The following is a 60,948-nucleotide window of genomic DNA, read 5'->3' as shown; positions in this document are numbered from 1 at the left end:
TGCATGCTGCTCTTGCAGCTCCTAAACATTGCCAGCTCAGAAACAGCCCCAGCTAGATTTGATCCCTACAGGTCTGTTTTTATATATGCAATGCATTTCTCCTTCTTAAACTAATCCATGAAACATCTGAACTAATTTAAAATTTTACTGTATACAGCGTGCTTTGGTAAGGAGCTCAAAAGGTCACCAAAACTCCTGCAAGGGGTTACTGTCTTTGTCTTGTTCTGAGCTGGCTCTTATGTTCATTATATATTCCCAAAATGTCTCTATTGGAAGGGAGAGTGAAGAAACCTGATCCTCTTTCACCCACTCCAGGTTGCTAATGAATACACAGACCTTTGGTCCTTGCTACCCTGTGCCATATCTTTGTAGAGTGATCATTCTTGGCTTTCTTAGTTGGTTTTGATAGAGAAGCTGTTCCACACCTTTCATCATCCTTATTGTCCCTCTCTGACCCTCTTTCCAGTTTTACATTCTTGCTGAGATGTCCCACTTCTGGTCTAAATTAAGACAGAAACCAGGTTTCACTTTGTCCATTTCACAGGGATGTCCATGAAATCATAAGACAAAATAAAAGTGGTAGGAGAAAAGAGATTTGCATTTGCATAGAGAAATAAGCTGGTGTTAACCATTTCATTGGGAGCCAGCAGCTTCTTGTCCTGTGCAACTGGGATATTCCTTCCCCTTCCCCTTCCCCTTCCCCTTCCCCTTCCTCTTCCCCTTCCCTTTGCTTTGTCTTGCCTTGCCTTGCCTCGCCTCGCCTCACCTCAAGGAAGGAGATCAGCCTTGACAGGGAACAGCAAGCCTTTTAAAAAGATTATTTGTCATGTCAGGGAAACACTTCCTTTTGTCCTGGAAGCTGGAGAGATGGATGCCAAATGACTTTTTGGTGTTTATGATCTCTGGGAGCCATCGGCTGCAGGCTGAGAGCTAATGAGTGAAATCACTGGATAATGTTTGTATGACAGGAAGCCTTCACCAGTCATTCAGGACCTTCTTCCCAAAATTTTACACACATTAACTGCTTCTCTCTGTGCTGAATACACTGAATTTTGGAGTGTTTCAATTTGCTTAGCCATCTTTATGCTTTTATCACAAAATATTATCCCTCTGACAGTGTGAAATTGCTTGGCCAAGAATGAGAAACTTTGCTGAAAAGATATACAAATAAGAACACATATCCATGTTCTTTCAGTTGACATTTGAGTGTTTCAAGATGTGAAGACTGGAAAAGACTAATTTGTATAGAACAAGAATAAGAATTCTAACGCCATCCAAAACTTGAAACTTTCAGAAGCCTTTTTACTCTGTTGCTTACAAGAAAGAACAAAGTCCATATTAACATAGTGCCAGCATATTCGTAATTTATCTTCCAGAAAATGCACTCAAAGGAAAGACATTTGAAGATGAGACAGCTTATTTGTTGTGATCTCACATCACAAGTCTGGTTTCATTCTATCTTTTTATAACACAGCTGATTATTAGATCTCACACAGTTCCCCCCTTGTGGCAGTCACGTTCTTCTCTCTTTCAGGATTTTTTATAGAGGAGTACAGAGGAAAGAAAGAGAAAACAATTTCTATTTCTGTTCCTTGTTTTTCTCATGTAGAATGTGTTTGGAGAATTGTTTACCTGGGGTGATTGCTTGATTGGATTCTGGTGAGGATTGTTTGAGCCTGATGGCTAATCCAATCCACCTGTGTCTGAAGTCTCAAGAGAGAGGGTCACAAGTTGTTAGTGAGTTAGATATGATAGTTAGAAAAAGTAGATATGTAATTTTAGTATCTCCTTTAAATAGTATATTAATATATTATAGTATAGTTATAATAAAGAAATCATTCAACCTTCTGAACTGGAGTCAGACATCATAATTTCTTTCCACTGGTTTCACCTACATTACAATACCCACTTCCTAAGATACCTCAACCTAACCTGTAATTACACATCTAAGTTGGAGAATTTCAGATGATTATCCAAGAGCCTCACAGCAAAACAACAAACATCTACAAGAAAGCAAACAGAATAAATATAGCTGTACCACATGTGTCCATTGCAATTCTCACTATATGAACAGAAATGGAAGAATATTCCTTTCACTGGGCACTTTGGAGGAACAGATCTCCAGTTCTGTTCTTCCCCAGAAACTACCTCCATTATGCCTCTTCCCTGCCCCAGCAGCTTAATTTTCCTGCTCTTCTGGCAGGAAAAGCTCTAAATTACTGGCTCTTTGCAAATATTAAGTTCAATACTATATATGTTATGTTGGAACGCATAACATGTAACACATAACACATTTTGTAGTACTACATTAATCCTTTTTAAGTCATGTGGTAGATACGGTTTTAGGTTATAACATAATGTTATAATGGAAAGTATGCGATGTAAGATATTTTTTTTTAACTAGTTCAAGAAAGGGATGAAATAATCAAGAAATTCTTCGCACAGAGATAAGGGCAACAAGACACCTAAGAGTTACTGCCTCCTTATTGGGAAAGACAAACCTCCTTCCACCTTCTCTCCATCTTTAAGGAGACACCAGGATTAAGGGGAAGGAGTTGATGATAACCAGAGAACACACTTTGTTTAAAAAGAATTTATGCATCATGTATGAGATATATGAATATGCAACAGGCTGCTGCTTTTAAGGGTTAATCCTTTGTTAGCGAGCCACGCTTTCAAGAGGAAAGCATCTGAACGTTCATAATTCTTTGCTTTTTATTACCTTTTATTGTCCTAACTCTGTCTAAATTCTTATTACTCTATTTTTAGAATCATTTTATTACTATTAAGCTTGTAAAATTTTAAAACGAGCGATTGTCGTTTTTCAGACTGGAGGAGGCTCAGGGGCGACCTCGTCGCTCTCTACAGCTGTTTCCTGGGGACTCTTCTCCCTGGTGTCAGTGACAGGACAAGAGCACATTGTCTTAAACTGTGCCGGGGGAGGTTCAAGTTGGACATTAGGAAGAATTTCTTCACATAAAGAGTGGAATGGGCTGCCCAGGGAGGTGCTGGAGTCACCATCTCTGGAGGTGTGTAAGGAAGGACTGGAAGCAGCACTCAGTTGACATGCGGCTGTTCGATCACAGGCTGGACCCAAGTATCCCAGAGGCCTTTTCCAGCCCGGCCGAGTCCGTGTTTCTGTGTGACAAAACCCGGCAATGACGCCTCAGACAACACCCCTGGAACGCCGGCGGCCGCGGCGCCGTCCGAGCGGGGCGCGGCGCGGCCAAGCCGCACGGCCTACAACTCCCATGGTGCCCGGCGGCGGCGGCGGCGCGCGCGGCGGGCGCGCGGGGGCTGCCGGGGCCGGGCCGTGCGCGGGGGCCGGCGCCGATGGCGGCAGGCGCAGGGGGCGGCTGAGGGAGCCGCCGGTGCCCGTCGCGTCCATCGACCGCCGACGTCCCGCCCGGCCCGTCCCTTCGCCCGCCGCTATGGAGGCGCTGATCCCCGTCATCAACAAGCTGCAGGACGTGTTCAACACGGTGGGGGCCGACATCATCCAGCTGCCGCAGATCGTGGTGGTGGGCACGCAGGTGAGGCGGGCCGCGCCGGGCCGGGGCCGCGGGCGGGCACCGCCCCGAGGGCAAGGTCGGGCTGCCCATCGCGCTTCCGCCGCCGCCAAGGGCACGGGGGAGCGCGACGGGCGAGGCGGGCGGGGCGCTCTCGGTGCCCGCGTTGCCCCGCACGCCCTCGGCCGCTCCGCCGCCTCGGCCCCGGCTGCGCCGGGAGCGCCTCTGCGCCGCCCGCCCTCGGGCGCTTCTCGGGCCCGGCAGCTCCGCGGGGCCGCGGCAGCGGGTGCCCCGTATCCCCGGGGGGCGCGGCGGTGCTCTCACCGTGATCGCCGTCGCTACTCGGCCCTGACTTCCCTTCCTCGACAGCGGCCGTGCAGCGAGGGCCGGGCCGGACGGAGGGGATGTGGTAGCGGGACGGCATCTTGCGGGCGTGGATGGGTGTCCTTTCCCCGAGTTCTTGTGCCGTTTGGACTCTTTGTCTTAGCTGGCGATGGGGAGTGAAGGTGAGAGGCGAGGCCAGCGACTGTTGGCCGCAACAGTTGCAACACGTGCTTGTGAGCCTGGTAGTGCTCCTGGGCTCGAAGATAGCTCAGATCCTCTCCTATCTCTTCAAATGGGATCCTGCTCTTCAGCAGAACTTTTGGCAGCTGAACGTGCCTGACCAGAGCTGCAGCAGTCGCAAGGGAGTAGAAGATGAAGCTAATGGAGCGCTCGTTTTGTTTCTGTGATATTTAAATATGTATTGAATGTGCTGTGCTCCTTGACAGTAGCATGCTCACCGAAGACTTCAGTACCAAGTACTGTGTACTCAGGATTTTAATTGATAACTTAAAACACCAGCTGTACGTGTAAATGCAATGGCATTTTTCTATGTAAGATTAAAAAAGTACTTTTTCCAGTTTCACTTTATGAAGTGGCATTTTTTAAAAATACTTTTAAACAACTCTGTCCTAGTTATCTTTTCCTAGGTGTAAATACTTTCCATAAGTAAATACTGAGAGTTAAAACAGTATTGACATGTGTTTGCCTTCAGTAGTCTCCCCATCAATATCAATATCTATTCGGGGCTCCCCATCTATATCAATATCATGTATCCATGATATTTATGAACCCCCAGAAATTAGCATGAAATTTCCTATCATCCCAAAACAAAGTCCTCTGTGGACTCCAGAAAAATATATACCAAAATATCTAGCAAGCTGTATCTTGGGGTTGTTTTTGGTTTAGTCAGGGTTGTTGGAAGAAAAAATTGTCTTTACTGACATAATAATTCTGTAGATACTTATTTTATGCAATTAGTTTTAGTTTAAATAAAATATTATTAATCTATTTATTTGGAGTCAGTTTATTGGAGACCACATTTTTAGAGATGTGTCACATATGGGCTTAGAGCTGATAGTTCTGCTGCTGGTAGCTTTCTTCCTTTTATTTAACATGTGCCATTTAGACAGTAATGTTTCTTTGTGAACTGCTGTGTGGCCTTTAAGTTTGTTCACACACTTGATGTATCTGTAGCCCACTGGCATATGCTGTCTTTGAATAATGTTCACAATAAACAGTCTTGAATTTTTCACCTCCATTTTTCTTGTAGGAAGCAAATGCTGCCAGTTAAGGTTTCTGTAATCCTCTGTTAATTAAGTTATGCTTTTTTGCATCCATTTGCCACTTGCTTTTTTTAAATGACCTTTTTACATATTCAGCAAGGAGAGGAAAAGTGCTTTTTTAAGTAGTTTTCTGTTTTATTTTTCTCTCTTTTCTCTACCCTTTTGTTCTTTTGTGCTTAGGTCTTTCTCTGCTTCTCATTCTGTGCATTAAGTTATTTCTTTCTTTTCTAGGTTGTTTAGAAGCTGTTTATAAGCCTTAACTCTGCTGTGAATATTTTCTGTTTTCCATGTTCCCTTCCCCCCACCTCTGTTGTTTGGTATTCATTTCCTACCTCCCTTGTGCCCTGAGCAATTGAAATGCTTTAATTTTTCCTCTTTCTAGATACATTTTGGTGCTAATTGCAAATTGTTTCTCAGTAAATTTTGCACATCTAGATGGCCTCTTGCACTTGTAGTGGTTTTCCTGCCATTCAGTCATATGAGAATTCCTTCTCATTCTCCCCATTAATATTGTGTAAGTTATTTCTGTATCCTAGCATAGAGTCATTTAAGAAGACTGGGAACTGTGCTGTAGTCAGAGGACACCTTCAAACTGCCCATTTTTCTTCACTGTTTCAGGATTTTTCTGCCATTTCCAGATAGGTGTTCTATTTTTTCCCCAAGTCAGTATTCCAGTTCCATTTTTAGAACTGTATGACTAAAGTGCAAAAAGAAAAAAGTGTCCAGGTTAGCAATATGATATAAAAATATTAGTTCAGTAATGTTGTAATACTCAGTATTCTGGTTTATACAAGTGCTTTGTACTCTGTATTTTAAGGGGTAATATGGTGGTATTGAAGTGCCTCAACTAAACACATTAAAACTACAGTAAAGGAGACAAGGGGAAGAAAAGTAATTAACGATGGCCTTTTGTGTGGATAGGTGGTATCACAAAAATTAAATGCCTACACTACCAAAGTGGTCATAAGATTTAGAATAAATTTAAGAAAACCAGCCAGACAACAAAATATCTGCCTAGAAGTCGGTAAAAATGAATTGTCTTTATTTATTTTTTGTGCCCTTAATTTTTTGAATATGTTTTTGATTTTTAGTAATCGTCAGCCTAGTTTTATACGAACTTTAGTGTCAGCTTTGTAGCAAAATTCTAATACTAACATAAAATCACTTTGCGGGCTTTAGTTGCACTTGTTAGTGTTAACTGAAGTGGAGATATTGTAGCAAAATTGATGTAGCAACTGATGGAATTGACAGGTCAGATTTTGGAGTGACCTTTCCTGTGCACATTTATGGAGTTCTTCTGCTCAGTCTTCTGCCAATGCCATTTTGAGTCTTTAAATGGGGAGGTGTAGTTCTGCTAAATGTTGCCCTGGGATTGACTCACAGACGAGTGTGACTTTTATTCCTTTTTTTTTTTCTGTTTTGTGTATGTTTGATGCTGATGCTAAACCACTTGTTATTGCAAGGTGGAAGGTTTCTTGATCTGAGGTCACAGCCTGAGCATGTGGATATGTATATATGTATCCACAGCCTGGATATGTGGATATTTATGTTCTGGTAAGATAAATAGTTGGAAGAATGCTGATTTGGCTGTTAAGGAGTTGACAGCAACGGGAAGGTAATGGACAGTCCTGGCTAGTAGGATAAGGAAATGAATTCGGCAGATGCTATCAAAGCATCCTGAGAGAGGCTGGCACCTTGGTCTGGAACTTCAGGTGCTCTGCAGAGCTTCTGTGACTTTCCCTGGCAGGGGAACAGAAATTCAAGCCACTTAGCTCATTCAGTGTAGCCTACATTGTGTTGGCAAAAAGCCAGTTTGAGGTGAAGGAAACTCCGGTTTGTACTAAGCAACAAGGAAAAACCCATGCCAAGCACAGCCATGTCTTCCTCCTGCCTCTCTTGCTGAGTTGTTAGTTTGATTTTTGTGGTGTTTTGTTTATTTGTTTTGATTTTTTTTGTTGTTGTTTTGTCCAAGGATCTTTGTGGCAATTGAAGCAGATGCAAAAACCCATTAGTATCTACATTTGAATAGAGGATGTAACCAGAGCATTGCTTCCATGCTGGCTGGGGACAGTTTGCTTTTTCTCCCAGATGTTTTGCAAACTTCCTGATTTAATTTGTTTTTTTAAAATTTGCTTTCATATCTGACATTTACAGTCTCTGGTTTTGGGTGTAACAGTTTTCCTTTTTTTGCCATTCTTTGCTCCTGTCAAGTCATGCCCTGACTGTTCTGTTTGTTTCAGACAAGCAGCAAAGTGAGGTTGACATGTCTGGTAAATGTAAACAGCTAATTAATATAAATGTTGCTGTTAATATGATATAGTGCAAACAGCACTTATTGTTGTGCTGTTTCTTTGCTCTGATGGGCCCCCTGTTTCTGAACAGCTGAACTTTTTGGGTCTTGAAAGTTTCTGTGATTGAAAGGATGGCATTTTCACTTTTTCTATCTGTAGACCTTATATGAATTAAAATAGAATGATAGGTCTAATAATTTGATCCTGCATTTTAGCATTTTATGATTCTTAATATGAAAACATTATTAAACACCATTTAGAAGATACTAATTTTATTGTTTGCAAATGCCTGGTTGTCTTGGAAGAGCAGAGAGTCTGCACAGAATTCACAGTTGTAGAATGATGTGGATAAAGAAGTCTTGTGCTTCTCTTTTCTGGTTTTGTTTTGATGCTTTACTGCAAGGACCTTGTTCTGTTCATCTTGTAATTGGCAGTTGTTTTTCTTGGAAAACTGGTATTTTAATTAGACCAGGTGAATCTTGTATGTTGTCCAGGAGGCACAGTGCAAAGAAAACATATTTTCAGGAAGATGGAGGGGAAGAGTATTAAAACATACAGTGCAGGCATTTGTTTTTCACAATCTGGAGGAAAAAGTGCCTGTGTAGTTTTTGGAAAAGATTTGTTTGTGTAGTAGCCAGAAAGTTGACTAACTTAGAGATTTAGGGTTTGGGTTTGTTTTAATAATACTGTTGTTTAGAACTTTTAAAATTTGAATATGCAAGTTGGTTTTGATTTACTTTACTGCAAGTCATTAATATAGCAGTATACACAGTACTATGTGAGGTCAGTATATCTGGCTTGCAAATGGGAATCTTCAAATACCACAGTTCCATGATGTAACTGAGAGTCTGTAACTTGTTTCTACTTAGATGAGGCATTATTTTCCTAAGTGAATTATTGGAGGGCTTTGGGAATTGATGTACTGAGGAAGAAAACATCTGCTAATCACTGTTGTATTCGCTGTTGTTTGGCACTCGTCTGCAGTTAGATATGCTGTAAATGCAGGATTTCTGAAGAATTTTGACTGAGCTGTGCCAGTTCTGGCATTCCTTATTGCTTGTACATAAGCTGTATTATGTGGAGGTAGTTCCTGTGACTTTTGTCTCTCACTGACTTATTCAGTAGAGCTCTCAATTCAAGTAAATGGGGAATGCCCTGCAGGAACAACAGTCTTGTAGTCTGGACAAGATCTTGCATGTAATTCGCAACAATAAGCAGTGCATTATGCTGGTTTTACTGCTTTCTCAAGTTGGGATCAGCCTGTTGTCTCTTCTGCATCTTTTAGAAGTGTTATTTTGTTTCAAACAATGTGTTAAAATAATTCATTTGGCCTGCTTATAGCTTTAACATTCTTTTTTGATTAGTAAATAAATTTTTAAATTTGTTAGCTCTTTAGAGCCTAGCTTGGGGCATTCCTAGTTTAAATATGAAAATTTTGTTATAATATCTGTTCCAACCAAAGCAGTTCCTTTGTAGAACTGCTCTGAAACTGCATGCGTAGTCACCTTTTATTCTAGAATAATCTGTATTTGCAAAATAAGGAAAGAAAAATAAATACTGCTGTTCTTTAGTTATAGCGGGCTGAACTCTTCTAAGATGGCTACTGCAAATAACTTTTTAAACTACCAGTGTGGGTAATATTCCTGTGCATGAGATCCCAGCACAAGTGCATTAGCTTTTATTGCCCAATGATAGAATGAAAATTTAGGAAATTCTGGATGTACAGATTGCCAAGAGCAGGATTTACGAGCAGGACTTTTGTACTTCTTGTATGAAGAAATTGCTGAATTGCCACTGTTTCATCTCAAAGCCAGATGCGTTGCTTTGCTTAATAGAACTCTTCAGGAATTAGTATGTCTCATTGAGAAGTGTCTCTTACTTCACAGTTCCTTACTGTCATTCTTAAATGTTTGTATTGTGCCACTCCAAAAGTCACAGGGAATTCTGCCATCACTGCCTCTATTTTCTTGTGCTGTCCTGTAAAAAGTCTCTTTTGTGTTGCAGGAGTTCTTTGCATTTTTTTCCCTATTGGATGAAATAGTAAAAAAACTTACCAGTTTGCCCTGTTCAAAAGCAATGAGCTAAATTTTACACTCCTTTCAACTAATTTTTGGTTTGGAAGTTTCCCAGTAGTTTATTGGACATGTATCCTTAACGTGGTGTTTTTTCCCACAGATGATGTATTGTGCATTGGCTCCACAAAGACATTATGAAGTCTAAAGATAGACAGAGGAAGGCAGCAGGTTCTTGTAAGATGACTCGAAGTTTGTTGCAGCTAATTCAAGTCCATTATCATTTTAATAATACTTGAAATATAAAACAGTCAACAATCCAAGCATGTGACTGTAAGAAATTTGATGGTTCTTGTGCATCAGTGAGACTCCAGGTGAGCCTTGTGTTAATTTGCCTTCTTGCTTCATGGACTTCATAAGAGTAAGAGCAGACTTTGCTTATTTACTGAGCTAATGTGAGTCCCTGTGAGCTAAAGGACAGTGAATCACAAGGGACCTGGCATTTCTTTAAGGACAGTCTCATGGAGCACAAAGCAATAGTCCATCCACTTGCTTGGGAAAATGAGTGGAGGTCTAAGGAGAGCAGTATTGAAGGAACTCGTGACTCAGCCTCAGCACAGCAGAATCATGCAGGAGATAGAACAAGGACAAGCTCGCTCAGGGATATAAAAATCCTGCTTGCATAGGCAGAGATGGTATCGAGAAAGCCACTCTTGGAAGTAAGGGCATCAAAGGCAGCAGGAACTTCCAGCACTGGATCAGGAGTTAAGGAAAAAGAGAAATAGGGACATAAAGGCTTGCTGCTGTCTGTGACAGGTGATCCAGGGACAGTGAATATGGACAAGGCTGAGGCATTGGATCCTTTCTTTGCCTTTGTCTTCTCCATCAGGGTCTTCTAGGTCTCTGTCCCCATTGGTGGGGTTAAAAGTGGAGAATAATTCAGTGGTGCCAAGAGGATTGGGTCAGGGTTCTTTTTTTGATATGGAGAAAACATCTTTGCATTCTGTTTGGTGTAGGGAACAAGACTCCTAAAATAGTAATGCTAATGAGGATTTGGAAATAGAATAAGGAAGAAGGTGAAATAAATGGGATGAGGTGAATTTGAATGGTTGCTCACAAGGTTACTTCAGCATTTTCAAGATGGAGTCTCTTCCATCTGGCTTGTGTCAATGACCCTGAAATGTTTTTGGAAGTAATATCTCTGGCTGTTAATGAAGCTGGACAATTATAAAATCATGCACTTGCTGTGTGCTGCTTCTGAATTCCTAAAACTGTGGTTTGTAATGCAGCAGATTGTAACTCACATTTTCTCTTAAGAATAAGTGTAATGGGTGGGAGCAAGTGCCTTTTGATACTTAAGTACACACAGTTGAAACATGCAGGGACAAGTAAAGAAGACATGAAGGATAGGGAAGCAAAGCAACCTCATGAGGACTGTTAAAAGTAGAGGTGCTGGTTATTTGGAGTGGATCACAATTATTACAGCTTTTTAATTTGGGAGGGTAAGTGCACAATTGTTTCCCAGTGTCTGCCCTTCATCTTTGATTGTCAACATCATCTTCAGATTAATCTAAAATAAAGATGAATATACAGGTGTTAGAGAGGCAGTGAGAATGCTGATAAGGTTTCAACACACTTTGACAGTACATAAATGTAAAATACTGAAGTCTTGTGTGCATCATCTCTTTTTATCTTAGTACTTTAGAGGAAAATGGTTTTACCATCCAGCAGACACAGGTGTTTCTCTGTGAAATTAATGGTGGTTGACAGAGCAGAGTAAAATACACTCAGCCATGGTAATTTGACATAAAGGTTAAAGGAGTGACACAAGATGTTCCTGTATTTGCCCCCCCCCTCCCCCCCCCCCCACCGCTTTTTATCTGAGCAATCTGTATTACATTCCTTTAGATATCACAGCTAGTAGATATTTCAAATTAGGACCAGATATTAGGGTCCAGAGGGAAAATCTGCCTGATGGCCTATGAAAAGTTAGTTTGTTAATGCGTTTTTTGACCCATCATGAAATGAATTTATGGATTTCAGTCCATGCTTAAAATTGTGACGAGCATTTCAATGAGATGGCAAAACAAGTGATACTTCTGCAGACTCGTTCCTAAAAATTCCTTTGGTTATCAGTATTAGTGTCTGTCTACATATATTGTATGAAGGACTGTCTGAACTGACTTTGTATTCTTAACAGACCCATATACCTTGCTTCCCCCTCACTGGCAGAACAAGATCAGCTTTGTGTTTACTGCTTTCTGCACTGTGTTCCCAGACAATTCTTGGTAATGGATGCTGAGAAGCCCAGATTAAGAAGTGCGTCATTAGATAATTGTATTCCAACTACAGATTGCTTTACTTGGGAGTGTAATGCAATTTGAAAGAATTTCCTGATGCATGGAGTACTGTAATGTTTCATTTAGTGTGTTTGCAAAGGATCCACATTGTTCCTTCCCCATCCAGAGATAACTAGGAGTGGTGTAAAACACAGTGATTTGCTTCTGTGCTTAGCTTGGTGTGTCCATTTTAGTTCCTGCATTACACCTCCTTTGAAAAGACTAAAGAGCAGCAGTGTGCAGCAGCTTGTCCCATGGATTTTGCTTTCCTTTCATGGTGAGGTTGCTAAGGATTCTTGCTATTTGTTACTATCCCTTATGTGCTTGGATTGTATGTTCATGAGAAGCCACTTCATCTAAGTCTGATCTCCAGCCTTGTGAGACTGAGTAATCATTTTTCCCATGCCTAAGAAAGTCTTGCTCAAAAGACCACAGAATCATCAAGATTGGAGGAGACCTTCAAGATCATCTAGTCCAACCATCAAGCCAGCATAATCATCCCTAAGCCATATCCCCAAGTGCCACATCCAGATGCCTCGTAATGTTTGAAATATTTTTAATAAATGAGGCACTTGTCTTTGTTTTTTGGTTTTTCCCAATGCAGGAAATGAACCTATATCATCTCTCATTTTTCTGGTTAGGCATTTCACTTGTTTTAAGTTTGTTGAAAAGTGGTTTGTTATTTGTCTATGTAAGTTTATTTTTTTACAGTCTATAATATCAATAGTTCTTCAGAAGAGGGCCGGAACAGGAGCTCTGTCAGGGAGGCTTGCAGACCTAGTTCATGCTGTGGTCGGGTTGTTCTTAAGTTATTTGATAAGAGTTCAGTGCCCAGTGTCTGTTACAAGCTGCTTGCAGGGAAGGTGCCCAAAGTTGATTTGGAGAAGGACAGTTGAAGAAAATTATTAATAACTTTCTAGGGGAGTCTTGAAGGAAAAACAAATCTTAATAAGGCTGTATTTCTGCTTGACCCTGCTCTTCTTCCAAGTTTTCTAAACCGTTGATCTCACTGCTGTCAAATGTGATTTAGATTTACTTTGAACAATATACATAATCTGCATTGGTGTGTTATTTGCCTGTTGAGACAAATGATATTTTTGATAAACATCTTTTTTTTTTCTGTGCCATAAAGCATGTACAATAAAGTGGTACAATAAAATAAGGCTTTCATTTGTTGCTGTTCAAACTTTCTAGGGGTTTGGCCTTGTATTTTAATATTTATTTTGTCATTTTGCATACAAGCCCTATTTCAATAGGTTTTAAAGCTCTCATATAATATATTTGTGTCTTGTTTTACTGCACTGGTAGAAATTTACTGTCTGATGATAGTAATGTGTTGCTTGACCTCTGATCTACTTTTCAGTTTTAGAAAAGTCACCTAATGTCACTAATTTTGTGGGATTTAAGGATATTCATTACTTTTTTATATCATGTTATGCCAGGTGATAAACTCATCATTTGCTTTAAGTCTCAAATCTGTTACTTCAGAACTGGTAGGCTGAGTGGAGGTTCTATAGCAGTTAAATAATGCACATTCCAGCTGTCAGAAGCATCTGTTGGTTTCCTTTTTTTTTTTGTTTTGTTTTCTTTTGTTTGTGTTTTAACAAGATAATTGTTTGGTAATTGCATTAATACAGAAATATTTCCTAGATGGTGGCAAGGATTGTCAGAGCAGGTTTTCTCATGGTGTTACTACATAGACTTAGAGGTGCAGAAAATTGGAGGAGTTTAATACAGCATTATTAAAAAGACAAAGTCTTCTCAATCAGATTGAGTGCTATGTTTACAAAGCAGGGTCTATTTTTTATTGTTAGTTTTAATATGATACTTGCCTGGAATCACTTTTAAAACCCAGGTTTTCATAGCTGTTTGTTAGACCAATTGTGACTCTTAGACAAAGAGAGAGCATTTTGAATGTAGTCTCTCAATGAATATTTGTAATTTCACAGCCTTTAAGTATTTCACAACTTTTTACAGTTTCTTTTTATGTAAATACTTAAATATATACAGAGAGAGTGTGTGTGGGATGCCATGAAACAATGTTTGTTTCTGTGTTTAGGGTGTAAAACAATGTTTGTACTTACCAAGCTGATACAATGCATTATACAAAAAAAAAAAAAAAAACAAACAAACAAAAAAAAAAACCAAAAACAAAACAAAAAACCAAACAAACCAAAAAACCAAACCCAAAAACCAACCAAAAAAAAAACCCCAAACAAAACCCCCCTACCCAACCAAACTCAAACTGAAAGGAATGTAAGATTGTAGCAGCCGATGTACCCCCCCCAACCAAGTGTACATTGTTATTATCTGTTTGTGTAATGACTGCTGCTCATATCAATGCAGCCAGCCCTTGTTAATTCTAACAAATACTAACCGAGGGTTAAATTCCTCAGTTTGCAAAGCAGATTTACTTCAAAATGTTAGAAAATTACATAGTACAATAGATCAAATTTCTTTTTGAGCATTATAAAGAAAAGTGTTTTTTTCCAGAAATGTTTCTGGAGAGTTTGATATTTGTGGAAGAAAATGTTAAATAGGAGATTAATTTTTCTGAAACCTGTTATGAGTTTAGTTTGACCTTAAGAGATAAAAACCATGGGGCAAACCATGTAGATAGAAATCTGTTCTGAGTACCCCAAGCAGGTTTAGGCTTGTAGCAGACCTGTGTCCCTCAGTGCCTGTGCAGTGGCACTGCTGTGTCTGCAGGGAGTCTATCATACGCTCCTTCAGGCACTCTGTAGCAGAGGACAAGACAGAGTGCTCTTTGCAGGCCAGATGAAAGCAAACTAAAATACCACAGCATTTTTATGTTTCAGAAAGTAATGTAGCTGTGTTCCACTTTTCAGAGCAGTGGAAAAAGTTCTGTGTTGGAAAGTCTTGTGGGGAGGGATCTGCTCCCACGAGGTACTGGGGTTGTCACCCGGAGACCCCTTATTCTGCAGCTGGTGCACGTTTCCCCAGAGGATGGTCGGAAAGGAGCTGGAGATGAACATGGTAAGTGTGATCCAAGAATGTGTTTTGCCTTTTTATTCAAGTCTTTCCTGTCCTTTTAAATGAAAAATCAGTTGCTGTAATCTTAAAACTTTAGTATGCTTTTTAAAATTTGCTTGGAAGGAAACACAGCTGTTGTCACATCAGTTTTTTCCATTTAGCAAATGTCATGAAGTCAAAATCTCTGGATATTCAAAATACCTTTAATGTTTTAAGCTTTCCTGTTCTTGGGAATTTATTTTGAGAAAAACAGGCATTTCAGTTGTGAAGACAATTGTCTGAAGTGCAGACCACATTATTTTCTTGTGTGAGTTTTTCATCCCCTCCCCTTTTGCTGTTTATATAAGGTATTTCATTGAGAAGGTGATGAGTATGAGAGTTTTTAGAAGGAAGGTAGGAAATAAGTTCTGGAGACATGAAAACAAACTTCTAGTAGATGCAGACAGAATTGAACTGACAATTTCTGTAGCTTACAGATGCCACCCTGCTGGGCTGCACTGAGAGACTCCCAATGGCGCCAAGCAGGGCACTTTAAATATTCCGTAGGTTTTACTTTGAAGCTTGTCTTCTGTACTGCTTCTATTTTATCCTTCAGCAAATCAAGAAAGTGATCTCAGTTGTCCCTTGGGAGTTTCAATGCTCATTTTATACCAACTAATGCTCCTGATTAGGAGCAGCAGGGGCATATCCACCTTCTGATTGTAAGATAAATCTTAGGGTTTTTTATGTACACACTAACAACTGCACAGGCTTATGTTGGCATTATAAACTTGGAACTATAAATATTAATTCTCATTGTGTTCAATTTTTTCTTAATTTGTTTCTGCCAATAGTAAGTCAAGTATCAGAGGGTCTTTACAGTATTTATTTTCCTGTAATATTTATGGCCTTTGATTTCTGAAGGACAGTTACTTGTATTGTGCTGTTTGAAAGGTTTAAGCTCCAATCTTAATTACTGTCACTGGCAGAGAACACAGTTAAGGTTCATAACAATTAGCATGCAAACCACGTCAGAAATTGTAGGGACAATTTAGGCTGGAAATGATTTCAGAAGACCTCTAGTCCAATCTCCTCAAAATAGGGCAAACTCCAAAGTCAAGTCCAGGTGTCTCTGGTCTTTATCTGCTTGGGTCTGAAAACCTTAAAGGATGGAGAATTCAATCTCTGTGCAGCTTTTAGAAAAGGCACATTTGATGTCTTTAAATGCAGTTTTACATTGCTTGTACTGCGCGGTGTATAGTTTGTATTTTAGAACTTCTCAGAATGCTTGGATTCTGAGTTGTAGGGTAAAATATTATTTTGCTCTTCTTTGAACTTTACAGGTGTAAAAGGAAGTTTTGTAATTAGAGTATTCTGAGTCAAGGCAGAGCCTTTTTGTTTTAGGTTGCATTTGATTTGGGGATTCGGATTTAAAATTTAAAATTCATAGGGATGTTAGGCTAAAATATTATTTATGGTGTCCGCTTTGATTTTTTTGTGGAAAACAATATGTAAGATGTAAATGTTATAATGTCGTCTTGTTCTTCTGAGAGAGATGTGGGCTTGTTTGGTAAGAACAGAGATGTGATAGGAACAGAAATTATGATTTACCAATACAGTTTGAAATGTCTCTTCTCTCCAAAATTCAGGCAAATTGTGGTCTAAATTGTGGTGTCACTGATTTGGTCTAGCTTATGTTCAGATTGTGGTGTTACATCTGAGAAGAGCTTGTACTTGATGAGAAGTAGCTTGTAAAGAAAAAAAGATGACAACCTCCTATCCTGGCTGTGCTGTGTAGCATTGTAATAAGTCCCATTAGAGGTCTATTTTTAGAGTAATTTTATTTGCAATGAGGTGGATATTGAGGTAGGGTTGAATATGGTTTTGGAATTCCCCAGAGGGAAATAGTCTTGCAGAAATTAATTTTATCCAGATGAGGGATTTCTTCTTTACAAGTTGTATATTGGACAAAAGAGAATCAGTCTTGGCATGCTGCTTTCTGAATGCTGGCATTAAACTCTCTGTGCACACAGTTTTACTTTTATACAACTCTCTCTTCTCTTTTGACTTCTGTTTTGTGATTGTCACCTGTATCCATCCTAATGCTTGCTCTACTGGTATTATATATTAACATAGCTATTTCAAAATAGCTATGGTGGTTCTTCCAAGCTTTAATTTCACGTCTCTTGGAGTGTTGGCATCCAGGAAGCTTCCCAGTTTTTAACACAAAGCACTTTTGACTGTGCTGTTCACTTACAGAGGGACAAGTGATACCCTTTGTACTGTGATCACTGCAATAAATCAAGAGAGTCAGAAAATAGCAGATAAATTTTCCATTAAATGTGAAGTTCTGTATTTTTATAACTGCCTGATCTGTATATTCTACAGAGAATGTGTGTAATTTGATGGGAGGGAGATGTTCTCATCATGCTTTTGCTGTTTATTGTTGGCCTTTAGTGATTCAGCACATATGGTGTGTTTGATGCAATGATACCACACTGTGGTGTTCTCTGATCATATTGCAAGAGAAGCAGCACTTATCAGGGAACTGGGCCTGGTCTTGTGAATTATTAAATTGTCCTTGCAGTGAAGACCTATAATGGTAGTCCAGAAATGGAAAATCAGAGAGAACATACCAGTGGCCAAGTAGTAAATGCTTATTGGTTCCTTTTTTCCTTTGTTCCAAGATAGGAAATGGAACACTGTTCAAATTCTGAACAGACAGAATTGATACAGAACACAGGAATAATTAATACAGATCCATTGCTTGATAAAACAACACTTTTGTCCGCCTTTTGTTGTCTACTTCAGATAGGAATCTCTTACCCCTAGCTCCCAAACAGTGTGGCCTGCTTCACTGGGCTTGGCTTTGTAGAAGCCCCTAGAGAGAAAGAGCTTTCCCTCAAAAATACTTGCTGTCTAGTTGGTGTCAAGGATGGGAAAAAAGGTACAGCAGTTAGTATTTGGGAAGTTCTCATTGCCATGCTGCAGGAAATCCTCTACAGTGGTGGCCTTTTATGACTCCCAGCAGCTTCTCCCATTGGAAATGAGTAAAATTTTTATTGCTTTATAAGGGGAGAGGAGATACATGAATAACTGAAGTCAGTAATTTTTGTATTTTATTGAGTTTCTTAAAGGAATATTACAGAGTAGGACATAACAAGTACAGTTTGGTGGAGGGCAGTCCTGAGAAAGGTCAATAATATATGTGCTTTTCCTGGGTATTAATTAAGGTTTGCAGGTCTTACTACAGGATATGGAAAACCAGAAAAATAAGAGACTGTTGCTTTATTCACAAGATGTCATGGGGTTTTTTTGTTTTGTTTTGTTTTGGTTTTTTTTTGAAAAGCAGGATCTGTGTGTTCTTAATAGCTGTTGTTTTAGTAATTTATTATAATGTGTAATACTGGATTACATCATGACCAAAGTGTTGTTTGCTCACACCTTTATCTTTAGCATTTAATCTTTAGTGTAATCAGGCAATTAAGTCTTCTGAAGGTATTGCCTGAAAAGCTTCCAAAACATAACATAACTGAGGGAAGGCTGATTTACCAGTTAAATAAGTGATAAAAAAAACATTCTTTGTGGAAACCAGAAGGGTGGGTTGCTGAATGTAGGCTAATTAAAACACTTTCTCCTTGCCTTGAGCATTGTTACATTTAGAGAAATGCAAATCCTTCCTCCTTTCCTAAAAACTCCTTTCCATTAAATTAGATCTATTGGGAAACTTTTCCATAGGTGTTAGCAAGTTAAAATGCAGTGTCTTTGACCTGAGTTTTTTTAATATTTATTTTAAGAAGCTTATAGATAATACTGAAAAAAATTATTTATACATAGAACTAAGCCTAGTAGCTGGCTGCAAATCACACCAGAATTTGCCACCATAACTAAAGAGTACTTGATCCCTATCTTTAAAATGTAACAGTGTGTTTTTCTTCCTGGCTTTAGGCCTCTCTTTACTCCCTTGGATTCAATTTTCAAGAGGAGAAGAGCAGTAAATACTGAACATACTATAGGTTCTTCCTCTATGTGCATTTTACTTTATTTCCTCTAAACAGTAAATAAAACCCATTAAGTAACCTGGAATGGAGGAACCCTTTCATTTTGCGCTTATTTTGGAGACTGGTATGTCATTTTGCGTATTTACCAACCAATACAAACAAAAGCTTTTTCTTAATGATATTTTCTTCATAGCTTTTGTGCCTGTAGGGATGAAATTTTGGGTTAAAAAATCTTTCCTTAACAGATCCAGTCCATCAAAATCATATTTCTATTGATGATGCACATACCTTTGACTGAACAAGACATCAACTCTCCAGATGAACTAAGCTTTTCAAACAGATTAGTTGATTATTGTCATGCTACCTGAATTTTGTATCAAACAGGCATAAACAAACACAAACAAAACCAGTTTAGCTGTTTGCACTTTCAAGGTGTTTACAGACATCACAGGAAAATATAATTTTAAATTCATCAGCCCCTCAATAAGAAGTTGTGGTTTTTTTGTAATGAAATTTCCATAAATACTTTGAAAAATTAAAAGTTGAGAAGGGTAATGCATATGTTGTCTCTTCTTAAATCTGTCTCAGAACTGATGTTATTCTTTAATTGAGTCTTAAAAATATGGATGCACAGCATCAGATTTACTTCCCATACAGTAACACTAGTTCCAATGACATTAGAAAAGTTTCTTTTCTCTTTGTAGTTCTTCCTATGAGTAAATTATGAGAATCATATTTTGCCAAAGAAGTTTAGCTCTGTGGAGTTGTTTTCTGTGCTCAGATAAGAAAATATGTTGATCTGTTGGAATTAGGTGTATGGCAATAATAGTCATCATCAACTTTATTGTATAAAATATCTGATTAATAGGCATAATTTATATGTGTTTAGTTAATGTCTTATTTCTGTGCATATTGCTAATGTGTTACACACTTTCATCGATACTAGAATAGCATGTACATCTGTCTGCATGCATTGTGCTCTTTGTAATAGAATCTGGTACTGAAAGTGAATAAAATGCTATATTAAATATCATTAAAAATGTTAAATGCCATTCTATGCTGTTTCTCTTTAACTGCAGACCCTGCTACATGGAAAAATTCAAGACACCTTGCTAAAGGTTGCCTTTATCCACTTGCTTTTTCTCCCTATACCTGAAGTGCATGCTTATATACTCTAATCACCTACATTTCATGCCACATAACTGTTGGCTGATTACACTTTTCCTTTTACACTTCAGCTACTGTGGTGATTATTTTGCTGTCTTGTGATCTGATTGATTTTCAGTTTTCTGACCTTGTTGGGATAATTTTTGCTATTCTCTGTGCCGTTGCTACTTCATAGAACTTCCTGCACTTTTAATTCCCAAATCCTTAAAAAAGAAAGATCTTTGTTGATCAACTTTCTTAAATTTCAACTTTAGTGAAAAAAATGTTTTGAAAGATTACTTGATTGTAGGTAAGCCATGTGTTTGCCAAAGGGCCAGATTTCTTATGGACAGTTCTTGTAGAGCAGATTGCTGTTTCAGGGAGCACAAAGGAAATGACCCCAAACTAAAAATTGAAAATGGAACTTGTCTCTAATACTTGGAAACCTAATAGTGAAAATGTGACTATCTTGCAATGTGACTCAAACTGCTGCCTGTGCTACAAAGCAGGAATTGAGCAAAACCTCCTTTGCTGTTTCTGGGACTGCTCTTGCATAGTCCTCAAGTAATTCTGGACCTCAGTGGTGACTGACAAGAGTGGAGATGTTTGGTCCTTGGCAGATTTGGGAAGAGACATGTTCTCCTAAGGCTTCTTTGTTATGCAGAATTCTTACGTATTTTCTGTTTGCTTTTAGCTCTGCAGGTTTTCCTAACTTTTTCTTTTCAGCTGTAATTTGATCTCACATGCATGGTTTAGAAAAAAATATGCTAATGCTAGCCTTTTCTTTCCCAGGTTTTTAAGCTATTGCTAATAATTCTTTTGTTTTCTGTTACAAGCTGATATTTAGTGAACAAGATAATTTCTGAAGGATTGCAGGATAGATGATTGGCTCAGTCATAGGTAGGAAGGTGGACCTTGTGTGAGACAAATTAGAGTAGTGAGGTGCAATGTTTCACTAGACAGAGTCATAAATCTACTTATACTGACCTATTTAGCATCTAACTGTAGAAAGCTAACTAAGTTTTTATTTTGCTGCTTGAAAAAAAAAATCTTGTAGTTTTCAGTGACCATGCCTTGGAAAAAATGTTAGTGAAATGTCTACATTTTTCTCATATATCCATTTTTGTTTTCAGAGGTAGATGCTGCAGAATGGGGTAAATTTCTTCATACCAAAAATAAGGTATGTTTACTGTCTTGATGAAGTGTGTGTCATAAATATGTTAACAGATATATACTTCATTCTGTTTTCTCTTCCTTTGACTTTCCTGAAATGAAGATGTTTATTGGTATTATTATACCTGCTGTACTACATGGTACAATATTGAGGATTTTGTGTTTTGCTTTTTATGAGTAGAATGCTTTTGAAAAAGTAAAATGTCTGTTGTGCATGTAATTGATTCTGCTGAGTTATCATAGTCCTATTTGGGTTATTTTGTTGATTGTTCTGTTTTGTGCACTGCCAAAATTAGAATTAATGTCACAAAGACAAGGTGTAAGCACAAGTCATTTGAGTCCATTGAAGAATTGGCTACTTCAGAGGTTTATTAGAAAGCTGTGAGAAAGAAGGAAGAGCCTCATATGCATCAGGGTGTAGGAGCACAAACTGAGATGGCTTAGCACCTCAGGAAAGAGACAAAGCTTAATTCTTGCTTGAAGAAAGTAATATTTTTGTTGGCAGATAAATGATAGATGTGTTTATTATTTTAAGCTGATTTTCTCACCTTCTAGGCATGCTAAAAAATGAAGGAGAGATAGAGAGGAATATAGAGGGAATCAGTGGAAGGGTAGCTCTGTGCTAACCTTTTTTGGTTGGTGGCAGGAGAGCAGTTTTTACAAGAGTGGGAAAATTTGAAAATGAAACTGCCCTTTGTCCTCTTCAAGATGAGAAGTGGTTTAGGCCACATGTTCCTTATTAACTTCAAAGGATTACAACTAGACTCAAAATGGAATTAACTATTTGTAATTCTCTGTAGATGGACACAAATTAACAACTTGTGTCTGACATTGGTTATAAGTCTTAATAACTGCCATCTCACAGAATTAGTCAACAGATTAAATACCAATTTTTGTAATTTTTAGCACTGATCATTCCTGTTTGCATCAGTTTAAGGGCTACTAGTAATTCTTACGTATTTTTTTGACATTCTGTGTACTTAGAGATTTTCACCATCCCTTGGAGAACAGGACATTATTTTGCAGTTAAGTAAGTGAATGCTGTCTTTAATTTTTAAACTCTTTTTGTCTTCCTTCAGATCTATACAGATTTTGATGAAATTCGTCAGGAAATAGAAAATGAAACAGAGAGGATTTCAGGAAACAATAAGGTAAATCCTGTACTGTCCATCTGTTCTCTTGCTATTGATTTTCTTGCTGCTTAAACCTTTCTTAAAGAGTTTCAGCAGCTAGGAGTGAAAAGCACTTAACTGTTCTCATGAAGAACAATGGGAATACTTCTTGCTAGCTTGAGATGTTTTCACTGTGTTCATGAGAACAATTACTTCAGCTGAAAGTCAGAGAATTTTTGGTTTTCTTCAAGATTCTGTAATAAAAGTGCAAAAAATAAACATTCAGTTAAACTTGCTTTCATTTTTCTACATACCTGGCTTTAAGTGTAATTATAAAACTGGCTGCTTACAAAGACAAAAGAATTGGTTGACAGATGGTTGGCTTTTTTCCTTGCTGTGTGTTCTAAGGTATGTGGTGAAAGAAATTCTTTTTAGTATGAAACTACAGCCTTTGGATTTTCATATGATGAATTAAAATAATCCAGAGCAGTAATTATTACTTCTTATTAATGTATTTCTAGGGGATCAGTCCTGAACCAATTCATCTTAAGATTTTTTCATCTAATGTTGTAAATCTGACTCTTGTGGATTTACCTGGAATGACAAAGGTAAGGTGCAAAATGCTCCTCTTCTGACTCAGTGTGTATTTTGGAACAAGGTGTGCCTGTTCACTCTTTGCCATTGTTCTGCATTGCTAGATAAACTGCTTTCCTGGGGTTAAGTAGTGTTATGTAAATCTGACATGTCACTGTCTTCTGGGGTAAGATTTGGGTTTTTGCTGCACTTTGCTGATGTCAGAGATAGATTTGCTTATGTTTTTCCTCTTTCTACATATAAGTGATAGTAGGTGTATGGCTGCATGTTCTTTTCCATAGAAGAGGTAGCACTCCAGGTCTCAGAGCTGTACCTGCAGATAGATGAGTATTTGGCAACTTGGAAAGTCTCTTCCACATTGCTTCTCCAGGAGTGGCTACGTGTATTTTGTGGAAGAGGCTGTATAAAGTGAGGGTATCCTAAGAGAAATGTTCAGATCCTGCTTGTTCAGGTCACATACGGAGTAATTTTCTGAGACATGAAGATGACAAGATGACTTCTTTCCCTGCCCAAGCACACATCCACACCCCACTCTGCCAGTTGTGTATGTGGCTCTTGGACATCAAGCCTCATGCAGGAATAAAGACACAATTTTGAACAGTTCCATCTTGTTTTTTTCTCAAGGTTCCTGTTGGTGATCAGCCTAAAGACATTGAACTTCAAATAAGAGAGCTCATCCTTCAGTTCATCAGCAATCCCAATTCCATTATCCTGGCAGTCACAGCTGCTAACACAGACATGGCCACTTCTGAAGCCCTAAAAATAGCTCGGGAGGTGGATCCAGATGGTAAGCACCAAAGCTAACTGCATGCTGTAATTCAACTGCTTTTTAAAACTCAATCCTAAAATAAAACTGAAGTTGTTTGAGCAAAATACAGTAAGAAAAGTAAATGTCACCACATTTCCTAGAAAATGTTAGTTTTGTATTTGCTTAAGGACTTCTTGCTGCAGTCTCTGCAACTCAAGAGAATGCTGGGATGAGTCAATAACTGATAGATTTCTGGCTTGCCAACAGACCAAGTAGCTATTCTAGCAGTCATGGGTTCACTTCTCGTTCCACAGCAGCAAAATGGTGTTAGAATGTTGGGGGTTTTCAGAGTTTTAGTCATTCACAGTGGTTTGTTGGGGCAACTTCATGCTTTATTGTCCAACATTATTTCCTTTGGTAGAGAAAATATGCAATCTGCAGCTAGTAATTGGTGTCTGGCTGTTAGCTTAGTGACTTCTGGTAAGGATAAGATCAGTTTTGGTGCCCTGAATTTATGTGGGAGAACTGATTGATTTAATGGAGTAGGAAGATTATCATTTTATATTTACCTAAGGACTTCGAAACAGATCTGAAGCTACTGGCTGCCTGCTTCTTGCTTTTGCAAAGTGCTGTCAGTACCATTGACTAACAAATGGCACTGTGTGTTTTGAAAGAACATAGATTAATACACTTGGAAAATAAGCATACAGAAATTAAGCTAAAATTTAGTGTTGGTACCTCAAATTTTTATTTCTCATAAAATGTACATTTCTTGATTGTTTCAAAGCTCCAAGTCTGCTTTGCTTGTCTGCCACATAACCTTGAGGGAAACCTCTTCTGGCAGTCTGCTCACTTAAACTGTCCTGGTTCAAGATATCCCTTTTATTTTACTCCTCTAAAAATGATTGACAGTGTCTTTTGGATCACTTCCCAAAATTCTGAAATTTAAAGGTCTAGAGTGGCAGATCATGTTGCAGATTCTGTAGTAGTAATACTATATAGTGAGAACCTACAGTACTGAAGTAGCTACACTCACATGAAAGTTTCAAGACCCAAGAACTTATTAATTTTACTGAGATGCTGATTTATTTTCTTGGACTCAAAAAGTGTGTTATATTTTAAATAAAAAGTTCTTTGCAGATTTGTTTCAGAACAAGAGCTCAGGAAATATTAAGGTCCCAGATAAATCCTCTGTGTCAACCTCCTGGTTTAGATGGGCAATATACATCTATTTAATGAATTTAGGTCACTAATTCTTCATTCGCTGAATTACGAGTTTTAGTTACTCTGATCAAATCAGAAGATCCCTGTGAGTGTTTTCCTTTTGGTAGGTCGAAGAACCCTTGCTGTTATCACAAAGCTGGATCTCATGGATGCTGGCACTGATGCTATGGATGTGCTCATGGGAAGAGTGATTCCAGTCAAACTTGGCATCATTGGAGTAGTGAATAGGTCTGTGTGGGCACATTGGTGCTATTTTAAAAACTCTGTTAATATGAAGTAATGCTTCTGCTTTTTTAGCCATGAATATAGTTTGAAGAATAAGGTGACAATGTTGAAATAAACTTCTGAATAAGCAAGTGAGAAGCTTGTTGCTCACTTTGTTCTTCCACTCAACCAACTGTTAATGAAGAGAGGAGTAGGGACACTTGTAAAAGAACTGTAGTGTCACTTCTGCTCTTGTCCTCGACCTTGAGGGGTGCTTCTGTTCACAGTAGCTCTGATCCAGCACAGGTCCTGTATATATTAGTCCTAAATGCATCTGGCTGTGGAGCTGTTTGCTGTATTTTTTTTTTACCTTACTTAGGTCAAATCTCATGTAGTTTTGATAAAAGCATTGCTTACTCTGTGTATAGTTGCTGCCAATATCAATTTGTTGAGTATGCTGCATGGAGAAACAAATAAAAACCTTTAAAGTCTAAGGAAGGCGAGTTATGTGTGTAAAGCAAAACCCAGCTGTTTAATGTTCTGTCCTGAAAAGCAGAAGTGTAAATTACTTTTACTTTGCATTCAGTAACTAGTGTGTAACTCTGCCTTTTACCTTCAGGAGTCAGTTGGATATAAACAATAAGAAGAGTGTGGCTGATTCCATTCGTGATGAGTATGGGTTTCTTCAAAAGAAATATCCTTCCCTCGCCAATCGAAATGGAACCAAGTATCTTGCTAGAACACTGAACAGGTATTCCTTGAAGACATAAACTGATGTGTTAGATGTATGTGCAGACCTTTCTACCCTTAGTGTCTCTTTTGGTGCTGTGCAGTAATGCAATAAAGAAAACTGGTTGCAAACTCTGGTTCTCTCGGTTTCTGAATTCACTGTAATTTTCCCAGTAAATCTTTTCTGTTGGTGTTTTTTTTGTGTCTCTTCTCTATTTTGATGGAGGTGATAAAGCTGAAAGTTTTCCTCCCTTCTAATGAGGGACTATTTTCTATTTTTAGATTGCTGATGCATCATATCAGGGATTGCTTGCCAGAACTGAAAACCAGAATTAATGTTTTAGCTGCCCAGTACCAGTCTCTACTGAACAGCTATGGAGAACCTGTTGAAGACAAAAGTGCTACTTTATTGCAGCTTATCACCAAATTTGCCACAGAATATTGTAACACTATTGAAGGGACAGCAAAATACATAGAGACTTCAGAGCTGTAAGTACAAATGTTTTCCAGGATTATTGACTGAGTGGTTTAGTTGACCCAGTGGCTCTTACTGGCTCTCACAGGCAGTATTACTACTGCCATAATATACTCAAAAATGTTTGAATCCAAGCAACTGTAAAAAAGGTTGTCAATGAGAGCTTTTTTCTTCTTATTTGCTACTTCAGTTGTTATTTTCTTCTTTCAGATGTGGTGGAGCCAGAATCTGTTATATTTTTCATGAGACTTTTGGAAGAACTTTAGAATCTGTTGACCCTCTGGGTGGCCTTAACACAATTGACATTCTGACTGCCATTAGAAATGCCACTGTGAGTGTTCTTCTGTATTTGAGTGTGTGGCTGTATGTTAGATAGGAACCTAAGGTTTAATTCTATATAAGGGGAACAACTTTGAAATGGTTCAGTGTTTTCTTGACAGATTTGGATTCATGCTAATATTGGAATTGATGTTGCTGAGAATTAACAGAGTAAGGCCACTTTTAAATTTCACAGTATATAATAAAATGTTCACTCCTTCAAGCTTGACTTTGGATGTCAGACATGTCAATCTGCTTTTGTACTGTGTCTGTTGTGTGTGGACAGACAGGCAGTTAATGGTCTCGGAGCATGAGGTACTCTATAGTAATGATCTGTGTGTATGTTCCTATCCTCCTGTACATGTAAAATGTAAAAATGGGATTTAGTAACAGGAAAGATGTCATATTTCAGGTAAAAAATGTTATATGTGTAGCTAAGCATTGGTCTGTATGGTCATAAATGAAATGACTCCAAACATGAAACTGAACTATCTTGTTGGTATGGTATTAGATGCCCAAGACTGTCCAATAAAGAATGGCAATTTCTCTCTCTGAAATTAGAAAGAAAATGTCTTTATCTTTATAATAGATTTCATCAAAATGTGGATCCACAAAAAAGCATTATTCAGATTTGTAAGCCCAAAGTGACATGAGTAGGTAGAAATCTGCAAGATTCTATAAGGATGCTTGTTAATCATTGTTTAATACATTTTGACTTAAAGATAGCAACTTACAGCTTTTATTTTTACATCTACTTGAGACGTCACTGTGACCTGATTTATTCTGGGCCTCATCAGATACTACTTCTTAGAAATGCATCACGTTTTATATACAACCTAGCAGCTTTTTCCCTCCTTTTGAAACAGGGTCCCCGTCCTGCCTTGTTTGTTCCTGAAGTTTCCTTTGAGTTGCTGGTAAAAAGGCAAATAAAACGTCTGGAAGAACCGAGCTTGCGCTGTGTGGAGCTGGTTCATGAGGAAATGCAGAGGATTATCCAGCACTGTAGTAATTACAGTACACAGGTAAAAAAGCATGCTTTACAACTGGGATTGTAATTACTGGCATGTGCATGTGGGTGTGTGATTACTTGCTTAAAAACTTCTCACAAGTGCAATTTTGGTTTGTTTTTAGGAATTACTGAGGTTTCCTAAATTGCACGATGCCATAGTTGAAGTAGTAACCTGTCTTTTGCGTAGGAGACTTCCTGTCACAAATGAAATGGTAAGTTTTCATCTACTGTAATTTTGCTGGTAAAAGTGCATGTTTTCTGGAGTCTTGATGCTTCTGTTTGCAGAGTCAGGAACCCAAGTTATTAAAGGAATCTTATTTGTTAAATTGATAGTTGTTTAATATGTGCACATTTTGAATCCTCTTCTATATTATAGATACATATAAAACAAAGGGGTGGGCTTATGGTTAAGCATGTTGTCCCCTATGTTTCAATTTCCCAAGAAGTATTTTACAAAATTTCAACTTAATATCTTCTAGTCTTCCTCATATAGGTTATTTCCCTCCCTTGTTATGGAATGTACGTTTACTGTAGAGTTCGGGATGCAGTGATGAAAATTAAATTGTAGTCCTTATTCTGTGTGTTTCAGAGACTTGTAATGCCCTTTAGCTAGTGAAAACTAAAAGTTCAGCTTGTACCTTTAAATAAATATGTTTTAATATAAAAGTCTGATTTGACTGCCTGTTGCGGAGTAAAGAGTGTTTCAGTATTTGACCCTGCATTTGACGTGAAAAGCAAAAATTGTTTTGTATTCTTACTGTTCCTCACAGTGAGCCGTCTCTCCCTGGTTCAAATATTGTAGGTGGTTTGTGGCTGAGTGGTCTTTTGCTATGGGCAGTTAAGCTGTGCTTGCCAGCATTGTAGGTCATTGCTCTGCTCTGGCATTAGGTTTACTCCCTGAATTTTTGATCTGGGAATGTCTTGCATTGCAGGTTCATAATCTGGTGGCCATTGAGTTAGCTTATATCAATACCAAACATCCAGACTTTGCTGATGCTTGTGGGTTAATGAATAACAATATAGAGGTAAGAAAGTATGTTCTCTTAAAAAGTTTCTTGTCTCTTTAAGTGAAAGTGAAATTGATAAAATAACAAAAGCTTTAACTTTCCTTGAAGCACGTTTCTACATTTTGAGGCATTAAAAATGTGATGAATTATGAATATGGTGTATACTCTAGTGATCTGTGGACTTGTAAATTTCTATTGCATATTATATTCAGGATCACAGGTTGATACTTAACTGAAAGGATTCTTCTGCCTGTTTTTCAGTCTAGAAACTAAGATGGGCATCTAATTGAGTATTGCCTATGAAATTAAATTTTTGAAGGAGAAATTTAAATATGTAGTTGTGAAATGGTGTTTCATCTTAAAGTAACTGCATTTTGACTCTGACACAGTGTATCGATAATGTTCCTCTCATTCGTGAAAGGATAATACAAGTATTATTTCCTCTGTTCAGGTTCTAATTTCTGTTTGCTTTTGGCACTGTTCTTGAAAATCTCTGTGTTACCACACTTCAGTCTCCCTGAGACATTCTCTCCATCAGTCTCCCATCATTAATCTTGTGTTTTTCAAGTCCAAATCAGATAATACTTGTTGCTGCCATCATCCTGTGGAAGCAGTTCAACAACCAGTCTGCTTGCTAGATTGGAAGAACCAATCTGGTGTTGTTGCAAAACCTCATCTCTTTGGCTAAGAGGTCATTAATACCCTTGTGTTTATCCAACACATCATTTTCATTCATCACAGAATCATAGAATGGCTTGGCTTGGAAAATCATCTCATTCCAACCCCCCTGCCCTGGTGCAGGGACACATTCCTCTAGACCAGGTTACTCAGAGCCCCATCCAGCCTGGCCTTGGACACTTCCAGGGATGGGGCATCCACAGCTTCTCTGGGTAACCTGTTCCAGTGCCATACCACCCTCACAGTAAAGAATTTCTTCCTGTGAAATATGTAATTTAAACCTACTGTCTTTCAGTTTGAAGCCATTCCTCCTTGTCCTGTCACTACATGCTCTTGGTAGTGTTCCTTTTTTAAATGCTTACATCAAGATTTCTACTCTAGTTTTAACCTTTTATTTCCTTCTATATATATGTTCTGTACTGACTAGGCATGCATATGAATTTGACTTGGTAGACTGCTCTTTAGTTCAAAAACAATGTGTATGGAAACTGCTGTGAGTACAGAAATTAAGACTTTGTGATGCTGAACATACAAAGTTGTACCATCATGTGTTACTTAAAGTAGTTCTTTCCTAATGTTTTCCTAAACAGGACATTGACATTTTTGAAGACCCAAACCATGTAAACCCAAGCCTTATTTGGTGGACAGTCAATTGTTAATTTTAAGCAAAATCAGGTATTTCTTTGTCCTGATTGCTTTAAATTCTATTTTGCTATGAAACAAAATCTGCAGCCTCCTTCATTTAGGGCTAATCATGTGCTGGCCACAGAATCAAATCCTTTCAATTATTTGGAGGATTTACAGCTTAAGGAGGGCTATAGAGTATCTGTGCTGAGCCAAATTGTAGAGCTTTGATATGGTTTGGTAAAGGCTCAGGTTTTGATTAGAGAGTGTGTAGCAAAGAATCTTTGCAAAACTTTTATACTGAGAATTTAGTTTTGACCAGGTAATCAAAGTATCCAAATAATCAAGGGTTTCATAGACCAAGACCACAGCATTAGCATGGCACTGGATGAGATGAAGTTACTCATGTTTATGTCTAAAATGGAAGTCATCTGTAAATGTGAATCTTGCCTATGTGTTGATAGAGAATAATAGATAATTGAGGTATTGCTGGATTGTTTTTAAAGGAGCAAAGGCGGAACAGGTTAACCCGGGAATTGCCTTCTGCTGTGCCACGAGACAAGGTAAGTAAATGTTTGATTATATTTTTTACATAAAGTTGGTGCATTCTCCTAGATCCAATTTAAATATTGGAAGTTTTGATATGCTGCCCTAGTAACAGTCTTGGGAGCTTTCAGGTATTGAGTTTTTCCTTTCCATTTCATAAGATCAAAGTGGAATATAACTTTCTTAAAAAGATGCAAATTTTTGGGAGATTTTAAATCTGATATTTTGGAAGACTTGTCTATAAATGTAATAATACACTTATTACTTAAATTTCATCATCTCAGGTAAGGTGTAAAATGCCTGCAGATGTTGAAGATGGACTCAGAACTTTCATGCTTAAATTTGTAGCTGAGACACACTGATTTCAAAAGATAAACAAGTGATTTATAATATCCAGTGCCAACATAGTGACTTAGTTTTTCTGAAGTCACTCAAAACTGCAGTTTATTGCAGTCTTACTTGCTTTGAAAGCAGATGTTGGAGGTGACATTTTTGGTTGTTAATAAAAATCAAATCATGTATTCTGTCTCTGGAGCTTGCTTAATTTTATCAGGATTTGGGATTAATGCAATGACAGGAGTGGAAGAACTAACCAAATGTCACGGAAAACATTGTCGGGTTGTAGGAAAGAACAGTCTGACAACAAGCTGGAATTTTAGACAGTTATTTAATACTATGTGAATTATTAAGAATTCAAAGATAGAGACTATAGTTTAGGATCCTCATGAGGTTGTAACAGTAGTTTCTACAGCTGATAGAAATCTGTTCACTAACTTCATTACCTTAAAAAGTGAGACAAAAGTCCCAGAGTAGATCTAATACTGTTGCCTGTAATCAGTCTAAGACAACTGATGGATGAACTGGGAATTTAAGGTAGTTATCTAGAGATTGCTTTCAGTGCTCTTTGATCCTTGATTTTATTGATTGCATAGTTAAATTATCAGTGTAGGAGCTTAAATGAAATTTAAGGTCAGATAATCCAAAATAACTGTCTTGGAGATGCTTTTTATTTTTCTTTTTGTTTCTTTTATTTTCTTTCTTCATTTTTTTTTTCTTCTTTTTTTCTGCTTCTATTACTGTTTTTCTTGCAAATTCAAAATATTTCTTTTTTGGATTTTGAAAGATGCTAGTAGTATGGAATTTGCTAGGTAAAGTTGGTGGTGTTCAGTTGAACTTTTTTTTTCCCCTCCCTGCATTCTTCACCTTCCTTAGTCTACTAAAGCTCCAGGTGCATTGGCACCTGCTTCCCAGGAGACTGTTACTGCTGCTTCTGCTGAGGCTGATGGCAAGGTCTGTCTTGATTTTTCCTCTTAAGCACTGCATGCACGTTTCTGTTGTGGTGCACCCCAGGTGTAAGGAAAGCAGTTTATCCCTAGTGTTCTGTCACCAACAGTGTGTCCTATCCACTTTGGATGTCCTCCCCAGTAGTGCCAAGTGGATTACTTGGCACTACTGGTTCTTTGTGTAGTGGTATGTCAAGACATGCCATGAGGTGGCCAAGTCACTGCTTTCTCTTTGAACTCTTGTTTACAATATATTGTGGTGCAAATATGCACCTAATTTGCCTCAAACTGTTAATAGATTCTTGGGTGCAACAGTACTGTAATCAAAAGCGTCCAGCATGGCTGTTAAACTGCATGTTTTTAATGTGTTGACAGTTAAAGAAAGAGGACAGAAGATAAGCTAAAATGTGAGTTTCCTGCTTCCTGCAGGGAATCTTTACCAGGCTTTGTTCAAACTGAACCTCCTTTGTGTTGTTTCACATAACTGTTGAATCCCTGGTTTACTTATATTTGTGAAATGTATTCTGCAATGTTTTTTAGGTGTGCTGTCTTATGTGTTAAAATAACAGTTCATTATTCCTCTGAAAGCTTTTCTGCTAATTGCTCTTGCTTAGAGTCAGAAAAGATGGGCAGTCACAAGATTGTGTATTAGGAGTACCAAGGGGACTCAAGCATTCTGCTTTATTGCACAGTCAGATTTTAATGCAAAGCTTCCATTTCTGTACTGAACAAAGTGGTTAAAGTCAAAATCTAGTCAATAGTAGAATTTTATTATTTTCATCAATGTTTTAGAGATTTTGATATGCAGCAAAATTTAAAAAGAAATCAAGAGCCACTGTGAAGATAATATGACTTAGGAAGTAGCAGGAAGCTGCCATGTTTGGTTTGCATTTCCCATAAAAGCTGTCCTCTCTGAGGGGATCCATTTCACACTCTCTTGTGTAGCTTTGTTTCTGAAACTACTTTGGAGGTAGAGCAGGCCCCACAGTAACACAGAATGAGAGTGGCATTTTTGTTATTTTGAACAGCTGTCTTGCAATCTGAAATCATGCAGTGGAGCTTTCCTTACCAATAATTTTCTCTTGCTAACAGAGTTTCATTTGAATTCTGAGTGTGTTCTACAATGCCTCTGAGCAGTTGTGTAATTTAAATAAAATTTATGTGCACAGATTAGCTGGGTTTCCTCCTATATATTACTGCTGGTATTCTATTTGCTGTGCTTTGTTCCTCAATTTTTTTTTTAGATTTAAGATCAGCCTGTGGGGTTCATTGTAAACACAACAGATAAATTTAGCTTTTTTCCTCCTGTATCTGAAGCAAGGCAAGTACAAAGCCTTGAATGACCTTGACTGTTTTTCAAGCAGGAGTAGATTTTAAAGCAGAGAGTAAATAGAAGAGCTATTAGGCTTGTGGAAAGGTACAAAATAAAAATTGCCCGTCTTCTATATCAAAATAAACTTTAGGTTTTTTAATACTAATTAACACATGATGGATACCATCCACTAATATTTCTTTTCTTCAATGATTCCTAATGTTTAAGACTTGAATGTTACATTTTTTTCTCAGAAGATTTGTGAATCATTCTTTGTCTCCCAGAATCTCCCAGAATTCCCCAGAATCTCTGATCTTCACTCCAGAGGATGAAGATTTTTGTTTTCATTTGTTACAAAAAAAGCCTTCCATAAATTCTGACAGCACAAAGGTGATCATAGCTATGCTACCTCAAAACAGAATTAGCATATTTTTTAGCTGTTACTGTAAGAAACTTCACTTCATATTTAAATAAAACTTGAAGAGTTTAAATTCAAATATTGCAAGAGCTGGTGGTGATCTTCAAAATATACCTTCAGAATGATGTGTGGTCAAAGCCAAATGACTTAGAAAGACCACCCCTTATTTCAGAAGTGATTTGTTGACCCATAAAATGCTGTGGAGCTTCTCCATTTGAGACATTTTAATACCCTTTATTAGGGAGAGTAGGAATTTTAAGTTTTCATTTTACTGGTACCTTTTGTGAGCTGTAACCAGCTAAGGGAGAATAAATGTGGGGAATGTGAAGAACATAATGAAGGGAATATACCTATGAAGATCTTACTTTTTAGTGAGTTTTACCTGTAGTGATTTGATCAGACTCTTCTCTACGGTGACCAAGTTCTTATTTTGCCATGTCTTTTCAATGTGCTGTTTGTACAGAATCCTTCTGTAGGAGCAGATGCGCCTCAGGAGTCTGGAACAGGCAGCTGGAGAGGAATGCTGAAACCCTCCAAAGCAGAAGAGGTATCAGCAGAGGAAAAGTTCAAGCCAGCTGCAGCCCTACCTGCTAGTCCTCAAAAAGGACATGCTGTAAACCTATTAGATGTGGTGAGTCTTGGAAGGCAAACTCCTTTTCTTTTTAGTTTAGGCTCAGGAAAGAAAACATCTGAATTCCATACTTTGTAACTTTGCTGCTAATATGTGGTCTCTTTGTAAATAATTCCCACTATAGCAACAGGGAGCTCCAGTCAGTCTCTTCTGCTTTGCTCCTTGCCCAGTTCCAATCTGTCTGCAACCTCCCTGCCTGCTCCAGTTTCAGGCTATGATTGGGATAACTAGCTTCCTTTCACAAATTCCTGTGCAAGTGAACTCCTTGTCTAGGTAGCTGTTGGTAGAGAAACAAATCTTAGCTCAAATTCCTGCTTTTCTTGTGCTGAATTTTAATGTTTATAAGAGAGGAGAAGAACCTTTAAAGACAAAATCCACTTAAGTTAAAAACAGATGGAGATATTTGAAGTATTTGGAGAGCTTTAGAAAAAATGTAGTGGTGCCCTCTGACCTTTGTTTCACACATGTGGATTTTGATATATCTTAAATTTTATTTCTGAAGAACTATAGGTTTTAGCAAGACAGGTTGCATCTATCAAAATCAAGCTAAAAGAGCAGTAGTTAGAGTTCTGAGTTGTATTTGCAAATGAGTACAATTGGTAAGCTGAGGATTTTATTTTTTCACACAGCCTGTACCTGTTGCACGCAAACTTTCTGCCCGAGAGCAACGAGATTGTGAAGTGATTGAACGACTTATTAAATCTTACTTCCTTATTGTCAGGAAGAACATTCAGGACAGGTAAACCCAAACTTCCTTGAAATATTCAAGCCATGCAAATATTGTGATATTTCAAGACTCATATATATGATCATGTTATTTTTATCATGTCCTTATGTTTGTAAGAAGAGAAGAAATAAATTAATTTTTTAGAAGGGACAGCAGCAGTAAAATTTGACACTTCACAGAATGAAGCAGTTTGAAGAAGCACTTGTTTCCTCTAATGGTTTCAACTTCTGTATAATAAGTAAAAGGTTTAATTATTTAGGAGATGCCTGCTTTTCTGGAGAATGCTTCAATTCAGATGGAAGATTTGCAGCAAATAACTGAAATAAATTCTAGGTGCTGTGTACCCCAACAGAATTTAGCTTTGCCATCCTGTTATTTCAAATGTGAGGGTCAAATAGGAACTAGTGTGTGTGTGTGTGTGTGTGTGTGTGTGTGTGTGGTTCAGTTTTCTAGCACTTAGTTATAAGGATGGAAATGGCATGAAAAAGTTTGTTCTACTGTGGAAAATGCCTTAAAAGTTTTGGCTTAAAAATGTCATACTTGTTCTTTAAAGAGGAATTCTATAAAACTTTTTTTGCTTATGTCTTTGTGGAAATGTCTAACTTCATATATACTTATATTTTTATGTATATGGGAAGTTTTGGGGGGAATACAGGAATCTGGAAACCAGATTTTACAGCAGGTTAGTGAGGCTCATAGGCATCTTAGTCTATCCAGTAAACTAATACCTTCAATGTGATTTTTAGTATTTAATGGCAGGGGAGTGCTTTGTTTAACTTAACTTTACTGCACTGCTTGTACTATGTAATATCAGAGATATTAATTATTTTTTTGCCTCTTTCTCTTCCCATTTACACATAAAATGTGGTTTTAGGGTTGATGTACTTAAATCTGTGTCATCCTATCACAGTAAAGATAGGTTGGTTTCTAATGAGCAAAGTTATTTTGTGTTTTACACTCTTCATGTTTTTTTACAATGCAGCTTTTCTATTTGGAAGAAATTAAGTTTATTTGAATTAGTCCTACTCTAAGATTGTACATGATGTTGCTTTTACTTGAGAGAGTTTTTATTTATGGTAGTGATAGATTCCTGGTAGTTTGAGCCAAGGCTATGTGTAGCTGCTTGCCCTCATTATGCATTTTTCATCTGGAACAGCCTGGTTTTGAGCAATTATCTCAAAGAAACAATCTTTATGTGCTTGCAGTGTGCCAAAGGCAGTGATGCATTTTCTGGTGAACCACGTGAAGGACACTCTCCAGAGTGAGCTGGTGGGCCAGCTGTACAAATCCCTGTTGTTGGATGACCTCCTCACAGAGTCTGAGGACATGGCACAGCGCAGGAAAGAGGCGGCTGACATGCTAAAGGTAATGAAGAGATCAGCAGCTCCTGGGAGCACTTCACCATATCAATGAGAGGCTTTTTGAAAACTTGTCTTCCTTTTTTCTTTACTGCTTTATAAGACTGTGCCCATGTATTGCTTTTCACTGCTAGAGGAATTAAATCCAATACATGGCCAGAAAGGATTACATATGAGCTTTTACATTTGCAGCTGAGCAGGCTAGATAGAAAGTAGGTGCAGTTTCTCTTTTATGGCAGACTTTTAAAACTGTGTATGGTGAAGAAGTCTGCCCTTCTTGAGAATTTAATGGGTTGCCACTTGTTTTGTAATGACACTGATTAGCTTTGGTTTGATTTTTAGCTTTGCACTTCCCAGACTGTTGCTGTTTTGTCCCTGCGAAACCTCTCCAGCATAACTAACTCTGGCTTTTGTGTGTTCCTGTGTGCAGGCCCTGCAGCGAGCCAGCCAGATCATTGCAGAGATCCGTGAGACACATCTTTGGTGAAGACTGTATCAGCCACACTATTTATATGCATTGGAGGTTACATTGGCTTGACAATTGCTAGGCATGGTATACGGAGTAGAATTTTTATTTATGAACTCTTCTTATCTGTGTACTGCAACTGTGTAAATCTGCTCATGTAAAGACAGTTGGTTTGATTTGCAAACAGAAAAATATGCTGTATTTTGCAAAAGAAGTCATATTTAATCCATATAATAAATGGCTCTAAATGTTTCCTTACCAGGTTTCTGGTGCAAATTAAAGCAGACCAAGTCTTCTGTCTCAGTGACAGTCTCATTTGAACTTGGGGAAAAACATTCAAGTTCCAGTGCCTGACTTGCTGAACAGGTTGCCTGTGGTTAAGACAGCCAGTGTAGTCTTGTGGCATAGTTTTAAGCTGCTTTTCCAATAGAAGTTTCAATACTGTGAAGAAAAGAGAGCACCGAGTATTTTCTTTCATGAATATATTGCATGCACTGTGACAGATGGAGGTCTCCATTTTATAGCACAGTAGAGATGTTGAGCATATTACTATGTATGTGTGTTCCCCCTTTTTTTTTTTTCTCTTTGTCCCCAAATGTTTCAATGGCAGACAAAATTTCAGCCTTGATTTCATGGAGTATCATGTAGGAAGAATTAGCCTGGAGCTTGCGAACAAGAACAGCCTACTAAAAAATGGCTGCAGAGTTATTAATGTGCACTGGAGCTTGTGTATGAATGTTGGAGTTTATAATCAGGCACGAGGACACCTTCCCCTTCCCCCCCCCCGGGACCAAGCCCCTGGACCATCTGAGAGTAAATTTGCTCTGGCAAAACTGAAAAATAAAACTGGATTTCAAAACTGTCATGGGATAGTAAGTGTTTCCTTTAAAAACAGATTAAGTTGGCCAGGGAAAAGGGGATGCCCACAAATTCTGCTAATTTTGGAATGTATGACAGTGTGAAAGGAAGTCTGTGGAATTGGAATATTTATATCAGAGATTACAGTTGCTTTTGAGGAAATTTTATTGTGCTGTAAGTAGCTTTTTTTTGAGGACAATCGTAAGATTATGAAATTTTAGGTTGGAAATTAAGTTGATGAGGTTTCTTTTTTTCTTCTGATTATAATTCATACAGATGATTCTTTATCACACTAGCCTTGAAAAAGTAAACATTTTAATTTTTATGAATAAAAATTTATTTAAACTCCAGCCAGCATACTTGCATGTGCTTTTCAAGCAGATTCACTCTTTGTATAAAGTGAAAATGTTTACTATACTGTTGCTGATACTTTAACACAACTTGCATGAAAAATAGGACACTGTTGTTAACCTCCATGGCTTGATTTTATTATATTGGGCCATAATAATGAGGTTTTCATTACCATATGCAGTTCCTTCCCCTTGAAATTAGTTAGCAAAAAAGGAATTCCTCTGGCAAGCTGCTAAAGATTGAAAATTTAAAAATTCAGTTTACAAGCTCTGTTTAAAAATGTATTTTTTCTCATGGTAATCTTCAGTTTGGCATCAATGTAAGAACATGGAGTTAAGTCTAAAAGATGCAACTTTTGGATACTTCATGTATGATCTAAGGTAATTCATGCAGAACACAGAAATATGTGTGTGTTTTAAATAGCCTAAAAAGTCATGGTGTATGCATTACATGTAATGAATACAAAGGAGGTACTTTTATCTTGCATTGTATCCAGTGATGGTAGTTCTCAGATTTAAGAAATATGACTGAAGTGCAAACCACTTTTTAAATCAATTTGGTGATCAGTGAAAGCTTTTTAAGTTTTGTCAAAAGTATTACATTTCTGTTTGGTATTCACCTGACACCTCTCTCCCTTTTGCTTTGAACATCCAAGAAATTTTCAACAAGGTAGTGCCGTCCATAAGTAATCTGCTACCTAAGCTTTAACTCCCAAAGTTCAGTCAGCAGTCTCTTTGTTAAGAAATACTCTGGTAAAGTTTTGAAATGCTGCATAAAGCAAATGAACTTCATTTATTGAAGAAATTCTTGCAAGTGATACCTGGCTCTGTAATGTCATGTGAAATTTCCAGTGTTAATTTGGTTTCTGAAATGTTATGACTTTTTTTGTTAAGTTTCACAAAAAGTTTCAATTTGTTAAGGTTGGAGTGCCAAGAAATGAACTTGATTTGTAATCCTTAATGCAAGACTTTGAAGGTCCATGCTGTAACAATCCTGTTATTTAATAAACAGATAATACACAAAATTAATTACGCCAGAAATAATTTTGGACTGACTTGTAGTTCTGGTGGCAGGACTTACATGCACTTGTAAGTTAGTAGTATAAGTACCTATATGTGTGCAGCTTTAGTTATGATTTCACTTGTTCTCACTCAATTCTGCATTCTTGAATAGTTCCATAACTCATAATGTAGACAGGCTGCTCATGCCCACTGATAGGTTTGAACCAATCTGTGTTCTGGAACTGAGCTAAAATACTTCAAATGCTACTGTTACTACCAGGATTAAAAGAAATTAAGGGGAAGCTGTGGAAAAAAAGCCTAATGAGGGCAGCAACTGAAAAATTCCCAGATTAGACTGATGGTTTACAGCTGTCTTCTTGATCACCTTATTTAATTGAAATTAAAAAAAAATATTTGTCACTAGCACTTAAGTTTTAGCTAACTTGCTGTCTTGGGGGGAATCTTGGAGAAAACTCCCTGTAGCCAAGTTCAGATTCATAAGTCTGACATTGTTACCTGAGCTGTTGCAGTCCTGCTGTAACTAAAACACAGTATCCTCCTGATGTGAACAGTTTGTATTTAGTAGTCAGGCTCAAATATTATTTGGTGAAACAGATGGGTAGAGGGGCTGGTGGTGTCTGTGTGCTTCAGGCATTACAGTGAAGTAAACAGAGCAAACTTTGTGTGAAACCTGCCTTTATTAATTGCTTTGTGGATGAATGACAGATGCCAGATTGGATATAGCAAACTCAGATCCTTGCTTGATGGACCACAGCAGGGAAAAGAAACAGTTTGCCACTTTGTTGTGCCCATGTTGAGAATTTGAATGGAATTATCTTGGGTAATTTTATTTTTCTGTAGTTTTCTACTTCAGCTTTGAGAGCAATGGTGAGCTGGTGTTTTCTGTAGTCACTGAGGATCTCCACTGCATCTGCTTTTTGTTGGCAATTAAACATTGCTTTGAGGTGAGAGCTAGAGGAGTTGGATACCACTTGGATATGGTTTTGTGTTCAATGACACTGTTTAAACTAGTGAAGGGGCTTTCATGCTCCCATAGGTTTGAGTTTACCTGCTGCATGCCCTTTCACCCTTCTTGACTGGTAGGTGCCACAGTAAGGTTAACTTCAAGTCTTCAGGTTGTGCTGTACAAATGTTTTTGCTGGAGCTTTTTTAGTTTGTTTGTTTTAGGTTTTTTTAAGCATCTTGCCCAAATTATTACTTTTCTTTCTGCACTTCTAATCATGCATGTGTATATATACATATATAATACTTTAATATTAATTACTCCTTGTTCACATTTGAACAAGCTTGGACACTCTTTCTGATTATCTGAATGTACCTGTATATAAGAAATAAGACTAGGTTAAGAAAGAATTGTTGATTTTTCCAATCCTCCTTGACCCAAGTGTTCAAGTGCTCAGTTGTGATGGCCCTGTGTGGTCATGACAAATAGTGCTGGTATCCAGCTGTTTCTCTGGGAAAAGTCAGGGAAGGGTTTGAAGTGCTAGGACTTGGTCAAAGGCAAGCATGGACTAAATTTCTTGGGATTTATGAATCTTACTAGAAACCTGGCATGCAAAGAACTTTATTCCTTTTTTTGTTTCATATTGTTAAAAGTAAATTTATTCATTTATTAGACATGGACACATGTGTCTGCACCATTTGGCGATGACAGCGAACAGGAAAGAGATCAGATGTGAAGACGTGAGTTTTTCCTGTAACCACAAAGAAACTCTCAAATGGGTTCTGTTGTATTTCTCTGGAGGTGAACATGTACTGGAATATTTTGGTCCCAGGTGCATGTTTCTGATTTGGTCTAATGCTTCTGTCAGTTAAGGAACAAGGTGGTTGTGTTAGGTGGATGAACTTCCCCTTTCCCCTTCCCTTCCCCCATTTCTTCCATGTGCTTTCTTTGAGGTAGAAATAACTCAATTACTTTTCTTTGTTATGTAATAGAGATGAGGCCGGAGATGTTTCATTATGAGATAGATAAGCAGGATCTGTAAACTGAAATTAACACTAAGAACATGCTGAGCTTCTGAAAGTACCATTATTTCAGTTTCATTGCCAGAAACTGTCATCTCTAAGAAGCAAGCCACTGTATTTTATTACTGCTGAAATCTTGAGTGATGGTGCAAATGAAATCAGCATGAAACTTATCAAGTAAAAAGAAACATTAAAAAGATACATAAAACAATAAGAAACTCCCCACCCAACTCTAGAATACACACCACATTCCAGAAGCTAAGATTAAGGCCCCTTGTGGCTGCTGTCAGTGCAAATTTGTATTGAAGATTTCATGGACCAGGAAATTATTCTCCACATGGCCTCAGTGAGGCCTTATCCTTGAGGGAAGCTGAAGTGCTTTGCAGTGTTGCTTTCATGTGTTTCCTGGTCCAGAGATCTTTGTGGTGCTGTTCACCCACAACTCCTGAGCAGCAGCAGCTAACATTAAAAAAAACCCTTTCATGTACATGCTCCAAATCTTCTGGTATAATGTACTATCTTCCAGCTGACTGCAGAGCCTAAGAACTAGTACCAGGATATTCCTTCATCAAGGAATGCTAGCATGAATCCAGTCATTCACAGGACCAAAGAAGTGAAATGACTGTCACTCTCCTTATAAGTCATACTATGCACACAGAAGGCCTAAAAGGGATTCATTAGGTTGATTTAAGCTTTTAAAGGCTCTGTACTTTCAGATTCCAAAACTGAATTTCCTGTGTATTCCCACAGGAAGGCTGGAAAACTTTGGTGCAATGTGTCCCCATACATAACCAAGAACTAATTTACATTAGAGCTTTATCATTTAGTCCTTTATTATGAATTTTCTGCAGCTTCCTTCAAAGCAAACCTGTTCAGGTAAACATGACCGTAGGTTGGTTGTCTTTGCCCCCAGCAAGGTTTCTTGGTTAGAGGAACACACATTAGGTGTAAGAAGGAGCGGGTTTGAGTTTGCTTTGGCTCATTTTCCTGTGGGTTATCCTGTGGAATAACTGGGCACTGTTCTACAACACAGAGGCCTCTTAAAGGAGTAGAAGCACATCTCCATCGCTGGACTTTGAAATAAATCTTTTCATTTTCTTCTTATGCAGATCCTTGTGAGTGCTGCTTTGAATAAGGCAGAGTATCTACAATCTCGTCAGTGGTTTAACTCCTTTATATGAACTCTGATGCACTTTGAAAAAGAAGCATTGTGCAGTCTCTGAGCTGTGTAGTAATGTACAGTACAGAAATATCTTCAAGTACATCTTCAAGCAGCACAGTTAGAGACCCATCATTTTAGGGAGATATTCTGTTGTCACAACTGCAGCCATTTTATAATGTAGTAATTTTTCTTTCCAACCCTAAGTAATGATACTCCATTCTTCAGAATATGCTGTCCCAGAATAAGAACAGTCTCAGGATTAGTTACACGATTCCCATTTAGTGAAACTCCTCCATCTGTAATTTTCCGGTACCTTAAAAACAAAACAGAAACAACTGTTAATTGCAAGAAAAAGCTATTTATTAAGAATTGAAGGTTCACTTACGTGTTTTTATTTTGTTGTTGTTGGATACATAATTGAATCAATTTTAATTCTTCTACACTTCACTTAGTCCAGGTCAACAGTGACTGAAATTAACCTTAGGGTCTACTACTCCATTTCTTTCTGAGAAGGGTAAATACTATTTTGAGTATTTACCCATGATCACAGGTGAGAACTTACCCACTAGGTCCATCTGGAATGGCATTTGCTTTGCGACACAAGTCAAGAACAGTCATCCCAGGTTCAAGCATCAGTTCAGCAGAAGTAGCTTGTCTGAAAAGTTCCTGTAGCTCTTGGTCAGACATTTCTTCCAGTGCCTCCACACTGCTGTAATAAAGGGCCTTAGTGCACCTGTGAGAACAAAGAGCATTCAGAATACAAGCTATCTTCACACAAAGTACTACTGGACTCATCAGATTCCCCTTCCCTGTTTCTTTTGGGAGCCCACAAACTAACAGAAATACTTCAAATACACCCCCATTTCCTTATTGTACCCTACTGCCCTGCAACTTTTTTTAAAAATATTTCCAGTGCATTTTTAAGTCTCTACATTTTTTTTCTCTTTTAACATCTAAGCAACAACTTACTAGATTAAAATAGTCCCTGAAAAGCTATGGAGAATTACCACAGAAATCTGAAGCAAAACTGCTTGATACATTAAACTCTACCTCTTAGCAGATTCCAGCCCTTCTCTACCATGGACAAGCTTAGTTACTTCTGCAGCCAGTCGTTTCTGAGGTCCCCATTTCTCAGGTTCTTTAGCATGCATTTCCATGATGTGGGCAATCTCCGCAAGAGGGAGGAAGGTGAATAGTTTCAAGTATCTATGAGCAGAGAAAAAATACTTTGTCTATAAAGCCATGATTATAGATTTCCTGCCTTTGTCATTCAAACTTCAGTAACTGCATGAAAATTATTCTTAGTCAATTTAAGAAATACATATTAAGATGCTCTGTCCTTTCAATCAAATCTTTAAAACTCACATTTTACTTTATTATTCTGTCTAAGGTCAAGTCTTCAGGCATAAGATTGTGTTAGCTGCTTTTATGAAGCTTGTACTTCAGTCAATAATTTAGTTTTCTCTTGAAACTTTTATAGGATTTATTGGAATCGTGTGTCAACTAACAAGGTTTGTATTTATCTTAGGAGATCCACAATATGCTAATGCAAAATCACACTGCCAGTCTGTGGACATCATGGGACAGAAGCGTACTTGTGTTGGCAAGTATCTCAGCAGGAAAAATATTTAGGATAATCAAGAATTTAAAGATACATCCTGAGCCTACTCTTTACAACAAAGTCAATTTTAATGAGCTGTCAGTCCTACGCAGTGTATTGCAGGTACCTTTACTGTTAAAAAGTCTGAATGGCTGAAATATTTTAGTTTTAAGTACCCACATTCCTTTCTTTTCAGTCTGAAAGGTGTTGGGGATCAGAATATGGATTTGAATTATCAGGGGATAATTCAAACTTTTGAGAGAGGTAACTTTTGAGACAAAACTTTTGAGAGAGGTAAGTAAGTTATAAGGCAGGTCCCAATATGAAAGGGCAGTAGCTCAGATTTAACAGTGCTATTGACGTTTAATGTAAAACAGATTTAGAAAAGAATACAGAACAACTTCTTAAAATCGATGTAGAAATGTAGTGTACTGAAAAAAACTGTGATGCTACAGTACTAAAACTAATATGACATGTAAGAGAGTCAGCCCACTGGCACAACAAAATGATTATGCTTCACTCCTTTCTCATCCCCCTTGTAATTTTCTGATGAGTATTTCAGCATATGGAAGTTCCACTATCCTGTCTACTTAGGAACCAGTCATGCCTGCTTATTTCATGAACAGTTATAATTAACACATGCTTCTACATGGAGCTTGTGTTGCACATAATTAAATGAAGCAGGTACAGTGAACAGTTAGAATTAGGTTTTATGAACAATGACAAAAAGCAGGATGGAGAAAAACTTACTTTTCAACTACGTTATCTTGCTGTCTGACAAAAAACTGATACAGCTCAAATGGAGAGGTCTTATCCCTGTTGAGCCAAACTGCATTTCCAGCAGTCTTTCCCAGTTTATCACCAGTAGTACTGGTAATAAGAGGTACAGTAATTCCAAACACATCTGCTCCTGTCATCCTGAGAAAGAAGAGTCACTGCACATTAAGAAAAATAAATCGCATCTTGGTAAAAGCTGACAAAAATACAAGCATTCTGCAAGATTCTGTCCTTGATATAAAGTTGGGTGTGATGGGCAAAAAGATGCCACAACACTGTTGTGTGAAGAGGGCTTTAGGGAAAAAAACCAGCACCCTAACTTCTTAAGTTCTTTTGTATGTATCACAGACATTTATGTACTTTAAGTAGTTTATATATTATATATTGCAACTGTCTCATAATCCTATTTGGTGTGATTACATCAGGATGTGTGTGCTGGCAGACTTGTTTCGATTTTGTCCCCCGCTTCAGGGTGTTTGATTTTGGTTCTTGGATTTACTAATACAAGAACCTATTATTTTTCTTAAAAATGTACATAAACCTAGTCAAAATGTACCTATGTGCCAAGCTGTGTCAGGCCAATTAATTACTCCTCTCAAATCACAGAGATATGTGTGTGGCCAAATCTCTTGTTGCTTTAGAGACTAAGCACACCATTCTGTTAAGGAATCACAGAACCGGTGGGGTCGGGCAAGGCCTCTGGAGCCATCGAGTCCAACCTGTGACCGAACATCACCATGTCACCTAGAGCACGGTACTAAGCGCCACGTGCAGTCCTTCCTTACACAGCTCCAGGGACTGCGACTCTACCCCCTCCCCGGGCACTCCATCCCACCGCCGCCCTTCTCCGGGCTTGCTCCAGCACCTCAGCGTCCCAGCACTGGACACAGCCCTCGAGCACAGGGTGACAACATCCCCGGTCCCGCTGGCCACCCCACCGCTGCCACCGCTCGCCCGATGCCCAGACCCCGCGCATCACCTCCCGCCCCGCGCTCCGGCCGTACTTGGTGACGAGCTCGTATCCGGACATGATGTTTCCCATCTGGTCGTGGCCGCCCAGCTGGATGCGGCAGCCGTGGTGCCGGTGGAGGTGCAGGAAGTCGTAGGCCTGCAGCGCGGGGTACAGGAATTCGGCCAGGCTCATGCCCTCGGCGCTGTGCAGCCGCGCCTGGCAGCTCTGCCGGCTCAGCAGCGTGCCCATGCGGAGGCGGCCGCCCGCACCGCCCAGGAAGCGGAGCAGCGGCTCCCGGCCGAGCCAGCGGGCGTTGTCCAGCAGGGCGGCGCGGCCGAGCCGCCCGGCCGCCGGCTCCCAGAACAGCTCCCGGTGGTTCCCGAACAGCCGCTCCAGCCCCGCGCGCAGCGCCCGCGCGTGCGCGCGCACCCGCCCCGCCGGCAGCGGCTCCCGCGCGCGCTCCCGCCCGCTGGGGTCCCCCAGCCGCGCCGTGGCCCCGCCCACCACGGCGATCACGTCGTGGCCCGCGCGCTGGAAGTGCAGCAGCGCCATGACGGGCAGCAGGTGCCCCACGTGCAGCGAGTCCGCCGTGGGGTCGAAGCCGCAGTAGGCGGCCAGCGGCGGCCGGCCCGGCTGCAGCAGCGCCGGCAGCTGCTCCTCCGCGCTCTGCGCCGGGAACACCTCCTGGAACAGCCCGCGCTCGCACTGCGCCGCCAGCAGCCCCGCGGCGCCCCGCGCCCGCCGCGCCTGCTCGTGGGCCCGGCGGCGGGGCGGCGGCGGCGGGAGCGGGGCCCGGCGCAGGCCCCACGGCCCCGCCGCCCGCCCGCAGCGCCGGCACAGCGCGGGCGCCGCCATCGCGCGCGGGGCACGCCGGGAGCGCCGCGGCGGGCGGGGCCGCTGGCCGGGACCGCCCCGGAACCGGGAGCGGCGGGGCCCGGGGGCTCTGCGGGGCTCGGGGACCGCGGCCGCGCTGCGCGCTGGGCGGTGCTTGCGAACCGGCGAGTGTCGGCTGCTCCTCGCTGCATCCCTCCCAGCCCCAAACCCCGCGGTTTCAGCGCTGGCAGGCGCTGGGAGTCAGCCCCTCGGCAGAGCGGGTACCACGCTCGGAGTCACGCCGGGACTTTAGAATCTACAGACCCGAGAATTTATTAGCTGTGTTGCCGGCATTTATTAGCTGTGTTCCTAGAATGTGTTAGCTATATTCCTAGGTATTTTTAGCTGTGTTACATGTCTTGAATGCTTGGGAAGAGGGAGCTCGAACTATAGATGGAGGTAGACTGTAGACTGCAGCTGTAGGCACGTGGGTGATAAAAGGAAGGCTGAGGACACGCGGGCTCTCTGCAGGGGAACAGAGCACCTGGGATATGGGGAACGCTGAGGTATGCCATGGTTTTTTTGCCTCAGTCTTCACTGGCAGGTGTTCCAAGCACCCCGGCAGAGTTGCAGAAGGAAAGGTAAAGCTGAGGAGAATGAAGCACCTGCTGCAGGAGAAGAGGAGGTTTGAGCCTGTCTAAGGAACCTGTGGGTGCACAGGACATGATGAGATGATTTCACAGGACCTGAGGGGGCTGGTGGACAAAATGTCTAAACCGCTCTCCATATTTGAGGAGCTGTAAGGGTTACCTTTGAGACAATGGCAAGCACTTTGTAGACATTGTCAAAATCTTTGCTATTTTGTGTTAGAAGCAATACGTAGAGATTATATACAATGGGAAAATCAATAAATGGAAATCCTGTGCAAACTTAGCAAAGTTTAGGTTATTGACTCGCCAAATGATACAAGAAGAGTAGTTCTGACACACTAGATCCCAAAAACCAGCCATTGTCTCATAATGGGGCTGGTAATATTCTCCATGCACCTCTTTCACACTCAGCTGAAATTCCTCTTCTCTAGCATTCTGTATTCCTATTTGAGTGCTAGCAATCACAATGGCTGTAGCAAGTTCTTCCTTGCTGTAGGTTCAGGTAAATGCCCAGCTGGGCCAGATGGTTCGATTCCTTTGTGCTGGAAGGGGCCACTGACTTCAGATAATCCCTTTTTCTTCTCTTGGTGGCTCACGACAACCCTGCAATGCTCCTGGCATTCCCAGAAGAGTGACTGGGAAGCTGCCTGGGGAAAATCAGTCTGGGGCTGCTGTTTGAGGGTGGCTGACTACGAGCCAGCAGTGGGCCCAGGTAGCCAAGAATCCCAATGCCATCCTGGCCCGTGTCAGCAGTAGTGGGGCTAGCAGGACCAGGGCAGTGATGGTCTCTCTGCTCAGCACTGGTGAGGCAACACCCCAAATCCTGTGTCCAGTTTTGAGCCCTTCATGACACAAAAGACACTGATGTGCTGGAGCATGTCCAGCGAAGGGTGATAAAACTGGTGAAGGACCAGAAATTAACTTTGAAATCTCTGAGATGCTGTGTTGTGTTAGCAACAATGAACCAGTTAACAGAGCTGCTTTTTGCCCTTTTGTTCTTTATTGATGTCTCCTGTACTTTGCTTTCATTTCACAGGGACAGCCTGTGGCTGCTGGGATGATGAACCAGCATAAAGCTCCACAGCATCATCACAAGCTTTAGAATCCATCTCCCCCAACCCTTCTCCAGTAAATTCCCTGGTGCTGGGATAGTCACCATGTGATGGCAGATGCTCTGGATGTGCCCTCTGCCTTCCAGAGCACAACTCATACCAATGTACCTCTTTTCTTATTATTGCTTATGCTGTACTCTGAGGGTTTTTCCTCTTTACTCTTTACGAGGAAAAGCATTTGATTTCAATGTACATCTAAGGGGTAGATGACTCTGTGGTGTCTGTAGGCAAGAGGACAGGTGTTATTTTCTGCAGTCCTTAATCCCCCTGCAACTTTTATCTCTCAGATTAGTCAGAGCATTTGAACTAATAGTTTTCCTTTCCCTTTGTTGTAGTTTGTCACCCTCCCTCACATTTATTTTATTTTGTTTGATTTTCTTATTTTTTAGAATATCTATTTTTTTCTTATCTTTTCTTTTCCAGTTGAAAAGTAACTAGTTCCCTCTTTCTTCAGCTCTCTGTATCCCGGGGTATTTGGTGCTTGTGTGTTCCTTTCTTCTCCTGTCTTTCTCTGCTGTAATTGTTTAATTTCGTTTCTTTTTCATAGACATCTTTATATGTCCTTTAGGTTTAGGGTGAGGGTTAGAATTAGCGTTGAGGTTAAACTTCAGGTTAGTGGTAGGGTGACCATAAACTTAACCCTAAACATTAACCCTTACCCTAAACCTAACCTAACCCTAAACCAGAACCGAAACCCTATACCTAACCCTAACCCTCAGCCTAAGCCTAACCCTTTTCCTAACCCTAAACCTAACCCTAATGGTAACCCTAACCCTAATCCGAAACCCTAACCCTATCCCTTGGATGGGAAACTCTTTTGTGATATCACAGCCTCATTACTTTTCTTCCAGCCTCTTGCTTATCCAACCCCTTGCTTGTCTTCTAGCATCACCTGTGCTATACAGATGCAATTACTCTTTTTCTCTCTCAAACAGAAATCTACTTCTATATTGCGGATGACACAAAGTGACAATTGGATTATTAATCCTGGATGAATTTAGAATTATACCTTCTGTATTTAAATGTGAGCTAGATATATCTACAACTCCATCTTCCCCTACATATTTAAATAATTAAATTACAGCATACCTACAAAATTAGCAAAGAAACCTCTTTTTCAGTTTCATCTGCAAGTAAATTGGGAGTTTACCCTTATATATCTTCATGTTCCCAAGTTAGTAAGTAAAATATTGAATCCTATATGAAAACAGTATTTAATATTTATTTTTACATGATGGTATCTGGCAGAAATACTGATTTTTCAACAGGAGGGAAAGGGCACATAAGAAATCAAAATGAGTATCGTTACTTCTAATTGAAATAATTGACATAAGCAAAGGAATATTTCTACAACAATTGGACTCTAGAATTTAAATTTTTCTAACACTCCTATCTTTCATTTCTAGTGTGTAGTCTATAGAGCTCAAGTGAGTGGCAAACACTCAAGACCTCACTTAAATAGACCAGTATTTATTTTCCATGAGATTAAAGAAAATTCTGATTTAAAAAACAAGGAAAAGCAAACAGAAATAAAGTAAGGGTAATGTTCAGATGTTCTCAAATTGTCTCATAGTCTTAGATAGATTTGATTTGCCTTTCTTTTTGTTGGTGGTTTTTGTTTGGGTTTTTTTTTTTTCCGACCCTCAAAAGTTTAACACTCAGCCCTCAATCAAAATAACAAGAAATGAGATTTTTGCCTAAACATATTGTTTCACTATAAGCTGAAAACATCAGAAGATCAGGTTCTTAAATAGGATTTATAACATCTCTGCTATCTTCAGGGACACTTGGTAAAATCAACCTGAATTAATTGGAGGGTGAATTTAAAACTCATTGGCTACCTGCACTAAATTTTTGTGTGGATGTAGATATGATTTATCTTTATTAACTCCGTAAGTTCCGAAACAAGGGATTGACACTGTTAAACTAACCAGGTGTGCCATTCTGATTGACTTTCCCAAGTGTTCAGGAAAGAGAAGTGCTCACTTAGAGAGGAGAAGAGGTTCCTTTACAGTATTTAAATTCTTCCACGTCTGGAAAGGAAAAGATATTAAATATATGCAAGCATTTGTTTCCTTTAAATGACTGAATTTTAGTTCAACTAAGAATGGCCACAGATCAGGGAGCTCTTGTTCTGTCCACAGTAATTTACCCATTATTCTTGTCTATCTCTTGATAAATGCATAGATATCCCTATGGACTCTGTTGATCATTACTTGAATTCTACAGACTTAGGAAAACCAACAGAAGCACAATAATTCTCAGAAGCTAGGGGAATTATATAATATGAGGTGAGCTGGACAGGACAAACAGATCAAGCTAATATGGTTAAAGCTACGTTTTCTTTTATTCTCTAAAAGATGTCAGTTTATATACACTTCAACATAGTTTACACATTGTGAGTACAGTATCATTGGTTAGCAAACATTGTTTACTTTTGCCTCAGGCTTTTCACACTGCAGCTCTACTCTAATTCATACTCAGATAGCTGATTACTTTGTGGTCACCTTAACATAATTTCTAACTGCACCACACTATTTTCTTGCTGCTCCCAGGCCCCACCAAGGCTGCTTATCAGGGGCCTTGTCATGAGGGTAGCTCAACCCTTCACTCTAAATATAAATCATGTCCTGACTCTCTCAGAAATCTTAAAAACAATTCTCACTTATCATGTAGAGAGATTTAAGAATAAATTATTCAGTCAACAAAATATCTGAGAAGAGAAAATCATATACTGGCCTCGGTCTCAACAAATCCTGATCGGGAAGTGTTAAAGTCACTCGGTGTCTTGAACCTCACTGGCAGCTATACTTTGCTTTTTTTTTACAGGTTAAAGAATGTGTTACGTTACAAAACATTTTACCTCTGATTCTAAATGGAGAAAGCTATGAAATTGTGCTTTTAATGGTATTTACTTCCACCTAATAAGCAAAATATGAATCTTTTTGGGTTTCTAAAGATAAAAATGTGGGAAGCTTCCTAACTTCAGCTGAGGTATATTTCTTTTTTGCAGACCTTTGCAAAGCAAATCACTCATTTTGCATGCTGTGTTGTCAGCTACTAAGATGCCACCTGCAATATTCTGTGACACACGATGAAATTTATTTTCAATTTTTTAAACTGTGTTTATGTTCCCCTCCCCCCCCCTTTTTCCCCCCCATATACCATACTCAGGCAAAGATAAGGTTTTGCTGTTTGGTTTAGCAAATCTATTGGGGGTTATCTCCTTAGTATCATGGTATTTTATACCACAGAATTATAGAGAGAACTGCTATGCAGATAAAAACATTTTGGGGCATCAAAAATTCCTCAGAGTTGAATGTTCTGTGATCAGGCCTAAATTTTAAATGTGTTTCATTTGCAAAGGGAAATAGCATGTTATGTTGTATTAAGAGACTGAAATCAAACATTGCGAAAATTATTCATTCCTGCCAGGCACTATCTAGAGACAGCTGGTCAGTTAGCCTATGCAAGTAAAACAGGTACTTCCAAACTGGCACATGATTGCTGCAAACTGACAAATCTATTAAAGTAAAATAAAAACTAATCTAAATATATTATTAAGTTAAACTTTTGATTTTTTTGGTAACTTTTTATACTCTGTGGTTTTTACCAAATGCTAACCTTCTCCTCCTAGTTGCATATATACTGGAAAGTAAATATTAAAACCTTTAATTTTTTTTCATGAATTCTCTGAAAAACAAGGTTTATTACACAGTATTCATTTTGCTTCTAGTGTGTCAGGTCTAAAGGATTTTGTAGATAATTTCTGTCATCATTAGACTTCCCACAGAAATGATCACCAATTATCACAATTACTGGAGAGACAGGGAGGAAGGGAGCAAGAAGGCACAGCATTATTAATAATTTGACAGAACAAGTCCAACACACATCTAAGAAAATTTTCGTCTTTACTGATTTCTTTGTCTCTTTTTTTTTCTTCTTCTTCTTCTTACCTATCACCTTAGCTTTATGAGACAGAAGACAAATGCTAATGAGCTTATAATTGGCTTAAGCCCTAGAAAATTACTTTGGGGAATTTGTATGAGTATGTTTTATTTGTATAAAACATGAGTTTTATTAGCTTGGAGATCAGTTAAAGTAAATAATTTCCTGCTTCTGCTAGGCATATGCAGTCAAATGCAAATGTATTTTACTTCTTCCTACATACACCTACTTCAAAATTACTTGTAAAAAGGTTAAGATTTAAAAGGACGGTGTGCATGGAGGAGGAAGCTTACTTATGCTCAGTAATGATTTTTTAAAACTAATTAATTTTATAAAATTTTGGATGGTATGCTTTGTTATATGTGAATATATTTTTCTTCAGGAAAATTTTTGCACATCTCAAGTCTTTCATTCCTCCAATTCATGCTGGCATTGCAAAAAGGATAGAAGTATACCTAGCTGTTATAATACACAAAAAAATTATTTCGTATGGACTCAAACTTCCAAACTCAGATGTTTCTCTTTCCCTATTTCTAGACCATGATGTAGCCCTTGTCAAATGTGTCCAGGTTGAAGTCCTGTTTCTCGAATGTGGCTATACACATTATGAAGGTGAAAGGTTCCTATGAGTGAGTTTGTACTTGACACTTCTCTGTCATCTAAAATTCCAGTCACAAGCCATGAGTCCTTTCCAATTTGTGGAATCGTCTTGGCATCATCAGGGAACTGGGAATACAGCAGAAGAGGTTTTGGTACCTTCAGAGCTTTTGGGATGGATGTCAAAGGAAAGTCAATATATGCAACAGCATTGCAGTCACAACTATCAGGCTTTCTGCTATGGAAACAAAAACATGTATAGTAAGTTTCCACTGCTTTGGATTCCTATAACAATCCTTTGCTAGCATCTGCTGCAAAGTGACATTTCTCAGCTAGAAAAGCTAGCATAAGATAGAAAGATGTGCTCTTTCTGCAAGCTCATGATGATCCCACAGCATTTCTGTGTGAAGAAACAGATCCATCTAACCAAAAGGCTTGCACGGATCTTCCAATGCCAGTTAGGGAAATCAGCAATAAAGGAATTGGCTGCCGAGTCAAAACCCCAGGTTTCCACAAGACCATAGCTAATCAGTTCACTAGAAGACAACTATTGGGATGATGCTGTTGGAGAATTATGCAGCCACACTGTCTGAAACATGTCTGCTGAGATTTGAGCATTTCAAATCTAATATAAGTCTGAAGGAGAAGGTGATTCCTGGTTTTGATCTCAGTTTTAGAACCTCAGGTATTGTACTGGACTCCTAAGCAAAGAGGAAACATACTACTCTCCAGGCATAGCATTCTCTGCTTCAACAGGATCTGGCCATCTACAAGAGAAGGCTCACAGCAATCAGGGAAAAAAGGGTTAAACTCTTCAACTCTGTATCTTTGAATACTCTTGAGTTTGAATGTTCTTGAGTAAATGGAAATTTGTAGAGAAATCTTCCATGTTTTTTATTCTAATGTTACTCTATGAAGAAATTTTTCAAATTAATGGGGAATAAAGAAGTGCTCCAAAATCAGTTTCAAGGTATATTTTTCAGGTTGTTTGATTTAGATAGGACATGTGTTTCATTTTTTTTTTGGTATTGTATGGACTTTTGTAATAGTTTTCCCTAATGTATCATTAGTGCACAGACTGTGTGTCTCTATTTCTTATTTAATATTTGTATTTCTTTAGTAGGTCCTATAGTTTACCAGGCCAGAGTTTCTTATCAGAACTGGACAGTAAACACATACTTATAATAGCTCAGTTATTAAGTTGGATACATTTATAAATCAAGCATGGATAGCAAAGAGAAAAATTTCAAACAAATTAACTTATAGAAAAAATAAAACTGGAAAAAAAAAGTTCCACTTAAAAAAAATGTTATAGGGTTGTTCCTCAAAAGCCAGAAAAAAGTAGGACATCTGCTAAACAATTAATTATGAGTAAAGGAATTAAAATAAAGCAGCTTTGTGGAAAAAAGCAATATTCCCAGTTTCTACTGTTTCCAAGATGAATGAAATGTGTCTGCTTGGGGATACAAATGTGATATATTGTGAACAGCATTTTAAAGGCATCTCTTAAGACTTAGGGCAAAAGTATGTATACCAATACAAAAATGAAGCCTATATTTAGATATTGTTGTACTTATTTAAGCTCCTATTAATTATTCATAAACTTAAAAGAAAATTCCATAAATGTCAAAATAATTATTTCATTTATCAGTCTCTACAGTTATTTGATAATAGGTATTAAATAGATAAATGCTCATGCCATTTGAAGAAAAAGGCTCATTGTTCTTGATGCCATTGAAGTAAATAAGAAGTGTTTTGCAAGGATTTTAGTCAATCTACATTATTACAGGTATTTACATAATAAATAGAATTCAGGGTTGCAAGTTGCAAAACCTGAATTTGTCTGTTTTTAAACACATCTATTTGTAATCCATGTGTCTTGGGGTTTGTTTGTTTGGTTTTTTTGGTTTTTTTTTTGTTTTGGTTTGGTTTTTTGTTTTTGTTGTTGCATACAGTGAATATTTTAAAATTATCTGCATGCCTTCTTCTACATTGAATATGATTTTTTTAGTTAAATATTGTTAGCACTATCCAGTCTTACTTGCCCATAAAACTATGATGACCCTATTAAAACATAAACATAAAAATGGCTTATCTAAAATTTAATGGTAATTTTCTGAAGAGTGCTAATGTCCTCACATACATGTAAGAGTGAGCTCTCCCAGAAGATTCTGAACTCACCAAACTTCTCTGTAATGCAATACACACACAAATACAAGGCACAGATAGTAAGAGCTGACAAATTCCATTCATTAATGTAAAAGATGTTGGCTTCCAGTCATTTATGTTAAGAATTTTCTCTAAAGTACTGCATCCAGCATTTCCTATTCAATTGAAAGGGCAGCAAAGGCTTAATTTCCTAACTACTGTGGCTTTAAACTATGTGAGCAAATTTTAACATCATACAATACAGTATTTTGGTTTTTGTGTTTGTGATGTGGGCACAACAGTCTCATCTTCTTTTTTCCTTACTTTTACCATTCATGTTTGTATGTTTCATACTTCTACCAGCAAGAAAACCATCCTATATAGACTTTACTCAACGTCTGCCAAAATCAGTGAAAAGTCTGCCCTTGATCTGAGGAGATTGACTCATGTTGAGCTGGATATTCCTTCTAAAACAATCATACATTATTTAGTTTCTAGTAGTTTTGCATTATTTGGAATTATTGCTATTTTTTATGATTTTGTCACATCCTACTTGGTGCTGTAGAAGATAAGCCAGTGTCCCACAGAATTCAGCTACCTGATGCTTATGTCTTATATTGGACAGCTCTTGTCTGTACAATTATCATCAGAATGGGTGTATCATGATGAGCTATCAAGGCAAGCAAGCTACTAAGTGAACTCTTGTCCTCTTTTAATACATGAATAAAGAAGTAATTGAAATAAATATAGCAGGAAGGAATATGACTTTAGATACCTTTAGTAAATACACAATCCACAAAGTCTTGGGTTTTCAGTTGAGAATTACCATTTGTTCACACATCGTACAACCATATAAACAATCATAATTTTTCCCAAATGGTGGCCACTCTTTATGCCTGAATCACTTCCATCCACCTGGGCAAACCACTATATGACATGGAACTTCTCTGATAGCTGGAGATTCACATCATCAGACACTATGTACCTTGCAGATCATTTATGGCATGACCTACAGGAAAAAAAAAATTCTTTGTCAGTTTAGACCAAAAAAGAAGAAACCCTTAAAAGTGGTTCTCAGTTACATGGCCCAAATAGATTCTTAGTATGTGTCACTACTGAATTAATTCAGTGTTCATGTTTAGTTTTGTTATGTTTGTTGTTTGGTTTTGTAATGTTCACTGGTTTTAGTTTCATTTTATTCTAATAAATGTACTGTATGTCCTCAAAATGTACAAATTGTTAGATGGTTAGAGGTAAGTCTCCAGAGCTGTGCAACATGCTGGAAATTTTCTGTTTTTCAATACTGTATGTGTTTATCTATAGGAGGTGTTCAGTCATATTGAACAGTGCTGCAGAAAAAACTGTTAGCATGTTAACAAGGAAATTAATTAAATTAATTTTTATCTGGAAACATATGTTTTAGTGGGTTTTGGTGTTCTTATTTTCTTTCAAATAAACTATTATTTCTTGCTTTTTTGAGGGTTTCTTTTTGGTTTTTGTTTGGTTTTTTTTCAGGTTTTTGTTTCATTTTTTTGAGGAGTTGGTGGTGGTTTTGGTTTTGGTTTTTTGTTGTTGTTGGGGTTTTTTTTGTTTCATTTTTTTTCGATTTTTGTGACAGCTTTAATGGAACAGCTCAGCTCTTTGTGGGGTTCTTTTTAGTAGAGAATATCGGTTGAAGAGAGCTCTCCATTCTGCAGAGAACCCATTCTGTATTCTGTAGCCTGTTTTTATCTTTACAATAACGAATTTAAGTTTTCTGCCCTACCTTTGGTTGGTTTTGCTGTTATACTAGAACCCTACCTTTACCCTTTCAATGTAAACTGCACTACACATGCACTATTTAAATATAGTATTTAGCCTATTTCCCTTCCGTATTTTTGTTTATAATGAGTTACTATAAGCATGACTACCACATTCCATGTTACTTAAAGGCACAGAAATCAGTCTTATATTACAGCTTGTAAATAGGAAAACATTCCTCCTTCTGCTCAATTCTATTTTTGAGACGGACAGAGTTTTTGGAAGACAATTGATACAGTGTTTCTGACTCCAAACTATTGCTGAAATTTAAATAATTAATTTCAATTTAGTGTTTCACAATAAATTAATTTCCATCTTTTGCAAAACTAGTTATTCTAGGAAACCTGTCCTCAGCAGCTGAGGCTGGTCTCACCCTTATGGAGATATGATGTGAGCTTGGGACACCTTGTCCATTAGCACCTTGCAGAAGGGCATTTAGGATAAGCATAGGGGAAGAGAAATTACATGTTTTGAGATCTTGGTGTTCCTGTTCTTAAAACCATTTCCAAAAGTCAGTACATACAGCACAATTGTAATTCTGGACAGAGACTGCATATGAATCACAGCTCAGAGATAACATCAACCATCTGTCCAAAAAGTCCTTTCTGATCTCCTTGCTTGAAATGCAACAGAATCAGAGATAGCATGTGACACCATGAGAGAACCAGAGCAAAGCCATAGTTTTTATTGTAATAAAAAATGAAGTTAAAAATAGGTACTTGATAAGCCCTCCAATCTAATGTTATTACTCCTTGATGGTCTATCACTTAGTCATTGACTGAATTTCTTAACACTCTGTAATGACTAAAAAAGCTTTTTTTATTGTGAGAAATTTTGGCTCAGCCTGAAGCTTTGTCTTAGAATGTCTTCCACAAAAAATGACAGTGCAGTCAATGAGCTGCTGATGCATTAAGGCATCACTATTGATTTAAAAAAAAAAAAAAAAAGCCAATTGCAATTTCTTGAATGAAACAGTTTTTTGATAAACATTTCAGTCTAGGAGTGAACTAATTGGTACTTGAATACACTTTGTATAAAATATTGTTCATTTTTTTTTAAATTTAGTAAATCAACTAGAAGAAAAAAAATATTTGTATCCTATTTCTTCCTTAAATAGGTTGTTTCTATGCTTGTATTAGTATTTTCTTAGCTTAAACTTGTTATATGTATTTAGGGTAAAAAATACAATTTTGATTGGTACATTTTGGTTGACAACAAATATGGACAAGAATTTAAGTAGCTTTTAGACTATTTTCTTAGCAAAGTATGAAAAACATCTCTATTTCCAAACTGAAATTTTAAGTAGAAAATAAATCCATACACCTTCATATTCCTTATAATTTTTAATCAGTTTGAAAATGCAGTGAAAACTCCTAAGAGAGCATATCATAGCAAGGCCACTACAAAACAAATAAAATTGCATTTATAAATTATATGTAACAAATGCAGCTGCATTATATTTAATGGATGGAGGAATAGAAGTAGACAGAAAAACAAAATAAATGGTCACTTAACCTGAAATTATAGTTCAGTATCACTCCTCTATATAAACATCCATTTCAAATGAAAGTGTCCATTCAGGAAGCAAGGGAGGATACTTGGTCTTTTTTTGTGTTTACATTCAAAGGCTTAAAGAATCAGCCATTTATTGGAAAAAGGTCACCTTAAGACCTTAAACTGGGAATAGGAACATAGTAAATAAGGGGGAAAAAAATTAAATATCTAAAGATTTAAATACACTGGAAAAGTGTGTGGACATGACAGGTAGAAAGAGCTATTTCATCAGATGTGAAATTTTGTATTTACTGGGCTCCTGAACCTTATGCTAGACACAGAAAGTTAAAATGCCCTTCCAGAGAAAATCATCTTCTTACATAAAAATCAAATACTTGAAGACTACCCTGTCATGCCTACAAATCTTCTGGAGTTGATACTATTCTGAATTCAGAATTATTAAAGGACTTGGATAAAACTGCTATGTTCTGTTGCGATAAAGTATTCACTAAACTGTGAGGATGTGTGGCCTGACTATACAGTGCGAGGAGCAGACCTAGAGCTGTAGGACAATAGATGTGCTGGTTCAGTCCTTTTTAGGGAAGCAATGCCCTAACAAAAAGACACCAGCAAATGTATCGCCGGCTGGGGGCTATGTACAAGTCACGAACGGGACAGGACTGCTGTGGAACGCGTCTCGAGCTGTTTATTTCTTAGCATCAGTCTCATTACACGGTTATGACAATGGGAAGATGCCAGAAGCTCACATCCCAGGCAACAGACCAAGAACTTAATGTTACAACTTACTTTATAAGCTTTTTGACCAATCATACAAAGCAAAAGCATATTGACAGTAGTTCTATCCAATCACTATAAATACACGTGCCTTTGGTTAAAACAGTGCTTGCTTATTTCAAATACAATACTTGCTTGTAAGCCTTAAGATACAATGCACAGAGCTCCATTATTAAGCTTAGAACTTCCTACTATCTCACCAGAGATACTTTTCTGCAACTTAGGGAGTTATTCTACCCAAGCGTTAATGCACAGACCATTGTTCTATTTGTCCTTTCTTTCTACTTCTTGTGTAATTTTTCTGCTGATGAATCTTACAGCTACTGCTTAGTTCTAATCACCATCCTGCTGTCTCTGAGGCCTGCCTTTTGCAATGTGCCCAAAACCCTCTGATAAAAAAATACTACATCACAGATTTCTATTTCAATATTATGTTGTAACCTAAAACTATATTTAACACACTACTTAAGGGAATTAACACAGCATAACTTTCTATTACACATATAATATTCATTGTAAAATTTGCGAAAAGCCAATAATGAAATATGCATTTTTCACACTTCCATCTCACTTGCTCAAACCTTTGACACTTACACATTTCCTTCTGTCTCATGTCAGTGTGTTTTCATGTACAGACAATGGCAGCAACATCCAGCAAACAATGATATTTGCACATGAGTCTCACCCCACAATTAGATCTCCCTGAGGTACACATCATGTGGTTCCATCTCTCTGCATTATCCACCATGTACAACCTGGTCCCTGAGCAAAGACAATCCCATGAATGGGTTTGTCTGTACTTGAGGCAGAATTGATCCACACTGGTTTTCCTAACAAACCTCTGACACGTGCCACTGGGACTTTGTCTACTATATTCAGGGGCTCAGACTGGGCAGGACCTGCTCGATTGGTGGAACCTCAGCTGTTAACTAAGCAGGTGGCTTTTGCCAGATGCTGCACCCAAGTTTTGAAAGATCCCCCAGTCAATGCTTTCAAGGTGGTTTTTAACAATCCATTGTAGCTCTCCACTTTGGCTGCAGCTGGTACATGGTAGGGGATACAGTACACCCACTCAAATACCGTGATCCCTAGCCCAGGTGTTGATAAGACTATTCTTGAAATGAGTCCCATTGTCTGACTCAATCCTCTCAGGGGTACCATGCCTCCAAAGGACCTGCTTTTCAAGGTCCAGGATGGTGTTACGGGCTGTAGCATGAGACACAGTGTAGCTTTCCAGCCATCCCGTGGTGGTTTCTACCATTGTGAGCATGTAGCGTGTTTGAGGCAGCATGATATAGTCAATCTGCCAGGCCTCCCCATAGCTGTACTTGGACCACCACTCACCATACCACAGGGGCTTCACCCACTTGGCCTGTTTGATGGCAGCACTTGTCTCACAGTCATGGATAACCTGAGAAATACTGTCCATGGTTAAATCCACCCCTCAGTCTCGTGCCCCCATAGAGGTGGTGTCTCTACCCTGATGGCCTGAGGCATCATGGGCCCATCGAGCTAGGAATAACCCTCTGTTGTGCTCCCAAACTAAAAGTCTATCTTTGACACCCCTATCTTTGCAGCCTGATCTACCTGCTGATTGTTTTGCTCCTCTTCATTAGCTCTACTTCTGGGGACATGGGCTGTGGGAGGGGGTCCCAGGGATAGTTGCCCTGGGATGCCCTGGGAGACCACCACTGTGTAATTTCCTGCCTCCCCTGATGTCAATCATTTGTTATGCCTTCCCCTGTTCATGTCAGTCATTGTTTGCACTATCCTTCAGTTCCAGAATTTTCCCTGTTCTCTGTACCCCCATTGGTTCCCTCCTAATAACCCCTCCTACCCCTTGTCCCCATTGGTTTATCCCCTGTCACTTATCCCCTGCTCCTCCCCTAAGCCTTTCCCCTATTGGTCCTTATGTACTTTGACCCTCCTTTCCTTACCCAGTTATATACCTCAGCCTGCCCTTGGGACGGGGCTCTCAGAGTTTGCTCCCTTCTCGAGTGGCTGATTCCCTTCACCCCAATTTGCCTTTCCTACAATAAAGCCCTCTGAGAAATACAGCAGCCTGTGAGTCATCCCGCCTCGGTGGAAGAACATACTACAGCTATCCAGGCTCCTGTTGACCGACCCTGCTGAGATGTTCCCCATGGGATGAAGGTCCAGGGCACGCCTCAATGGGCATCTCCATGGCGAACCTTCACAGGTAGTTTCTCTCCCTGGCTAGCAATGTCTTGCCATGCTGCAGCAGCCCAAATTGGTTTTCCCCTACGCTGCCAGTTAGCCTCTTTCCATCTCTCCAGCCATCCCCACAGAGCATTGCCTACCATCCAGGCATCAGTGTAGAGGTAGAGCTTTGGCCAATTCTCCCTTTCTGCAATGTCTAGGGCCACTTG

The 60,948-nt window shown here is 38.7% G+C and overlaps 2 protein-coding genes across 6 annotated transcripts; one reads left to right on the top strand and one right to left on the bottom strand.

Moving 5' to 3' along the window:
* The first annotated feature begins 3,308 nt into the window (after positions 1–3,308).
* Positions 3,309–38,747, top strand: DNM1L (dynamin 1 like). Of its 5 annotated transcripts, none has more exons than XM_021549372.3 (20): positions 3,309–3,533; positions 14,608–14,755; positions 19,812–19,850; positions 21,012–21,058; positions 22,131–22,202; positions 22,685–22,771; positions 23,382–23,544; positions 24,837–24,957; positions 25,553–25,684; positions 25,945–26,151; positions 26,348–26,468; positions 27,322–27,477; positions 27,587–27,676; positions 28,397–28,489; positions 30,280–30,336; positions 31,532–31,609; positions 33,796–33,963; positions 34,593–34,702; positions 35,896–36,055; positions 36,479–38,747. In XM_021549372.3, exons 1-20 carry the CDS (start codon positions 3,432–3,434, stop codon positions 36,533–36,535), a joined length of 2,208 nt encoding a protein of 735 aa, XP_021405047.1. In that variant the 5' UTR covers positions 3,309–3,431; the 3' UTR covers positions 36,536–38,747. The 5 variants fall into 5 exon arrangements, with proteins under 5 accessions (XP_021405047.1, XP_021405048.1, XP_021405049.1 ...); XM_085569649.1 differs by lacking the exon at positions 3,309–3,533 and adding an exon at positions 3,825–4,015; XM_021549373.3 differs by lacking the exon at positions 19,812–19,850.
* A 2,778-nt stretch (positions 38,748–41,525) lies between these two features.
* On the bottom strand, positions 41,526–46,056 carry YARS2 (tyrosyl-tRNA synthetase 2). Its single transcript, XM_021549367.3, has 5 exons — positions 45,254–46,056; positions 44,223–44,390; positions 42,923–43,078; positions 42,435–42,605; positions 41,526–42,185 (listed from the first exon to the last, which is right to left on the bottom strand). Exons 1-5 carry the CDS (start codon positions 46,054–46,056, stop codon positions 42,026–42,028), a joined length of 1,458 nt encoding a protein of 485 aa, XP_021405042.3. The 3' UTR covers positions 41,526–42,025.
* Between the last annotated feature and the right edge of the window lie 14,892 nt (positions 46,057–60,948).

This window comes from Lonchura striata, chromosome 1A (genome assembly GCF_050655825.1).
Source record: "Lonchura striata isolate lonStrDom1 chromosome 1A, ASM5065582v1, whole genome shotgun sequence".
NCBI lineage: Eukaryota > Metazoa > Chordata > Aves > Passeriformes > Estrildidae > Lonchura > Lonchura striata.
Note: the sequence above shows the minus strand (reverse complement) of the source record. Positions and strands in the feature narration are given on the sequence as shown.

Bases quoted from the DNA above. Each gene is read 5' to 3' on its own strand.
- DNM1L (XM_021549372.3), top strand. From the start codon at position 3,432: ATGGAGGCGCTGATCCCCGTCATCAACAAGCTGCAGGACGTGTTCAAC. The intron at 28,490-30,279 runs GTAAGAAAGTAT...TTGTTTTTAAAG, and splicing joins TAATGAATAACAATATAGAG to GAGCAAAGGCGGAACAGGTT. The intron at 30,337-31,531 runs GTAAGTAAATGT...CACCTTCCTTAG, and splicing joins CTGCTGTGCCACGAGACAAG to TCTACTAAAGCTCCAGGTGC.
- YARS2 (XM_021549367.3), bottom strand. From the start codon at position 46,056: ATGGCGGCGCCCGCGCTGTGCCGGCGCTGCGGGCGGGCGGCGGGGCCG. The intron at 43,079-44,222 runs GTAAGTTTTTCT...CTCTGCTCATAG, and splicing joins CAAGATAACGTAGTTGAAAA to ATACTTGAAACTATTCACCT. The intron at 42,186-42,434 runs GTAAGTTCTCAC...TTTGTTTTTAAG, and splicing joins ATTCCAGATGGACCTAGTGG to GTACCGGAAAATTACAGATG.